Raw genomic sequence first — 72,089 nt, forward strand, 5'->3', positions numbered from 1 at the left:
ACAAACAATAAAACAAAATCAAAAGAATGAAAAAATAGAAGAAAAGGTGACTATCTCATTGGAAAAACAACTGACCTGGAAAACAGATCCAAAACAAATTATTGAACTACCTGAAAGCCATGATCAAAAAAAGAGCTTAGATATCATCTTTCAAGAAATTATTAAGGAAACTGCCCTGATATTCTAGAACGTTAGGGTAAAATATTAATTGAAGAATCCACAGCTCACCTCCTGAAAGAGATCCCCAAATGAAAACTCCCAGAAATATCTTGGCCAAATTCCAGAGCTCCCAAGTCAAGGAGAAAATATTGGCTAATACAACAGAAAAAGAAAATGACAAATGTTGCAGGGGATATGGGAAAATTGAGATAGTAATGCTCTGCTGGTGAAGTGGTATACTGATTCAACCATTTTATAAGGAATTTAGAACTATGCTCAAAAGGCTATAAAGCCATGCATACCCTTTTACATCCCAAAGAGATTTAAAAAAAAAAAAAAAGGAAAAGGACCTATGTACAAAAATATTTATAGCAGTTCTTTTTGTGGTGCAAAGAATTGGACCCTGAGGCAATGTCAATCAATTAGGGAATAGCTGGACAAACTGCATAAGATTATGATGGAATACTATTGTACTATTAAAATACTATTGTACCATAAGAACAGGATGCTCTCAGAAAAACCCTGGAAAGCCTTACAAGAACTGCTCTGTGGCAAGCACTGTGGTAGGGGATGAGAACACAAAGAGTCTGCCAACATCTCTACAATGATCTGTTCTCATCAACTACCATAGTGAAGACATTACATGTCAATGCTCAATGAAGAAGTGGTTTTTTAAATCGACTTGGGGGAAGTGGATGAACCTTACTAAATACCTACAAAATAGTGTAGAAATGTGTTTATTGAAAAGAAATGGAGAAATAAGCTCACCCAAGATGCTTGACACTGTCGTAGAAGACACTACATCAGAATTCAAATGAAAGAAATATTATGAAATTCTCCAGAAGTTCTTCTTCACAGATAATGTTATAAATATTGAATTGATTTCTGAAACTTTAAAAAGCTTCCCCCAATGAAATCTATGACAATTTGAAAGAAATTGGTGTACCCAGCAACTCTGGAAAAATAAACTGCATAATACCTACACTCTAATATGTACCTGGAAGGGAAGGCCATTAAATTAGTGGAGAGAGAGAGAGAGAGAGAGGGAGGGAGGGAGAATAACAATTTTGGTGCATTTAAGGAAAGTAAAAGGAGACAAAAAGTTATCTACTCCACCCTTCCTTCCAATTTTGCCAAACAAAATTATCTAAGTGATTTTGATGGGCTCAGGCTAACAGCTAGAGACATGATGGCAATTCAAAGAAATCTACTCACTTCAAGTCAAATAATAGAATGAATTTGGGAATTGCAGCTTAGGAAGAAGCAAAACAGTCCAAAAGACAAATCTGACCTAACCCTGAGGGATTCTGCTGGGTGACTTGGTACAACTGTGAATCTGATTTAAAAAACAAAAAAGCTGAGATAGCTCTTTTTCGAAAAAAAATTAAACATCATTCTTTTATTATAATGAACAGGAAAAAATAAGCTTTAGTATAATTATGTTAAAATTCATAACAGGATCCAGATGGAAGGTCCAGACATATGGGATTTGATATGAAAAGGAAATGGGACATCATGAGATAGATATTTAGACATCCGGAGCAAGGGTTCCAAAACATGGGGCCAGTGAACTTGGACAAAGAAAAAAATACATCTTTATTTTCAATCATCTCCAACTCAAATTTAGCATTTCCTTCAATTAAGCTTTTTTTAAAATTATCCTGTGAAAGTCTCTATAGGCTTCAACAGACTACTAAAGGGGTCCATGAAAACAGGGGTCAGTCCTTTTACTTCGGTATTTGGTCTTCTGTGTGAGGTGAAGGAGATTAATCTGGAGGTTACAACTTATTGAGGGAGGCAACATGCAAATCTTTATACAAAGAAAGCTGTATGCAAGACGGATAGGAAATAATTAATAGAGGGAAAGCACTAGGATTAAGAGGGGTTGAAGAAGGCTGCCTGTACAAGGTAGAATTTTAGTTGGGACTTAATGGAAACCAGGGAGGTCAATAATTAGAGTGGAGGAGGAAGAGTATTCCAGGCATGGTGGACAGCCAGAGAATGGCCAGAGCTGAGAAATGGAGTGTCTTGTTCATGGAACAGCCAGGAAGCCAATGTCACTAAATCAAAGAGTATGTGTTAGGGAGTAAGACCAGAATGAAGATCATTCTAAGGAACCAGACCGTCAGCAGGGAAGAAAGAAAGGAAGGAAGGAAGAAAGGAAGGAAGGAAGGAAGGAAGGAAGGAAGGAAGGAAGGAAGGAAGGAAGGAAGGAAGGAAGGAAGGAAGGGAGGGAAGGAAGGAGGGAGGGAGGGAAGAAGGGAGGAAGGGAAGAAGGGAGGGAGGGAGAGAGGGGGAGAGAGAGAGAGAGAGAGAGAGAGAGAGAGAGAGAGAGAGAGAGGGGAGAGAGAGAGAGAGAGAGAGAGAGAGAGAGAGAGAGAGAGAGAAGAAAGAAAGAAAGAAGAGAAAGAAAGAAAGAAAGAAAGAAAGAGACAGACAGACAGAAAGATAGAGGCAGCTAGGTGGTGCAGTGGATAGTTCAAATCCAGCCTCAGACACTTGATACTTACCCTAGGCAAGTCACTTGAAGGAGAAGGAGGAGGAGGGAGGAGGGAGAGGGGAGGGGGAGGAGGAGGAGGGGGAGGAGGAAGGAAATGTATTTTCTTCCTTTCATTGAAGAGATAGGGTACCATAGTATAGAAATAGTATATATTTTTATATATTTATATATATATATATTTATGTATATCATATTATATATATATATGTTTCTATATAACATGAACTTAGAAAGCTTTTTCATGAACAAAATCAATGCAAATGGGATAAGGCAGGAAACAGTTGATTGGGGAAAAGTCTTTGTAAGATATACAGATATATATGATATATGCATATGTGTATATATAATTATATAATATATAATTTTATAACAATATATGTATGTGTGTATATAGACACAGACATAGTCCAACACCATCAATGCACTGCTCTTGCTGAATTGCTTTTTTCATTTTCTTTTTAAATCTTTATTACTAGCAATAATCAGGGAGGGGGAGAGATATATTCAGAAATGTGTATGTCATAACAACAAAAAGTATTCATAATTTTTTGAAAGAGAAAGGGGAGACAGACAGACAGAGAGGTGGGGGAGGAGACAGAGGTTAGGTAGAAGTGAAGGGAGGATGAGTAAAATAAGAGAAAGAAAAAGTAGACCTGGCTTACTCTCCCCTCCCTTGCTAATCACTGGCTATTAGATTCTCCTTTTACCCCTTTGTATCCTCTGATGAGGTATAACATATTCCTCATCATGTTAAAATTTTTTTCCTAATGGAAGAATTGAACTGTAGCAAAAGTTTTGATTTTATTATTTTATATTCCTCTGCTTGGGTAGCTAGGTGGCTAGTGATAGGCCTGGAGTCAGGAAGATTCATTTTCCCGAGTTCAAATCTAGCCTCAGACACTTACTAGCTGTGTGACCCTGGGAAAGTCACTTCACCCTATTTGCCTCAGTTTCCTCATCTATAAAATGAGCTGGATAAGAAAATGACAAACCATTCCAATATCTTTGCCAAGAAAACCCCAAATCGGGTCATAAAGAGTCAGACATGACTGAAATGTCTGAACCACAAACTGCTTCTGTCTGTGAATCAGAGTGATGCCCTTAGAACTCCCAAAATTCCATGACTGGTAGTCAGAGCTGGGGCTGGAAATCAGTGGCAAGTGGGGAGGAAAACATTCTTAATTTTTATTCTCAAAATGAGGAAGGAGTCTACCATAGAAGTCACATAGGAGTAAATAAATAGCTATTTGCTGGACTTCCCTTATTCAAGTTTTTCTAAGAATATCCAGATACAGAAGATATCCGGATTCAGAGGACACTCTGCCCTAAGTGAGGTACACCAAAGAAACTTCACTTCTTTCACACCATTCACCTTGAAATGACAATTACCCAGAGACCTCATTTTGAGCAATCCCAGGAAAACTCTGAAGATAGCACGTGAAAGTAAGTCAACTGGAAAATTTGAGCCATAAAAATATAAATCTTCCACTCATGTGTTTTCTCAACTTTAAAATTAATTACAGCCTTCCTGACAGTGTTAAAGTATCCATCTCAGTACGTCTCACCAGTAAACACAAAACCTGTAATATCCACCATCAGCACTTGTAACCTTTGTTTCAGAGATTCTCATGACACAAAGGATAAAGGAAACAATTTAGGGGAGTCTCTCAGGAACCTAGTTAATAGTTTACAACCAGGAAATCAAAGGAAAAATCATAGGATCATAGACAAAGAGCTAAAATTGATCTTCTCAGAGATTCTCATGACACAAAGGATAAAGGAAACAATTTAGGGGAGTCTCTCAGGAACCTAGTTAATAGTTTACAACCAGGAAATCAAAGGAAAAATCATAGGATCATAGACAAAGAGCTTAAATTGATCTTCAAGATCATCTCTACCAACCCCCTCTTTTTACAGATGAAGAAAATGGAGGAAATAGTTTGGCCAAGGTCACATGGGTCACGGACAGCAAAGCCAACATTCCAGCACAGATTTTCTCACTCCAAACTGAGAGCTCTTGCCCGCTTCAATCACTTCTTCCCACCCACCAATATGCTAAGATAAATTGCAAGCATACAACTCACAATATTTCAAAAGAAATAATTATTAAAACGTAATATAGAATACTAAGGGTGTATAAGGGCATCTGAGATGCCCTACTCCCCATCCTAGAAAACAGGAATTCCACCTTTGAGGAAAATAGGAGGATGGCCATGACTTGGCAATCATTCTCTTACTCTCCTGTCTTCAGGGAGTGGGGTACCAGACATGAAATTATATCTTGATATTATACATCAAATGTTTGAAATCTCAAATGACACTTTGGGGGGTTCAGGATAAAAGGTCCACTTTCCATAGACTTTGGGGGTATAGGTGCTAAGAATCAAGGAACATGTTGGGGCATCTAATTTCTCCCATGTCCCTTCAGCTCTGGAGGACAGCCATTCACCATTCAAAGTCTATATCTTTCTTATTCTTACCCATCTCTCTTACTTCTTTCTCTCTCATACCTCTCATCTCTCTCATGAACCAATCAGGACACATATCTCCCTGTATATGTATAATATCACATCAGAGACCACCAAGCCTCCTGTATATGGAGTTACAAAAATAAAAAGAGTTACAAAAAAAAATAAAAATATATACACATACACACACACACACACACACACACACACAAATATGTGATATATGATCAATATGTTCAAATGGGTTGTTTAACTACATAGACATGGCCCAAAGGTAGATCCGAGGTCTACCTTGAACAAACAAGAACCAAAGGCAGTACCCACACCAATAGCATGTGAACTGTTGGAAAGGGGTTAGGAGAGAGGCAGGTAGGTCAGAAACACTGTTTAGGCTGGGAGCTACTTCCTCCAGTCTCCAAGGGGGTTTTATATCTATTTGCTCCCATCAGATATTTGTAATCCAGAGGATAACAGATTCAGAACAGAAACCACTTCTCTGATGACTGCAGGTAGAAGATATCCCTTAGCTCACACCTGCCAGCTTAGCACCTTCCCTCCAAACACTAGTTAGACAAAAGCCCATCACAAATAGCAATAGTAAATCCATCTATCCAAACAAAATAGCAAATAGAAATCTTGGATGTTCTATCCAGATTAGAAAGTACAAGAGAATATACAAGAGTGGATGAAATGAGATCTCGGCTCAAATCTGGAGAGAGCAACTTCACCCAGAAGAGGTCCACCCGTTCTTAGCAATCTGTAGAATTTTTGTAACAGACCCAACGATGTGGTATGGTCAGCTTCCCATGCATATCTGCCATTTCTAAGTCTCTCTCTCTCTCTCTCTCTCTCTCTCTCTCTCTCTCTCTCTCTCTCTCTCTCTCTCTCTCTCTCTCTCTCTCTCTCTCATTCTGTGTGTGTGTGTGTGTGTGTGTCTCTTTCTCTCTTTCTCCCACCACCTCCTGTCAAGCATGTACCTCCAAAGTATGATTGGAATCAACCCACCCCATCCCTTTCACAGGTAGGAAGCACCATGCACAGCATTCTCTCATTATTCACAAGTCATGTGTCTCCCTCCGCAGCATGGAAGGCAAAACCATCCTCAGGTCCTGAGTTCCTTCCAGGCCCTCCATTTTGAGGAGAGTCCCAAACCAGCCATCTTTCATTCCATGCCTCTCCCCCAACTTTGCCACTGATTTTCCAGACTTCAACACCATGCCCCACCAGTGAGGATATCCCCACTAACCCTCCCTGCTTTTTACCTCCTTTTTGTGTGCTGTATTCCCTATTACAGCATAAGCTGCTTGAGGGCAAGAACTATGTTTCTCTTTTCTTGTTATTTGTCCCCAGCACTTAGCACAGTGCCCAGCACATAATATGTACTTAATAAATGCTTTATGCCTTGCCTTGCCACCTTGCGGAGAAGCAGTTTACAAACAAAAGCAGAGGTGCATAAGCACAATTATGTGTATACATACATATATATATATATATATATATATATATATGGATATATATATATATATATATATGGATATACATACACATATATGTGTGTGTGTGTGTGTGTGTGTGTGTTCAGAGTCACTTACAGGCCTAAGAATAAGTATTCCTCTTGAGGAGATTCCCACAGAATCTCTGACATATTCCAGTGCTCCCTGTCGTTTGTAAGGGTTTGGGGAAAACAAGCAGCATTCTCTTTCTGTCCTTTTCTACAATTTCCCTCCACTCCTTATGGCTTGTGCACTCATCCACTCAGTCCAGCAATTCCTCAGGCCATGCCATTTTGAATCCCTCAAGATTTCAACCTACTCACTGATGCAAGATGAAGGCAAAAGCCTTCCATTCCCTTTTCTTCCCCTCAGATTTCCACCACTGTCCTTCAATCCCTTCTCCTCTACCTTCTCCATTCTCCCCCACTTTGCTCATGTTACTTCGGAACAAACACATTTTGTTTTGTGGACACACAAATATCCTAGTATTCACTCTGCTTTATCTTGAGCAGTACACACCTACTTTCCAAAGCACATTCCCTTATATGTACTTCTCTTAGCCTTATACCATTCCTGCGAGCTAAACAGACCACCCTGATCCTCGCTTTTTTTCTTTCATTGCTTATTGCACATTAAGTTATTTTTACTAGTGTTTAAATTTATTTTCCCACTTCAAGTCAATGGGGAGAAAAGCACAGGTCATACTAATACCATTTAAAATTGAGTTTTGTTGAAAAATAATAAGGATGGATAACATTATACTTTAAATTCAAGATCACTTTTTTTCATATAATTGCACTATTAGATTCTAGAAACAGTCTTTGAGCTCCTATCATGTACTCTTAGCAAAGTTATACAATCTCCTTTTTCACAAATGAGGAAACTGGTCATTAACTGGATCAATTAACACCACAAGCACTTTGGTCAGACCAGTGGCTTCTTCAGTGCTCTCGATGACTTCTCATTCAGGTGGGCTTCCAACCTATACTAGTAGCTTGGGAGACCAGATTTGATTTTCAAGTCTTTAAGTAATGTCATCCAACCCTTGAAATTAGCCCATCACAACCACCAGCAATCATCAAAACATGTCAACAGTCATAGTGGCTCAGTCATAGTGGTTGGTTTCTCTGGCTCTCCTAGAGACAGCTAGGTGGCATGATGAAGTGAGCTCTGGACTTGGAATCCAGGCTGAATAGGAATCCTAGAATCCAAAATTAGGATTTTGATTTTGAATCTTTCCACTTACTAGCTATATGGCCTTAGGCAATTCACCTAAACCTTATGTGCCTTGGTTTTCTTCATCTATGAAATGAGAGGAGGGACCTCAACACCCTCTAATGTGCCTTTCAACTCCATATCTATGATGCCATGCATCCTATTCTTGGAAGAGCTTCTGAAGGGTGGCGGATTGGTCATAAGTACCTTTCCAGTGATAATGAGGACGGAAATCCCAAGTTTCCTCTGTTTTGGTAAACACTTGCATAAACAAATGATCCTTACTAAGACACTCAATGAGAAATAGGTGAAGAAGTGAGAACCCAGAAAGTGGTTAGTCACTTCAAAAGATACTATATGGACTATCTATATCTCCTCCCCAGAATTTGAGGGTGTTGAATTGTGAAATCTGACTGTCTGGTACTAACTCTCCACAGGTTTTCTCTCTAACCTTGTGTTTGCTTCAATTCCCATTGACCTCATAATCATCTAGGTAACTTGTGTGGGTCTTTGGGCTGGCCCTACAACCCCTAATTATCATTTCCTCATCTGTAAAATGAGGATAATATAAAATGACAATCATAATTCCTGCTTTGCCTACCTCAGGGCTTGTTGAGAAAATCCAATAAAGAAACTTATGAAAAGTACTTCGCACACCATAAGGCACCATATAAAGTCAACCCTTCTAATCATCATTTTGAAAGTTCTCCTCCAGTGACTACTTTTATTTGTAGAGGTGCACCGTGAAGCAAAGCCAGTCAAGACTAGTAAAATGAAACTGAACATTAAATAATTTTAATAGCCTAGCTTGGCCCCAGAAGAGATGAGAAAATGTTCTGTCCTCCTTTCACTGAAGAGCTGAATCACTATGGGTGGGAAATATTACGTGTGTGGTTTTATTGGACCGTTCTGCTCCTTGAATCTTTGTTACAAGGGAAAGATAGATGGAGAAGGAAGGCACAATTCAGAAATGAATGGGATTTAAAAGCAAAAGGCATTGATAAAATGTGTTTAATCCCTACTCCAATGCCTCAGTGTGGTGCAGAAGAAGAGATGTACCAGGAAATGTTTAACAATTGGCTAGTGGGTGTGGGGCAGGGGCAGAGGGGAATGTGTACTGCATACTTCTAAATTTAATCTGCCTTATTAACATTTTTTCCATTCTCTTCTTAAGTCTAGACAATCAATGAAACAAGCAAAGCCCTGATTTGTAGCATTTGCTGATTTCTCAGGTGTTCATGCTCAAACTAAAAATTTAACAAGTGGCTCTCTGTAGCTCCAGCACAGCCTGTGCAGAGGTAACCCAGGGTTCTGAAGGCTGCCCGTTCAGAGAGGGCAGGTCTATGCTAGGAGAGTCCAGGAACATGTTAGCTGCATGGTGGAATGGAAACAACGCTAGATTTTGAATCAAAATCTTTGCTTTTCCACCTAATAGTGTTATGACCTTGTGGAAGATGCCTCAAGTCAGATTCCACATCTGTAAGAAAAGGGGATTGGAGAGATCTCAGGTTTCTTCCAGCTTTAAATTTTATCATCATAAATACCTATCTGGTAAGACTTCTGGACAAGATGGAGGCCTGAATGAGAAGCAGCCTGCCTCGCTCACATACCTATTCCAACAAAACCCTCAAGTTCAAACCAGACTGAATAATAAGATACCCAATAAGAAACTACAGTAAGGGACTTCTTCCAATCCAGTCATGCCAAAAAAGGAGTCAGCCAGAAGCCTGTGGGCAAAGTAGGGAGCTACCAACAAAGCCAGCACCATAAGTTGCCCTCAGTACAACAAGAGGCAGATGCATGTAGCTGTCAAGGCTCTGCTTTCAGAGGCAGCAAGAGCAGAGGGCTCCCGTGGTCCAAAAGCCTCAGAGTAAGGACTCTGAGGGCTCACATTCTAATGCAAAAGACAACATGCAGTGTACAGAGAACTGAATCAAATGTGTAAGAATACAGGTCATTCCTCGATTGATAAATGGTCAAAGGATACGAACAGGTGGTTTTCAGACAAAAAAATCAAGGCTATCTGTAGTCCTATTAAAAAATGCTCTAAATCATTATTGATTAAAGAAATGTACATTAAAACAGCTCTTGAGATACCACCTCACACCTATCAGATTGGCTAACGGGACGGAAAAGGGCAATAATAAATGTTGGAGGGGATGTGGGAAAAGGGGAACCCTAATGCACTGTTGGTGAAATTCTGAACTGATCCAACCATTCTGGAGAACAATTTAGATAGAATTGACCCCACAGGGCTATAAAGCTGCATACCCTTTGATCCAGCAATACCCCTATGAGGTCTGTATCCCAAAGAGCTCAAAGAAAAAGGAAAAGGACCTATTGGAAGAAAAATGTTTACAGCAGCTCCTTTTGTGGTGGCAAAAAATTAGAGAATGGTTGAACAAGTTGTGGTACACAATTGTAATGGAATGCTACTGTGCTATAAGAAATGATGAACAAAATGCTTTCAGAAAAACCTGGAAAGATTTACATGAACTGATGCAGAGTGAAGTCAGTAGAACCAGGAGAACATTGTACATAGTAACAACAACATTTTATGATATATAACTGTAAATGACTTAGGTATCTCAGCAATGCAATGATCCAAGATGATTCCAAAGGACTCATGATGAAAAATGCTATCCACCTTCACAGAAAGACCTGATGATGTCTGAACACAAATTAAAGCATGCCATTTCTTTCATTTCTTTCTCTCTCTCTGTCTCTCTCTCTCTCTGTCTGTCTGTCTCTCTCTCTCTCTCTCTCTCTCTCTCTCTCTCTCTCTCTCTTTCTCTCTCTCTCTCTCTCCCCCTTGCTCCCTCCCTCCCTCCTTATACTGTAGGACTTGGTAACACCAACACTGTTAGAAAAATGACTTCTCTTGTAATTCAGGTTATAAATTGTAATAAATTCTAAATTGGTCACTGAAGAGCTATTTAAAAGCTGCTAAATATTTTGTTAGTTGTATTCTATTTGATTATGATTATAATAATAGCTGCAAACATTTCTTAGGTTGTTTTATCCGATAAGTTGTTTGAGACTTGCCATTTGGGCACCTTTATAAGTCTATATAAGCTCTGCTGGTGATATGACATAAGGTTCTAGAATGCTTAAATCTGAGAAATAGTACTGGGATAAAAATCTTATCATCCTTCAGAGTTTGAAGAACTAGCTTCACACCCAGCGAAAATGGGAGAATTTACAAGTTAGCTTACATTAAAAAGTAAGTTCCACCTAAAGTTATCAGGCTGTATTAAAGCCATATCTTAATTTGGTAGCAAAATCTCTAATCTTCTGCAGGTTTGAAGCACAACCATCATATGAACTCAACAGAGCTTAGCTGTGCCATTCTGACGGTAGTATTTTTAAGAACAAAGCGGAAGGGTAGTCTCAGGCGTTTTTGACCCAGATTTCTGTCCCTCCACCCATCCCATGACTAGTACTACTCTGCCAGCTCTAGTCACCCATCCCATTACTAGTACAACTCTGCGGCTGAGAAAATGAGATTCCCTCTTGTATTATTAAACTCTATGATAAAAGAGGAAGAATTGAAAGGTCTGCTTATAGTATAGAAGTGCTTTATGTAATGATCTGTGATTATGAAAATTATAAAATTATACCTGAAATGGTATATAATAAAGTTACATCTTGAACCAACCTAGGTCTTAACAAACTCCAGTCTTAGAAATTTGATTTTGCTTAAGGGGCCAATATACAATACTTATTCTCAACAACATGAAAGAATAATAACCGAATCTACCCCTAAACTGGGATTAGTGAAACATTGCTCTTTAAGATTAAATCTTTTTTTTAACATAAATTTATTTATTTTTAGCTTTCAACATTCACTCCCACAAGTTTTTGAATTCCAAATTTATACCCATCTCCCCCTCCTCCCACCCCAAGATGGCATGCATTCTGAATATCCCTTCCCCTAGTCTGTCCTCTCTTCTATCTCTCTCCCCTTCTCTTATCCCCTTCCCCTTCTATTTTCCTGTAGGGCAGGATAGACTTCTGTACCCCATTTCCTGTATTTCTTATTTCCCAGTAGCATGTGAAAACATTTTTTTAAACATATGTTTTTAAAACTTTAGGTTTCAAATTTTCTTTCTTCCTCCCTCCCCACCCACCCTCATTGAAAAGGCAAACAACTCAATATAGGTTGTACATGTGCAGTTATGCAAAACACGTCCATAGTAGACATGTTGTGAAAAAACTAACTCTATTTCCCTTAATCCTATCCTGCCCTCCCATTTATTCTATTCTTTCTTTTGACCCTGTCCCTCCTCAGAAGTATTTACTTCTGATTACCCCTTTCCCAATCTGCCCTCCTCTCTATCATCCCCCTGCTCTCTTGTCCCCTTCTCCCCCTATTTTCCTGTAGGGTAAGACAGATTTCCATACCCAATTGAATGCATGTTGTTATTCCCTCCTTAAGCCAAATCCTATGAGAATAAGATTCACTCATTCCCTCTCACCTTCCCCTGCTTCCCCTCCACTGTAAGAGACTTTTCTTTTTTTTTTGTGAGATAATTTACCCCATTCTACCTCTCCCTTTCTTCTTCTCCGAGTATAATCCTCTCTCATCCTTTAATTTTATTCTCCAGATCTGACCCCTTAATCTTCAACTCACCCTGTGCCCTCTATCTATCTATCTACATATAATTTTTTTTCCTTCAACTACCTTAATACTGACAAAGGTCTCATGAGTTATAAATATCATCTTTCCATGCAGGAATGTAAACAGTTCAATCTTAATAAGTCTCTTATGATTTCTCTTTCCTGTTTACCTCTTCATGTTCCACTTGAGTCCTGTATTTGAAAGTCAAATTTTCTATTCAGCTCTGGTCTTTTCATCAAGAATGCTTGAAAGTCCTCTATTTCACTGAATGACCATTTTTTCCCCTGAAGGATTATACTCAGTTTTGCTGGGTAGGTGATTCTTGGTTGTAATCCTATCTCCTTTGCCCTCTGGAATATTATATTCCATGCCCTGCGGTCCTTTAATGTAGAAGCTGCTAAATCTTGTGTTATCCTGATTGTGTTTCCACAGTACTTGAACTGTTTCCTTCTGGCAGCTTGTAATATTTTCTCCTTGACCTGGCTGGGAACTCTGGAATTTGGCTAAATTCCTAGGAGTTTTCCTTTGGGGATCTCTTTCAGGAGGAGATCTGTGGATTCTTTCAATTTCTATTTTGCCCTCTGGTTCTAATATATCAGGGCAGTTTTCCTTGATAATTTCTTGAAAGATGATGTCTAGGCTCTTTTTTTCATGGCTTTCAGATAGTCCAATAATTTTTAAATTCTCTCTCCTGGATCTATTTTCCAGGTCAGTTGTTTTTCCAATGAGATATTTCACATTGTTTTCTAATTTTTCATTCTTTTGGATTTGTTCTACTGTGTTTGATTTCTCATAAAGTCACTATCTTCCAATTGCTCTATTCTAATTTTTAAGGAAGTATTTTCTTCAGTAAGCTTTTGGACTTCCTTTTCCATTTGGCCAATTTTTCTTTTTAGGGCATTCTTTCTCCTCATTGGCTTTTTGGACCTCTTTTGCCATTTGGGTTAGGCTATTTTTTAAGGTGTTATTTTCTTCAGTATTTTTTTGGGTCTCCTTTAGCAAGCTCTTGACTTGTTTTTCATGATTTTCTTGCATCACTCTCAGTTTTTCCTCTACTTCCCTTACTGGCTTCTCAAAATCCCTTCTGAGCTCTTCCAAGGCCTGGGACTGATTCATATTTTTCTTGGAGGCTTTGGATGTAGGAGCTTTGACTTTGTTGTCTTCTTCTGGTTGTATATTTTGATCTCTTTTCACCAAAGTAAGATTCTAGTCTGACTCTTTTGCTGCTTGCTCATGATCCAGCCAATTACTTGAGTTTTAAACTCTTTGTTAAGGTAAGAGTCTGCTTCCAGTGTGGAGAATGTATTGTCCCAAGCTTCAGGGGTTTGTACAGCTGTTTTCAGAGATACTTTTCAGTTCTTCCAAGGTGGTATGATAAGGTGTGAGGTGTTACTCCTTTCCTGGCCTGTGACCACAAGTATTCCTTTCTGTCCTGTAACTGTGATGAAGGGTTCCTCTCCACAGCCACCAAGCTCCACCACGCCAGCTTCCTCCTCACCCCAGCACGCGCCCAGAACTGTGACCCAGATCCAAACAGGGCAAAGCAAGAGATTCCTGCCTCAGCACTGGCAAAGAGACCCCTGCAGTCCCTCTCTGATCAGCCACTGGATTCCCCCTCAGTCTGTGAGCTGGAAGCTTGGGAAGCAGCTGCCCCCCCCCGCCAGGCACGCTCTTGGGGAATGGAGCTGAAACCCCACCTTCCTCTCAGCACCAACAGAAACAGACTTTTCCCACTGACCTTCTAAGTTGTCTTTGGCATTGGTGGATTGAGGAGTCTGGAAACCACCACAGCTGCCCAAGATTCAGTCCTCTGAGGCCTGCTCCAGGTTTTCTGCGGCCTGTGCGCCCACGCTGTGCTGCGCTCCCAGCACCGCGTGATTCACCTTTCTGATCAATCATCCAGGTTATCTTGGGCTAGAAATTTGTTTTACTCTGTCTTTTGTGGGTTCTGCTGCTTCGAATTTGTTAGATACATTTTTTATGAGTATTTGGAGGGGTTTAGGGGAGAGCTCAAGCAAGTCACTGCTTTCACTCCGCCGTCTTGGCTCCGCCCCCCCTTTAAGGTTAAATCTTGTGAGACTGAAATTGATATTATTCTGAGTCTAATTCCAGGTGTGACCATTGGAAAATGTCATCCAGCTAACAATCCATAGTGCCAGCAGCAAAATGAGACTTCTAAAAACTGCTACCGGTGATTGTCTGTTTCTCAGACAACTGGTGGAGGTAGAGGGAAGGGGAAAGGGAGGGACGACTTCAGGAAGGCTAAGGTAGGACCTTCTTGACTTAGTTTCCCATACAGGTAACTGTCCCAGCTGGATAAATCTGAGACCAGCTGTGGCATCCTATTAATAAAATTAGATGCCTATATGACTCTTGCCTGGAACTGACCCAAGCCAGGGAAGCACTTTCCCCTGACGATAACTGTACCCCTCTTTTTCCTTTTATAGTAAGTTTCTATAATCATGGCAGGTGATCTTCAGAAGATAAGAACAAAATACCTATTCTATTATCTGACAGAATAATACTAGAATACATCTAACTTACTATAATAAGATGCAAGTATGTAACATCTAAGTTATTCAATCTGAAATTATAGTCCTTTCCATATCCTAAACAACTAAGTTAAGGTGTACTTGGGTTTGTCATCTGCCTAGTACTCGTTACATATTCATGTGCCAGGGTAGGCCCTTGAAATAAACCTGCATACAAAGCATGCTCTGAAACACAAGCAATCTATACAAGAGCTACCTTAACTATGTCCCCATTTTTTAGAGGGTATTTATGAGCAATGGCCTATGTGGGTATAGTATCTATTCCATTTGAACATGGCTAATAACTGAATACGTTTTACTATAGACAATTCATTGGATAAATACTGTTCTCTATATGTAACTTGGAATTAGTTACATAGTATGTTTACACATTTCAACCCAGGTCTTTTGTTACAACTGAAGTAAAAGAAGCACCTCTTTGGTAAATTCATCTGTGTCGCCATTAAACCTAGGCATAGAAGTCATCTACTTACAAGAGTGTTGTTACTTGTGTGCTCATGTATGGGATTAGAGCCTTAACAGCCTCTCATCTTCCTAAGGATGGCAATGTCTGGAAAGACTAGTTAGCTGGAGTGAATAGGTGGAGTGGAAAATTTTTGAGAAAATAACAAGAACCGATGATTATATATGTCAAATGTAAATTACTCTAATGATTAGGATACACAGGCCTTGAGTATGTTCTAATATCAAGTTCTAAAAACTGGGCTCAGAATTTTACAGATGCAATTATATTGTTCATTCTCTGCACAAACCAGGCATTTTCAAATATTTAGGTTCCAATTTCTTGCTTGTTATTTGAATTTCCTAAATATAACAAAATGACAATTTGCTGACTTACAGTAAAGTTAATAAAACTGAAGTTCTTCCCTTTGTGGGGCTTGAATCTGAGGCAAAGAATGAAATAAAGGAACATCATTCTTAATAAGTTAAATGATAGTGTAGTCAATGCCAATTTTAACATTCTTACTTTGATAATTAAATCTTTTTAACCAGAAAGGTTCACTTTACAAGTCATAACCTCATAGATTTTTTTAAGGCAATTGGGGTTAAGTGACTTGCCCAGGGTCACACAGCTAGTAAGTGTCAAGTGTTTGGTCTGAGGCCAGATTTGAACTCAGGTCTTCCTGACTTCAGGACCAGTGCTCTATCCACTGTGCCACCTAGCTCCCCCCCCCCATTGATTCTTTTAAGGTCCTTCAGCCTGTTATTGGCAGGGTCTAAATCAAGTACAGGGTTTAAGTAAAGATAGAAACAGCAAGAGAAATGTAAAAACTTAAATTCTCCAAAGTTTCAAATGAACTGTGGGTTAACAGGGCTAGAACCATAAGGTTTGGGCTAGTTTGCACCACATAACATAGTCATTGGCAAAGCAGAAATTAAATTGCATTGAGATCTGTTTTGCAAAAGATTTTAACAGAAACATCTAAGAATCTCTATGAGTACAGACATACCTCAGAGATATTGTAGGTTTGGTTCCAGACCACCACAATAAAGTGAATATTGCAATAAAGAGAGTCACACAAATTTTTTGGTTTCCCAGTGCATATAAAAGTTATGGTTACTGTAGCCTATTAAATGTGCAATAGTATTATATCTAAAAAAGCAATTTACACACCTTAATTTAAAAAACACTTTATCGCTAAAAAATGCTAACCATCATCTAAGCCTTCAGCAAGTTGTAATCTTTTTGCTGGTGAAGGTCTTGCCTTGATGTTGATGTAATGACTGCTCACTGATCAGGATGGCGACTGCTGAAGGTTGGGGTGGCTGAGGCAATTGCTTAAAATAAGACAACAATGAAGTTTGCCACCTTAATTGACTCTTTCTTTCATTTAAACACTTAGAGACCATTGTAGGGTTATTCACTGGCCTAGTTTCAATATTGTGGTGTCTCAGTGATAGGGAGGCCCAAAAGGGAGAGAGAAAGGGGAATAGCCAGTTGGTGAAGCAGTCAGAACACACACAACATTTATCAATTAAGTTCACCATCTTATATGGGCATGGTTCATGATGCCCCAAAACAATTCTGATAGTAACATCAATGATGACTGAACACAGATCACCATAACAGATACGATAACAATGAAAAAGTTTGAAATACTGTGAGAATTAACAAAATGTGACACAGACACAAGGTGAGCACAAACTGTTGGAACAACGGCACCTTTATCATGGTGGCTGCTAGTGACCTCAGGGTCACAAAGTGACATTGGTGGTGGCTGGGAGAGCTAGTGGCATCTGACTATGAACACTTCCTGAGAACAGCAGTGGAGAAGAGGTTGTGGCCTCTCGGAAGAAAGGCCAGGAGACTGTGGCTCCTCCAGGAAAGAAACTCTCCACCAGCCAACAAGTCCCATGTTGCCCCACCTGCCAAGAAAGCAGTCATGATGCCTAGCAAGGAGGCAGCAGCTTCTCCTGACAAGAAAGTAGACACCCCTGCCATAGCCATTGTCAAACAAGGCAAGACAGGAGCTACCCCAGTTAAAGCAGCAGCCACTCCCACTAAAGCAGCAGGCTCCTCAGACAAGGTGACTATCGGAGCAACACTGAAGTCAGGAAGACCTGTCACATACAGTGTTAGGATGTTGGGATCATGGGCATGTCACTCAAACTCTCAGTGCCTCAGATAACCCCAAGACTCTAAGTTATAGATGACTTTCCTTCATATATGTATATGGATGTCTAGACAAAAATATCATTATCACCTAGCTATCTAAAATATATTTTGTTATAATAATAATAGCTCTCATTTATGTAAGAAATACATTATCTCATTTAATCCTCAAAACAAATCTGTAAGGTAGCTGTTATTATTATCTACCTTTTGCTGCTGAGGAAACAGATGCTGAAAAAGGTAAATGATTTGCCTAGGTTAAATTATTAACATTTGAGTTTTTAAATAAATTCAACATACCACTACAAATACTAGAAAACTGTCATCCAGCAATACACCTTCTTTTGTGAAAAGCACTATTTAAGGACTGTATCTTAAAAAACTAATTGCTTTATTTACTCTTCACTTGAAGAATGATCTTCCAGAAGTACTAGGCTACAAAACTTTGTGTACTTTCAGTCCACTTTACTAGGTGATACCATCCATTATAAATACATCTGGTAAGTTTCTCCCATGCTCTTGTTTGTGAATGATACTAAACAGGTGGCATAAAGCCCCTACATGTTGCATATCCTACTGAAATAGATGCATAACCACTCAACAGAGTTTCGCCTAACCATCCCCACAGGAAACATCAAATGAATAAAGAATGTCTATTGCCCAGATTTTAAAATGTGATTAGGCAGACAAACAATAGAACTTGCCCATTACTTCATATTATCTGGAACAGATAGCACAAACAGACTAATTGGGTCCAGAATTAAAGATGAGATAGAGAACAGGCTAGATTATCTTTAGAACACTGAAAAACTCCTTTAATCACCCCAAACTTGTCCCAGAAACAAAAGCCCATCTTTTATGCCAATTTTTTTTTTTTAGCAATTGGGGTTAAGTGACTTGCCCAGGATCACACAGCTAGTAAGTGTCAAGTGTTTGGTCTGAGGCCAGATTTTAACTCAGGTCCTCCTGACTTCAGGGCCACTGCTCTATCCACCGTGCCACCTACCTGCCCCTTATGCCAATATTCTATGAGTAACTCATGCAACACGAGTCTCTGAAGAATTAAAAGAGGGATGGGGTGGGGTGATCAAACTGCATATAAAGGGTACAGGATGTCAACCTGGAGTAAAGGATGTCATCAGGGAAATATATGAGTGATAAAGAAGATGGTTGTGTGTTTAGAGCGGAGCCCAAGGCTCTGCTGGTATCCTCCAAATGTTAGGAGAAATTTGGAAGCTCCCCTCAGCAAGTTGGCAGGATTCCCTATGGTGAATATATGGAAAGACATGAACAAGCATCACCCAAGATGGGCAGGTGTAGATGTGTGGAAATCTGCATCAGTGGAGGGAATATCCCAACTTCATGAGATCACAAGGCCCTCTGAGTATGTAGGCATTCTTCTCTAGGCCATAAGGGTTAGCCACTGCGTTGTTATTCATCTCTGTATTCACAGAACCTAGCATATTGCTTTACACAAGTGTGAAGCCTTAATAAATGAGAAGAAAGGGAAAGAAGGGAGAGAGAGGAAGGAGGGAAGAAAGAAGGAAAAAAGAGGAGAGGGTGTAATCGAAAGGATTACGTACCGTGCAGATTCAATCTAGGTTCGGATCTCAAGATACAATGACACGTACTCAGGATAAACTTAACAAATAATCACATTTATTTACAATGATTAATAATGATTAAAAACCACACAAGCAATAAAGGTAAGAATAACATTCAATGCAATAAGTAATAACCAACATAAAGGAAAGTAGGAATAAGAAAAGAAAGGATACCCACTCACTCACCGGGTGAGCTCAAATACCTAATAGACCAGGGAGACTGGAGAATGGTCAAAAGGTCTGGTCAGGGAGGCTATAGGGAGCATCCTACCCCGGGACATAATGAAAGCTGTGCACGTAACTCACCTCTGGTAGAGAGTCGGAGTCCCTATCTCTGCAATTAAAGTCTCCAAAATCTCCCTTTCCAAAGACCCTTTGTACATCCATGTAAACCAGGGGAAAACAATCTTGATATTTTGTGTATGTCTCTTTGGTGAGTACTCAGATCCAGGGTACGTACACATTCTAACAATGACTGGAAAAAAAAACAACAACAATGGTTGGAGCTTGATCAGAGCTCCAACTACCTGTTTCTTGTGTCACTGTCCAAGGAGTAATCAATTCCTCGGACAATTACATGCTTTTCTCAAGAAAAATGTTCCTTGAGATAAATTGGTTTCCCAGGTAACATTGTTTAGTTGTTACTTAATGTTCAAGTCTCCTTGATCCTGGCCACGCTTTGATGATTCCCTTTTATCTTTATGTCAGGTCATGAGGCAGTTACACCCTTAGGTCATAAGATGGTTACACAGGGGGCTGGGGAGAATCTATCCTCCTCAGTTTCCCTTATGGAGGGAGAGAAGGGAAAAAGAGGAGAAGGGGGAGTAGAAGAGGAGAGAAGGGGGGAAGGGTGCTACTGGAAGTCTCTGAACCGGAACCTAAGGAAAAATGATGCTATTGCAAAAAAAAAAAAAATTTAATAATGTTCTTTCTTTCAGAGCAGCTTCTAAAACATGGCGAGACTACAACGGTTTTCAATTTTATAAACAGTGATGAAATGATTTAGAATCAATCCGTGTTAAATATACTTTAATCCTGAATTAAATTTGTCCTCATTATGAGGAAAACTATCATCGTGCCTGTGTATACTGTAATGCAGAACATTATTTTACCATTTTAGGTAGTAGGGCCCTTTAAGCCATGAAAAACAGAAGTTGCGGCTTAATCTTGCCCCAGACCTCTTTCCTCCTAAATCTAAACAATAGTGAAATGTACTCTTGCATAGCTCAGCATAGCCCGTACCTGCAGCACAAATGGATAAGACAGCTTGCAATATAATTGCTTTAGATAATTATGTTTATACCAGAGACCAGGACACCTGGTCTGGTTTGTGTGATCTCTGACCTGTAACGATGGGGTGCTCGTGTGCTTGTGCTTGTACTTGTGCCCCAATTTCTCCCTAGCCTCAGAAACACTGTCTCTGACAACCACTCCCCAGCCCAAGGACACTGTGCCTAGCAGTTATTCATGCATGGGCCTCAGCATGACCCTTATCTCTCTCCCTGGTGCAGCTACACAAAGCTGGGTGAGAGAGTGCTGGGCTGCTCAAGCCCCAGCCCTCAGATCACGTCTCTGGAAGACTCCCAATTCCTTAGTAAGCTCCTGTCTTGTGAGAAAGCTTTCCCTTGTTGCAGAGCATTCTCTCATCAAGACAGAGGGAGACGGGTGCCTTGGCCAGCCCAAGGACTCTTCCTCCTGCCAGACTCCAAAGATCCATCCCCCTCCCTGTCTGGTATACTCCCTGTACTTTCCCATCCATAGCCCCCCAAAACGCCTGCACCTTTGGATTACCTCATCAGCATTCCTGGCATTTCTTTCCCATGCTGTTTTCCATATAAACCCTAGCTCGACCCCTGATCGGGGCTGCTTGATTTGGGTGTGCATACTCCTTGCAGCCGCGCACTAATAAATCCACATTTTAAATTACGTCTGGGTCTCACTCACTGATTTCCCGGTACAACAGTACATCCTCATAAATTAAGTTCCTTTTTCCCATGTGACTGCAGTGCCCTCTAGTGTTCTTTTAATATTTTTAATGTTCAGGTTTATTCCAAAGAAAAGAATTCAATGTGATAAAATACTATCTTATATTTGGATCCCAATTTATATTTTAAATATTTTCACATAAATTATCTCATTGGACCCTCAAAAAAGGCCTGTAAGGTAAGCAGGGCATTATTACTATCCCCATTTCACAGCTCAGAAAACTGAGCTGTGAACTACACCATCCAAGGTTCTCATGGGATTTTAGAGGTAGATATTACCTTGGGTTATCATTTAATCCGACCACGTCATTTCACAAATAAGAACACCTGGCACATTGAAAAAGGAAACAGTGTGGGACTGTGGCATTTATACTGGAAATTAATGTAGTGAAGGGCCTAGAGTTCAAGTGATACCAAAATCAGTCGAAGGCACTGGGGTTGTTTAGCCTGGAGAGGCTAACTAGACAGCTAGAGCTTAGAGGCCACTAGACAGCTGTCACAGAGAAGAGAGATCAAACTTACTCAGCTCCATCCCAGAGAACAGAAACTATGATGGTAGAATGTTGGGTAGATGGGTGGAAGCTCCAAAGAAGCCAATTTATGCTTATCAATAAGAGTAATCCATAAGTAGAACAGACTGCCTCCAGAGGGAGTCAGCTTCCCCTCATTAGAAGCTGTGCTAGTCTAAGTTTGATCTGATCTGGCCCCAGGAAAGCACCGGGGGTCACAAAATTCAAATCGAGCAGTGCCTTGTCTGCAAATACCCATTCAGTTACTATAGGAGGAGGAAGGACAGATGGTCATTCTGTCTTGTCTCAAAAGCTCCTGAGACACAGGAGAAACAGCCTCTGTCCCCCCATCAGAGATCCCCTCTCGTCCAAGTGGCTGTCCACATCCCTGTATCTGAGACAACCCACCTGGGCAGACACTCTGCATCAGCTATTGCCAGGTCCACGGGGTTCAAGTTAACAACCTTCTGCCACAGAGGCCTTTGAGCAAGGGTGGGATGATCATTTAGCTGGAATGTTGTAAGAAAAGTCCCTTTAGGGGCAGCTAGGTGGTGCAGTGAATAGAGCACCAGACCTGAAGTCAGGAGGGCTGGAATTTCAATCTGGCCTCAGACACTTGACATTTACTAGCTGTGATCCTAGGCAAGTCACTTACCCCCGACTGCCTCCAAGAAAAAAAAAATCCTTCTAACTGAAATTCTGTGATTCCAATACAAAAATGAGCATGCAGTCAAAACACAATTATCTACCAGGAAATCACGAAGGAAGATACTCTGTTTGGTGCAAGGAGATCCTAGGTATAGATCTAGAGAGGAAGGGAACCTCAGAAGCTATCTAGTTGATTTTCGAAAAACATGGAAAGACCTGCATGAAATAATGAAGGGTGAAATGAGCAGAACCAAGAGAATGTTGCATATAGTAACGGCAATATTGTTCAAAGAATAACTGTGAAGGACTAAGCTATTCTGAGCAAAATGAATATCCAAATTAACTACAAAAGACCTAGGAAGGAAGATGTTATCCACCTCCAAAGAAAGAACTGATAAATCGAAGTATGCATAATAGGGGGGGAGGGTGAATATGTAAATATATTCATGTATATATATTTGTATTCATGTATATATATTTGTGTCAAACAGTGATCTTCTCTAGTGTGGGGTAGGGAGGGAGGGAGACAGTTTAGAATTTTAAATGTAACAAAAAATAAATTATTTTTTTTTAAATTTTAAAACAAAATAAATCAAAGTAAAACAAAGAAGAAAGAAAGAGATACCTGAAGCCCAAGAAGCTTAAGTGACTCATGGAAGGTCGTATAAGTAGTAAACATCAGAGACAGGATTAGAACCTAGGGCTTCTGGCTACAGAACAAGGACTCTTTCCATTGTACCACTGCCCAGAGGTATGGTGGTAAATGTTTAACAATCAGCTCTCTGGAGGGAAAATGTATGCAGGACACACTTTTAAGAGCATGACACAGGTCTGATGTTCATTCAGATATATGGTGTAAGGTATTAGTCTAAACCTAATTTCTGTCACACTGCTTTCCAGATTTCCCAGAATTTTTTGTGGAATACTTGTCATGCAAATTTAGGGCAGAGTTCGGGTGAATAGCTACACTGGAATAGGTTAGAAGGATTTATTGATATTTCCACACAAGTGCATCAATGAAGGGTACAACAATTCAATTAGAAATAGAGCTGCATGCTCTTTTTGTGGTGGCAAAGAATTGGAAATTGAGAGGATGCCCATCCATTGGGGAATGGCTGAGCAAGTTGTGGTATATGAATGTAATGGAATGCTATTGTGCTGTAAGAAATGATGAACAGACTGACTTCAGAAAAACCTGGAAAGACTTGTATGGTCTGATGCTGAGTGAAGTGAGCAGAACCAAGAGGACTTTGTGCACAATAACAGCCACGTTATGCGATGACTAATATTGATAAACTGAACCCTTCTCAGCATTACAAGGATCTAAGACATCTCCAGAGACCTCGGGATGGAAAATGCTGTCCACATCCAAAGAAAGAACTATGGAAGTCGAGTCGTTATCACTTATTTTTACCTTCTGTTGAGTTTTGTTTCATCTTTCTGATGGTTCGTCCTATTGGTTTTAATTTTTACTTACAACTTCACTAATGCGAACATATGTTTAATGGGTATGTAAATGTAAAGCCTATATCAGATTGTGTGTTGTCTTGGGGAGGGTGGGGGGGGAGAAAGGGAGAGAAAAATTTTCAACTCAAAAGCATGTGAAAGTGATTGTTGATAAATCAAAATAAATTAATAAAAAAAAAAAAGAAATAGAGCTGCATGTGAAAGGCCTCCCTTTCCCCCATCATCACCAAAGGCAACAGGGGTGTTGGCTCAGATGAATAGCGAGATGCACTTTCCCCACAGAAAGCCCAGATTCCCGGACACCCGGGTTTACATGAGGTTTTCAGACAGAGTCTGGTGTGGCCGTTGTCACATCACTGATGGGGCAGTGGGGTCAAGGAGCATGGACCAGTAGTAAAAAGAGTATTTCTAGAAATTAACCAGCAAAGCTTTACTCAAAATAAGGAAGATGGAATTATAACTATGCCATATCAGCAAGCTTGCTGGTGAGTTTCAACAGACAGTAACAGTTAGAACTAGGCATAATTTAAACTTTAAGCATACCAGAGCTGCATAATAATACACAGCGCTAAGAGAGTGGGACCGTAGATTTCTCTGGTTATTCAATCCTGAGATGGCTTATGTCATCCCAATATAACATAAGTTATGCTCATCTGGAACAAATTGTGATTTGGTATGAGATGTTAGTCTAAACCTATTTTCTGTTATTTGAATCTTTCCAGGTTTCCTAGCAATTTTTGTGGAGTACTCCGCCCCAGGAGTTGGAGTACTTGGATTTGTTAAATACTGTATTATTATATTCAGTTGCTGAGTCCTAAGTCTTGAATCCCTAATCTGTTCCATTTCTCTTTTTTAATCAGAACCAGATAGTTTTTATGATTACTTCTTTGGAATATAGTTTCAAATCTGGTACTCATTTCACTTTTTTTTCACTATTTTCCTTTAGCTTCTAGATTTTTTTCCCTCCATATGAGTTTTGTTATCATTTTTGTTTATTTCTATAAAGCAACCCTTTACTAGTATGATTAGCATGGCACTGAATCTGTAGATTAACTTGGGTAGTACTGTCATTTTTATTGTATCGGCATGACCCAACCAGAGGCAATCTCTCCAATTATTCATGTAACTGTTCCCAAAAAGCTAACTCCCAAATTTATCAATTCAATGGGATTTTTAGGTTATCCTTTCTTGATTTTCAGAATTCTTCTTTTTTATTCTTTGTTATATGAGGGAAATGGAGAAGGCATATATTGAGAAATAATGATATAAAATTATGTCAATAAAATTTATTTTTTTTAATTCTCACCATAAACACAGGATATACTTTCCCACAAATATATACACTATAGTTGGGAGAGTGAGCATGCATAAGGATCATCTATGAAGGGAGAATACATGTGAAAAGAAAACCCACCTTCAGTGCTACATGATTCCTTCTGGAGAGGTCATGCTGCTCAGTAGCCTTGTTCCTAACTAAGCATGGCATCTCCACTGGGCATATCGCTCTGCTGGGCTCACTGCTCCTGCTCTTTACCAGGTACGGTGACATCTACTCCTCCTACTCCTCCCTGAGCATGAGATCGCTGCTTTTCTGAGCCTGCTGCCATAGAGTGACTAGAATCTGTCTTAAAAACGGTAGGCTCAAAGGGCAGCTAGGTGGTGCAGTGGATAGAGCTCTGCCCTTGGAAGGAGGAGGACCTGAGTTCAAATCCAGCTTCAGACACTTAACACTTACTAGCTGTGTGACCCTGGGCAAGTCACTTAACCCTGACTGCCTCAGCAAAAAAAAAAAAGAAAAGAAAAGAAAAGGGTAGGCTCTGAACTCTTTAGTTCTAGCCAGCACAGACACATAACAAAAGCCAGGCAAAGTATCTCCAGACTAAAATTAGGGCACTTAGAGAGGCATCCAGAGATCAAAGACTTCTTCCATTACCTTATTATATTTAGGTGGCATGGTGGAAAGAGTGCTGGGTCTAAAGGCAGGAAGACTCATCTTCCTGAGTTCAAATCCAGCCTCAGACACTTCCTAACTGTGTGACCCTGGGCAAGTCACTTAACCCTGTTGGCCTCAATTTCTCATCTATAAAATGAGCTGGCGAAGGAAATGACAAACCACTCTAGTATCTTGACAAGAAACCCCCAAATGGGGTTACCAAGAGTTTGATATGACTGAAAAACGACTGAATAACAAAACTCTTATATACCCTCAAGATTCTCTTACTTAGCTAAAAAATAAACTTCAAGTCAGAATAAAAGGCAACTTAAGGGGGACGGAATATTATGTGGGGAGGTCTAATTTTTATCTTTGTCAATAGCAAAATTGAAATCAATTGCATCAGAACTAGATTTTGGCCAGCAAAAGGCCTCCATTAAGGATGGGGCAGACCTGAGCATGTGTGTGTTATCTGGGTAGAATCTGGGAAGTAACCAGCAGAAAAGGATAGACTGAGGATCAGAACAAAGGAGGAAATGACTGGGGTGCAATGTACTGGAGGAAACACTAGGGGATAAAATCAATTGTAGTAGAAGACTAGCCTTGGCAAAGGGAAGTGCCACTCCATCTCCATAGGTTGGAGGAAAAGAAGAAATGATAACAAATGATTTTAATAACAATAGCTAGCATTCACATAGTGCTGAGGGTGGCAAAGCATTTTACATATGTTATCTCATTAACCTTATAATGGAGCAGCTATTATTGTTCCCATTTTACAAATGAGGAAATTGAGGCAGACAGAGGTGCCCAGGGTCACCCATCGAATAAGTATGTGAGGTAGGATTCAAACTCAGGCATCAAATCTTTCCTTAGTCCAAACCCAGCAGTTTATCCTTTCTGTGAAGAAGAGAAGGAAGAGTTCACTGCAAATGGCCTTTATTTTCTCAGTAAATTACAAAGCAAGGTTCTTAGCTGAGAAGATGGAGTAGGGGGTACAGTTTGGGAGAGTTGAGGTTAGAAGGGAAAATTTAGAACTGTGAGGGATGTAACTGACAATCCTTTAGGGAAAAGTCAAGGGAATTCCTTGTTACAATGAGGGCCCACTTGAAATTACGTACCATAGCTATGACGTGTGTGCGCAGCAAGCCCACAGGAGTCTTCTCCCATCTCTGTTTAACAGCATGGGAACAGGACTAGAGGCGGCAGATGAATGATCCAGGGTTGGAGTTTGGCAGAGGAGAGGAGAGGAGAGGTTGGAGAGGAGAGCAAGGGATTGAGAGGAGAAGATGGTAGAGTATATGGCTCCTTACCCAAAGGGTCAAGATTGTGAAAGGAGGAAAGTGAGGTCAGAACAGGAGACTAGAAGAACCATGAGAAGCAACCAATTAGTCAAATAATAAGCATTTCTAAAGCGTTCCAGGCACTGTGCTCAGTGCTGGGGGATACAGGGAAAACAACATGTCCATATAAAACTTTAATATAACAAAATAACTTTGGAGGAGAAAGCTCTGGTAGCTGAGGGGGGCTGGAAACAACCGTCTGGCAGGAGGTGGCATGGAGGGATTCTAAGTCAAAGAATGATCATTCTAGGCAAGGAGTTCAAAGGCAGGGAAAAGGAAGATGGAGCGCTTGTGTGTGAAGAGCAGGGCCACAGTGCCCTAGAGGCAATGGTGGCAGAGGGACAGTGCAGAAGTGGAAGTGGGTGGCACAAAATATTCCAACTGCCCATCTAGCACCAGAGCATGGTTTTGGCAGGGCATAGGAGAAGGTGCAGCCAGTATTGGAAAGGATGGCCAGAAACGTAGTATCTTCTGGGAGGAGCCAAGTATCTGTAAGAGCCAGAAGACAAAGGGGGAAATGATGGGAAGAGGTCCAAAGTGCAGGGGAGTGTGCTAATTATGGCAGAGAAATTCTAGAGAGCACCTTAGAAGCAGCAGACTAGAATGAGAGGTGGGAAAGGTAGCCTTAAGGGGCCCTTCTTCCTCATCTCTTTCCTTGGTGTCCTTCAATGCTGAGCTCAAGAGATGAAGAGCATGAGTTCTTTCCTGTTTCACACACTTCTCTTCCTCTTCCTCTCCCCACCCTGTTATTCCTCCCCCCAAATTACCTTGTGTTATTCTGTATACATTTTGTATCTGCTTTTATATGTAATTGTTGTAGCATTCTATAGATTCATTTTGAGAAAACTTTAATAAAAATGTATTACAGCAACCTTTATATTATTTTAGACATCTAAAAAAATTTTTTTCTAAACTTAGTCATTTATAACATACTAAAGTCACCAAACATTCATCAATCTCTGTCTTTTTGTGGGTTCTGCTGCTTTGGAATTTGTTTAGAGCCATTTTTTACAGGTATTTGGAGGGGTCTGGGGGAGAGCTCAAGCAAGTGACTGCTTTTTCTCTGTCATCTTGGCTCTGCCTCCTTGACCTTATCTCAAAATTTGTCAATCTGACCAAAGTCTTTGATACTGTCTTTCATGCAGGGTGGCCACATTACTCGAATGCCAAAATTTGGTTAAAATACTATTTTATGGAGAATTCACACAAGGCAAGCACTCACATGGTTGCTAGAAGAAGCGATATAAGGATACGCTTGAGGTCTCTCTGAAGAACTTTGGAATCCACTGTGCAACATGGGAGACCCTAGCAGAAGACCAACCAGCATGTGCCTGTGTCAAAGAAGGCACAGTGCTCTATGAGTGAAGCAGAATTTCAGTAGCTCAAAAAAAAACAGGAGATGTGCAAATTTAGACACATCTCCACTCCAAATGTTCATATGAACTATTTGTACCCTGCCGGTGGTAGAGCCTTCTGAGCTCATATTGGCTTGATCAGCCACAGCTGGACACATGGTATTCTTGACTCCAACATAGCTATCATTTGGGTCCCCTTGGAGAACAAAGGACAACAACCAATTAACCAGAGTCAACAAAAGGACTGGTTTTAAGCAAATAGATTACAGCAACTTATCACAAGAATAAGACACTACGACCAGGTAGGATTTATACCAGGAGGGCAGGGCTGGTTCAATATTAGGAAAACTACCAGCACCACTGAGCATATCAAGACCAAAACTAACAGAAACCACATGATCATCTCAAAGATGCAGAAAAAGCTTTTGACAAAATACAACACCCACTCCTATTAAAAACACTAGAGAGCGTAGGTATAAATGGAGTCTTCCTTAAAATAACAAGTAGCATCTACCTAAAACCTTCAGCAAGCATCATATGTAATAGAGACAAGCTAGAAGCATTTCCAATAAGATCGGGGGTGAAACAAGGATGTCCCTTATCACCACCACTGTTCAATATCATACTGGAAACATTAGCTTTAGCAGTAAGAGAAGAAAAAGAAATTGAAGGTATTCGAATAGGCAAAGAAGAAACAAAGCTATTACTCTTTGTAGATGATATGATGATATACTTAGAGAATCCTACAGAATCCAGCAAAAAAAAAAACCACTTTAAATAATAAACAATTTTAGCAAAGTTGCAGGCTATAAAATAAACCCACATAAATCATCAGCATTTCTAGATATTACCAACAAAGTCCAACAGCAAGAGATAGAAAGAGAAATCTCATCTAAAGTTACTGTAGACATTATAAAATATTTAGGAGTCTACCTACCAAAACAAACCCAGGAACTCTATGAACACCATTATAAAACACTTTTCACACAAAGTCAGATCTACATAATTGGAAAAACATCAGTTGCACATGAGTAGGCCAAGCTAATAGAATAAAAATGACAATTCTACCTAAGCTAATTTACTTATTCAGTGCCATACCAATCAAACTACCAAAAAATTGTTTTATAGAGTTAGAAAAAATAATAACAAAATTCATTTGGAATAACAAAGGTCCAGAATATCAAGGGAACTAATGAAAAGAAATGCAGGGTAAGGTGGCCTAGCCATTCCAGATCTTAAATTGTATTATAAAGCAGAAATCATCTATCTGCTCAGTAAATCTCCTTTTATAAAAGTTAATTGATGTTAATTGATTAAATAGAACTGGGGCACTAATTACTGGGGGCAGCACATCAGAATAGGAACCCTGAAAGGGAGATGTAGCCCTGGGGGAGTACGTTCAGTTTTTTCCCCATTCTTTTATATACTAAAATGTAATAAACTCATTATTTTGTTTGAATAAAATATGAACAAATAAAATTATTTGCCCAAACTTTTACGAAAAGAATGGCTCTTTTTCCTTTTTTAAGGATTGGTAGGGATTCACTACATAAAGTTCGGAAACTTTCTCCTACAATAAACTTTCTCCTAACGTCGGCACGTAGGTTGAAGTTGGACAATTACCCAGACGGCGCCTGTTGCATCACAGTCACCTTTCGCCCAGAGCACAAAAGTTAACGCCTTTCAGAATGGGCTAAATTACCCAGAAACCAACCGACGCCACAAGCCGTAAGTGAATAAATCCTTCCCCCGGAAACAGGTTTGGCTTTTGCAAACAGAAGCTGGGGTACTCGTCTGGTGCTCTATGGCTCGCGCCCCAGAGCTGCGGGAAATTGTGTGCATTTCACCCGGTCCCCGTTGCCCAGGCATAAAATAAGCATCCAGTATCCCAGGGTGCCCCCAACCCTGCCGACTGCATTTTACGTTGCTCCTCCTCCCAGATGAAGCAGGGCAGGTCAGCGCCTAAACCGGCTCACGCCCTCCCCAGGAGTCGGAGGAAGGGGAGGAGAGAGCCGGCCCCCACGCTGCGCGGGGGCGGCGCTGCAGCGGGGCACGCACGGCGCGGGCCCAGCAGGGTTGGGCCGCTAGCCTGGGGCGCGCATCTCTGCTCCGCTGCGCGGAAGGCGGGAGGACATGGCGGGCCAGGTAACGTGTCCGACGGGCGCGCGGTCCGGCGGAAGCCAAGGGCCGTGGAGTGTTCCCGGGAGGCCGCCCCGTGCGCGAGGAAGCGGGCAAGCGGGCAGGAGCGCGAAGCAGATGCGGGCGTCCGCCGGCCTTTGGCCTGGGCGCTGGCTGTGCGTGGGGGAGGAGGCCGCGGGACTGAAGGAAAGCGGCTGCGGGCGGCGGGGCGGGAGCGCTTCTTCCAGCCCCCGGAACCTAGGAAGCCACGCACGCCAGGCATGCTCGAGGTGGTCTAGCGGAGCTGCTGGGGCGGCGGTGGTGTGCAAAATATCCGTGCAAACTGTGCGGAAAGGAAATCGAGCTTGCTACATAGTTTCTGCCTCTCCAAGAAACTAGATAGAGATTGAGCATTCATTATGCGCTTGTTAGTATGCGCCTCAGTCCACAAGCATTGTTAAAACACTGGCGCTTTAAAAAAATAAAGAAAGATAGTCTTTGTTTTCCAAGAGCCATATGGAGGAGTGTAAAAATAGCAAGTAGGCTTGTAAGAAAATAGGAAATATTCAGAGGGACTGCAACCATGTCGGGGGGCTCTGAAAAGGGCAAATGTCTCAACAGGCAGATGTGAGAAGAGATCTGAGTGTATCCGAGGCTTAGAGGGGGATGACCAGTAACAAAGGCTTGAAAGTAGTATAAGGTTTATGAAGAACGGCTGGAAGGGGAATTACGTGTAATAAATTGCACTGTATAGTAGAAATAGGCCAGACTTTGGAATCCACAGCCCCAACTTCAAAACTTGCCTTTGCGCCTTGGGCAAATTACTTAACCTCCCCTCCGAACCTCAGTTTCCTCATCTGTAAAATGGAGGCCTAGAACTAGCCGATGCATAAGGTCTTTTACTGCTCAGAATCTGTGTTCCCAAGTGTGGAGCCAGATCTAGAAGGGCTTTAAATTCCAAAGGACTTTGTAGGAGTTGGTCACTAATAATAATAGCTGGGATTCTTCAGGGCCTTATAATTTCTAAAGACCTCTCACAATGACCTTTGTGGGGCAGGCAATGTATATCAACTCTCCTCTAAGGTATTAGAAACTCCAGCCTTTAGCTCCAGAGTTATGGTCCTGTAAATGGTATGGCCCGATTGGCGTCAAAGCATCCATATTCGAAGCCCACCTATGAGCAACTTTGGGCGCTCTCTGGGCTCCAAGTTCTTATTGGTAAAATGAGGAGTTGGGACTCAGCAGCCTCTGAGATCCCTTCCAGTATTGAATCGATGAGCCTTGGACCCATTTAGCAAAGGAGGAAACTGGCAAAGTGATTTTACTTGCCACATGGCACTAGATGGAACTTGAACCCGGGACATCAGCATCTAAGTGATGACTAGGCATCCTTAGGGAAAGGGGCTTTGCCTCAGCCCTTTTGTGATCTCGTATGACTTAAACTCCCGAGGTCAGGATCAAGAGTAAGTAGAAGTGGGCTTTAGTCCAAGTCTGCCATTAATCAGTTATATGATTTTGAACAGGTCAGCCTGTCTTAGAACTTCATTTTCTGTAAAATGAAGGATATGCACTATGTTCCCATAGTCCCTTGAAGAGCCCTTTAGGGCCTGAAGTTCTGTGACTCTAAATCTTAAGACTAGAAGGATTGGCATATATGCATGAATCTGGGGTTCATCCCATCAAGTGCTCCTTTAGGGCAGGGCCAATTTAATTTTTTGTCCTTATCTGCCCAGTCAGTGCCTAACAGAATACCTTGTAAATGCTAAGTTGAATTCATTTCAAACGGTGGCACCAGTGGCTAAATTTTGAATCAAGCCTACCGTGATTCATAGTTCTCTTTTAGAAACAAAGAGGTTATCCAGATATCCAGAAGCAGATAGGTATATTATGATGATAAGGCAGAAAGAGACAAGAGTAACTTAATTAAAATATTAACAATCTGTGTTGTATCTCTCAAGTTGCTAATTTTCTAGAATATTTCATAAACAACCAGAATTCATTAAGGCCTGCTGTTTTCAGGCACTGGATAAAAAGAATGCCATAACCCTTAGTTACTGGTGAGAAGCTTCCATACAGAGAGGCATGTTTGGGAGGGAGGCCACTAGCAGCTGGGATCAGGAAAGGCTTCATTTCAAAGGCACTGCATGAGTGTATCTTGAAGAAAGAGAGAGATTATATTCCAGGCACTGGAACATCTAGCTTAAAGGCACAGAGAGAAATGGAAGAAGGCAGATCCAGGAGACCAGTCTATCTGTATAATGAAGTTGCAAAGCAGTTTGGATCCAGATTCTAAGAGGTGTTAAAAGCCAGAGGAGTTAATTTTATCCTACTTTATCAATAATCACTGGAGTTTGAGAAAGAGAGTAACGTGGATACATCTGTGCTTAAGAAAAAAATCGCTTTGTCAGAGCAGTTAGGACTGGGTGTTGCAGTAGTCCTGAGCCAGGGTGGTAACTTTGTGAATAGGGAAAAGGCATCAGATATGTGAGGTTAGTGAGAGCAAAGTGGCAAGGTCATGAACTTGGCAGTGGTTCCTTTAGAAATTGGGAAGTTTATGAGATCTTGTGAAAAATGAATGTTGAAGACTATCTTTACATGTAATTGAAAAAAAATAAAATACTATGTACACAAAAATAAAGAAACCAACGCTAAAAAAAAAAGAAATGGGGAAGTTTGGAAAGGGGGTAGGTTCGGAGGGAAAGATAGGTGAGTTCTGTTTTGAAAACAATCACTTAAAAGTTATTTCTTAAAAAATTTTATAAGCTGGCATTCATTACGCTTTTAATTCATTCTGCAAAAATGTGCCCCGTGGGAATACAAAGATAATCCTTTTTGACAAATTTACAATATACGGGAGGAAAATACAATGGGTATATAAATAAGCACAAAATATTTGTACGTTACCAGTGTACTTACTGATAAATTTGTAATGGCCACAATCAGGTCATGTTACCTGTCATATTATTCGGCAGTAGATGCCAAGGGAGTGTATGATAGGGATAATTCAGGGCTGAAATGTAGCAAAACATGAGCCAGGATAACACAAAGGGGCAAGTGAATTAAGAGGAAAGGACAGTGTGTAATTGTAGCAGGGCACAGTGTCCCAAATGCTGAAGTGCTGAACATTCCTATAGACTTAAGACAGTACATTTCTTTTCCTGAAATTATCATCATTGCGGGGGGGGAGGGAGGGGATGAAGCCCTTTTGAGAGGCAGTGGTACATGGAAAACTTAAATTCTGGGCAAAGATGACAAGTACAATCTGGATTTTGTGCTTTTTAGTGTCTGCAAATGAATTCCTAATGATTCCTAATATAGCTAATGACTGCCTTCAAGTACCTGCTTTGGAAACTTACTTTTTCTTGCTGCTGTTGTTATTACTTGTTCTGAGCATAGGGTCCCAAAGTGGGTAATAGCTAGGGGGTGCTGGAACAATAGGGGAAGGGGCTTCTATAGTAGCCTCAAGTGCAATAGGGGGTGTTGAATAAGGGGCGGTGGAAACATAAGGAAAGAAAAGAAGATGAGAAAATTTTGAAAAACCATTTGAACATGTTTAATCTGTCATGTAACAGAGTTCAAGCTATAGTGATTACATCGTTTTCCAAAGAAACACACAAAATGCAAGTTATAACCTATCAGTGGTCAAGTCTGCCGACAGGTCTTAATGAGCAAGTGTTGGCAGGCAAGCATATGGTACATTGTCAGAAGGTCCAGCATGCATCAGCAGGAATATGTGCTTAGAATACATGCACATACAGTACGATGCTATACACAATATTGTGTCATCAAAATTTCAATGCAGGAAAAAACCACAAATTTACAATAAATTATTAAATGTAAGATGCAACTTTTTTTAAAAAAAAATTTAAATTTTTTGAAATCTGCAGATTAAAAAAGTTAAAGGGTTAAAGAAAATAGATTTTTCAGTGGGGCGCTAAGTAAATTTTTTTTTAAGGGGGAGGTAGGCCAAATAATTTTGAGAACCTCTGTCTAAAGTTTTGGAAACTCCTGGACAATGGAGGAAGAATTCACCATTTTCCTAAAATTAGGTTTCTACTAATTGTTATAGGATGCCCTATTAGCCTAGGGGAAGCCTTGTATTTACATGCAACCATTGTGATACTATAGAGCTACCTAGGTTGAATGCAAAATCAGTGAACTAAATGAATGAATGAAAAAACATTCAGTAAGTGCTAGGCTCTGTGTTAAATGCCAGGGATGCAAATTGAAAAGTGAAAGTCCCTGCCCCCTTGGGAGCTTACATTGTATTAAATAGAGGGAGAGGACACTTATCAGGTAGTGGTGACCAGAGAAAGGACTTTGGATCTGGGAGGTCACTGGAATGGTGAGTGCAACCTTAGGGTAGTTAGTGGACAGGCTCTTTTACTGTATATAGTATCAGACAAGGTTTATGCATTCATGTTTTCCTTTGTTACAAAGGAGAGTTCAATCTGGTAGGAAATTATTTTGATGTAAAGACAAAAGGCCTTAATAATTTAATATATAATTTAAATAAATAAATTTATTATATTTTATTATATTATTATATATTAAATAAATAAATTTAAATTTAAATTATTAAAATATATAATAAATAATTTAAAAAACAGAACAAACCACTCTGATGAATTTGGAGATTACTGATAATTATCTCTAAATATTAATTCTCAGAAAATAAACCACAGATTCACAAGTAACTTGGATATCACTAAATAAAGAAAAAATAAAGAATAAAAAATAGGGCATAAAGAAATAAAGTAGACAAAGAATAAAGAAAAAGCAAGCTCTGGTTATCAATAAGCAAATAAAAATCTTTGGATAAAGTTTTCACTAAAACAGAAATTTAAGTATTAAATCTGACAGTTCGGCAAAGGATTTGAGTATTAACGTTAGGATTCTTTGTCACTTCAGAAGGATGTATGCCTCAAAGCAAAATCCCAGAGGGAGATTTCTGAGCACCTTTCTATAAACAACTGTGTCTGGGGACATGTATAATGGCACACACAGATATACTTCTGAAACATAAATGAATTGTTTACCACACATCCAAAGCAAAAACCATACCAAGTACTGGAAACCCACGGCTACTAAGTCTATGTAGTATCTAAGCTATACTTCCTGTCCAATCAAATTAACACTTAAATCCAATTCACTTGCGAGTCAAGACATCACCGTCCTGATGTCACGGTCCTCTTCCAGAACGAAGGACAAACAACAGTTCTGTCCTAGTAGTCCCTCACTTATCTGTAAAGCAGATGGAATGTTTTTAATGTCTTCTCCAGAACCTCCATTGATTATTTCCCATAAGAGCAGCTTACTCAAGAGAATAAAAACTTGTCCTCTCTTCCTTACTCTAGGTTATAAAGTGCAAGGCTGCTGTGGCCTGGGAGGCTGGCAAACCTCTGTCTGTAGAGGAAATTGAAGTCGCACCACCGAAAGCTCATGAAGTTCGAATTAAGGTAAACACACATCTGAGTCACTGGCAAAGTTTGATCCTGGGTGCAGGTTCTCTGGATAAGGGATTTGAGTTGAAAGCTCTTCAGAGAACCCTTCCTATAGGACAGAAGTGGAGATAAAGCAAGGAAAGTGACTTATCTTGGGGATCAGCAAAGCCACTTGGTTTTTTCCCCTTTTTCTTCCCATGAGGCGCTGGCCTCTGCCCCTTTTAGGCCTCCTCTGGGCTTGGGTTGGTTGGCTTCCTACAGCTTACTTATTTTTCATGTTGTTTGTAAGAAAAATGTCACTCTCGGGAGTCAGAACAGACAGCCAAGGAAGAGGGAGCAAACTGACCCTTCTCCAAGGCACAGGTGCCTTTATGATACTGAAAACCATCATGTGTGCCGTCATTGGCCCCATCTGCTGTTCTCAGCATGTTCTGCCATAAAGATATGTCAGATAACATATATGTATTGAGACAAATGAAAAGCCTGAGAGACAGAGTTTCTGGGTAACTAATAATTAACTTATTAATTAGATTATCTAGTAATTAATAAATGTTGGTTATTGGTCTCTTTCGGTGACCAAAGACAAAACCATCGTGATCGCTGAATGCTTAATTACCCTTGGGGGGGGGGGATGCTCCTTACAGGTAAAAATCAAACCTGACTGGTAAATAATTACTGAGGAGTTGGACTTTCAAATCAAGGGGTGGGCTGAAAGCCTTCAGCTCCTCCTGCTGAGAGCATGGCTTAATCATGAGACTCAGCTGCCTCCAGCAGTCTGGAGAGGGGAATCCATCTCTATGCAGGCCACTCTGGGTTGGTTTTCTCCTTCATATGAGTCCCCCTAGAATGCAGTGGAGGGGTACAAGACCACAGGCTCAGTGTGTTAGGCTTAGAATGAACCTAGATTGGATTTTGTTTACACTATAAACAAAAGTAAGGTCTCTTACTTGGGTAGGGTCCACCCAAGATTGTGAAGCATGTACCCCAAATCTCATCTATCACCTTTGTCCTTCAGAGACTGTCTGAAGGGGTCTAAAGGGCTGGTCCCTGAATAAGGAAAAACCTTAGTTCTAATTTAATAATTAGTTTTTAATACAACAGAAAAATTATCAGTTAGTATTATATGTGTCACTGAAATCAAATAAGCATTTATTAAAGACCTGCTACGTTCCAGGAACTGTATTAAAGCTCTGGAGATACAAAGGAAAAACGACATAGTCCCTTTCTTGAAGGGAGGGATTACTTGATAGAAATAAGGGAAAATGGGCAGCATGATAATGTGATTCCATTCAAAAACCAGCTGCTTATTACTTTTGTGACCCTGACTGTTCCAAGCCTCCATTTCCTCATCTGTAAAATGAGTTAGCAACTGTTACGGGCCTTTCCAGCCCTAACTATATGATCCTAACAAAAATAAAGGCAACCACACCTTTCCTCATAGGTATTGTGAGTTGCCTGTGCATCTGCATGGACTCATCCACATCTATTTCTCTGAATACTGATAGATTCTTGCCACGGCTGTCTGCCACACTGATGCCTATACTCTGAGTGGGGCGGATCCCGAAGGGTGTTTTCCGGTGATTTTGGGCCATGAAGGAGCCGGCATTGTGGAGAGTGTTGGGGAAGGGGTAACCAAGTTTGAAGCAGGTAAGCACATAGTTAGACACTTGATTTCCTGGTCTTGTTCCTATAAGAAAATCACTTTTTCTGATCAGCTGCTCGCACCATTTATTGAGCAGGAGATTGCCTGCTCAGTGACTTGCCAGGATCGATCTAGCTCTTCATTTGGCAGGTACACGGCTTTTTGTTCTCTGATTTTATAGGCCACTGCTTCTCGGAAAACCTTTGAAGACCCTAAGCCAGCTTTGTTCCAAATTGTTCTAGTTTAAGAACTCATTAATAGCTGATTTTTTAAAAATAGTTTACCAAAATTAAAGTTTTGTCGTCAATGTTCTGGACTCTTTGTCCTAGGATTATCACAGAGATAAAAAAACAGGACATTTGGTACATGGGAGGAGATAGAGGAGGAGAAGGAAAAGAAAGGTTATGTTGTATATCGAGTAAACATTGTTGGTCTTCAGTCCTTTCTTTTTCTTTTTTTTTCTTTCTTTTTTTTTTTTTGCTAGGCAGTCGAGATTAAGTGACTTTGCCTAGGGTCACACAGCTAGTAAGTGTCAAGTATTTGAGGTCACATTTGAACTCAGGGCCTCCTGACTCCAGGAAGGGTGTTGACTCTGTTTCTCAAGTTTTTCATTCTAGCCAAAAATCAGATGACATGTTAAGACAAGGAGGCTTTTTATACCTTTAGTAATAGTTGCAAGATCTTTTTATTAGGAAGTAGAAGGGGCAGCTAAGTGGCACAGTGGAGAGAGCACTGGCCCTGAAGTCAGGAGGACCTGAGTTCAAATCCAGCCTCAGACCAAACACTTGACACTTACTAGCTGTGTGACCCTAGGCAAGTCATTTAACCCCAATTGCCTAAAAGTTTAAAAAAAAAAAGAAATAGAATCTCTCTGCTAAAAGTGCTTACTATTTCCATGTGTTTCCCAGGTGACACTGTCATCCCACTTTACATCCCACAGTGTGGAGAATGCAAATTTTGCAGGAATCCTAAAACAAACCTTTGCCAGAAGATCAGGTTGGTATATCAGGTTGCTTTCTGTCTTGGGGAGGGAAGGGTACAAGGGAGAAAAAAGATGTGCAACTCAAAATCTTATGAAAGTAAGTGTTCCAAACTATCTTTACATGTAATAGAAAAAATAAAATACTATTAAGTGGAAGAAGGTAAGATCGGTATCATTGCCGTTTATGTATATTTTTTAATGAATGCACAAAAGTCACCCAGCAAGGACCCATTTGATTTTTTAAAATAATAATAAAATTAATTCCTGTTCAGCAGTTGTGACTATTTAGTGAACTGTGATAATTTTGTTCTAAGATTTATCTGAACTGAAATTTGTCTCTTATTGTATTTTTTGTCCATTGACAAATTTTAGAAATTTACCTAGATTGGTTTTTATTTATTACTTTTTATGGTCAAGACCGATCATTTTATCGGCATAGGGGAGAAATATACAGACTACCTTATAAGAAAACTTGTACCAATGTGGATCAGCACCTACTCTGAGCTCCTTGTAGTCATAACAAAGGGGTTTTTAGCCTTTTGTATGTCGTGAACCCCTTGGCACTCCAAGAAGCCTTATAGATCCCTTCTCTGAATAATGTTTTTATATATACATATACATACATACATATATATACACAGATAGATAAATAAATAGATAGATAATAAGATACACAAAGGGGCTGCTTGGTGGCACCATGGATAGAGCACCAGCCCTAGAGTCAGGAGGACCTGAGTTCAAGTCCAGCCTCAGACACTTCCTAGCTGTGTGACCCTGGACAAGTCACTTAACCTCCCCCCATCCCCCCCCAAAAAAATACATAAGATTACAAAAGCAGATCAATTATATTGAAATAAAGATAGAATTTTTTTTCCCCATCCAAGTACATTGACTCTCTGAAATCTATCCGTAGATTCCTTGGGGCTCCGCAAACCCTTGGTTAAGGACCCTTGTCTAATAATAATAGTAGTTAACATTTATATATCACTTGCTGTGTATCAGATACTGTGCTAAGTGCCTTACAGTTTTTATCTCATTAGATCATTTCAACATTCCTGGGAGGTGGCCCCCATTTTACAGATGAGGAAACTGAAGCAAACAGAGCTAAAGTGACTTTGCCCAAGGTCACACAGCTAGTGAGTGATGTCACATTTGAACTCAAGTGTTCTGATTTCAGGCCCAGCACTCCGTGCACTATGGCACCCCCTAGCTGCCTTAGTTCTAGAGAGTTGCCTGAGAAATAGATTAAGTGACTGCACACAGCGTGTAAATGGCAGAGGGGCACCTGAACTCAGGTCTTCTTGACTGGAGGCTGGCTTTTAAACCACTCCACAACACTTTCTCTCTTTTATCTTATAATGGGCAAAATCATTTCCCTTCTCACAAACCACAGAGCAAAAGAAAAGAAAATCTTTATTATTTTAACAGATGATTTCCAGACTTGTCCTGCAAAAACGTCATTAGCTTATACAGTTGTTACCATACTCACCCCATTTTAGCTGGTAAGGATCACGAACTACAGTATTAGTGTTCCATTTCCATTTATTCAGCTGCTACCTAGTTTCTTATAGATCCTGAGAATATGTGCTTCTATTAATTATCTTGATTTCCAGGAGCTATTTAAGAGAACGAAAGTCTGGTCAAAATCTTATATAAATAAAATCTTACTAAAAATAAACTCATATATAATATGTAATGATCATATAATTATAAATGTATAATATAATAATAAATCTTATATAAATTATATTAAAATCTTGCATAAGTAGTGTAAAACAACCATAAAATAAGATAGTAAAGCAGATGTAATTATCCTTGTCTCAGATAAGATTTTTAAATAAAAGGACATGGGATATAAATTAAATATAAAGTATATATGAATATAAAAGTAAATAATTTAAAGTATATTCTGTATGGCCTTTTATTTAAGAATCTCATCTGAGACAACAATAATTACATCTGTTTTATTGTCTTATTTTATGTCTTTGTTATTATTTTATTTATTTTATAATTTTATCTTTTGTATGTTCTCTCTGGCCTTCTCTTTAAGGGTCTCATCTGAGATAAGAATAACACTTACTCGCTGTGTGACCCTGCGCAAGTCACTTAACCCCATTGCCTAGCCAAAAAAAAATCATCTGAGATAAGAGTAATTATATTTGTTTTATAGATGAAGAAATTGGGGCTTAGATGTTATAACTTGCATGATTCATAATGGTGAGTCATTCAGTCAATCAATAAGTAAAAGCCTGTGTGCCAGGCCTTTGGAAAAATCAGTCTTTGCCCTTAAGCAGCTTGCAGCAAGGTTGCTGCCACGTGGCTTCCCCATTAGGTCTTTTATTCCTAATCTTGTTTCAATTTCTTATTGAAGAGGAAACTTATCAACTGCTGGTTATTTATTTTATTTTGTTGTTGTTGGGTATTTTGAGCAAATGATCCAAGACAGTTACAAAAGACTCATGATGGAAAGTGTTATCCACATCTAGAGAAAGAACTGATACTCTGGGGGGCGGAGCCAAGATGGTGGAGTGAAAGCAGTGACTTGCTTGAGCTCTCCTCCAAACCCCTCCAAATACTCATAAAAAAATGGCTCTAAACAAATTCTGAAGCAGCAGAACCCACAAAAAGACAGAGTAAAACAAATTTCCAGCCCAAGACAACCGGGATGATTGATCAGAAAGGTGTATCGCGCCAGGCTGGGAGCACAGCGTGGGCGCGCAGGCCGCAGCAAACCTGGAGTAGGCCTCAGAGGACTGAATCTTGGGCAGCTGTGGAGGTTTCCAGACTTCTCAATCCACCAATGCCAAAGACAACTTAGAAGGTCAGTGGGAAAAGTCTGTTTCTGTCAGTGCTGAGAAAGGAAGGCAGGGTTTCAGCTCCATTCCCCAAGAGCGTGACCCTGGGCAGGGGGGCAGCTGCTTCCCCAGCTTCTGGCCCACAGACTGAGGGAGAATCCAGTGGCTGATCAGAGAGGGATTGCAGGATCTCTTTGCCAGTGCTGAGGTAGGCATCTCTTGCTTTGCCCTGTTTTGGATCTGGGTCACAGTTCTGGGTGCAGTGCTGGGGTGAGGAGGAGCTGGTGGTGGAGCTTGTAGTGGCTGTGGAGAGGAACCCTTCCTCACAATTACAGGACAGAAAGGAGTACTTGTGGTCACAGGCCAGGAAACGAGTAAACACCTCGCCCCTTATCATACCACCCTGAAGAACTAAAAATTTACAGGTCCCTACAAGTATCTCTGAAAACAGCTACACAAACCCCTGAAGCTTGGGACAGTACATTCTCCACATTGAAAGCAGATTCGTACCTTAACAAAGAGTTTAAAACTCAAGTAATTGGCCGGGATCATGAGCAAGCAGCACAAAAAGAGTCAGACCATAGAATCTTACATTGGTGACAAAGATGATCAAAATATACAACCAGAAGACAACAAAGTCAAAGCTCCTACATCCGAAGCCTCCAAGAAAAGTATGAATCAGTCTCAGGCCTTGGAAGAGCTCAGAAGGGATTTTGAGAAGCAAGTAAGGGAAGGAGAGGAAAAACTGGGAAGAGAAATGAGAGTGATGCAAGAAAATCATGAAAAACAAGTCAACAGCTTGCTAAAGGAGACCCAAAAAATACTGAAGAAAATAACACCTTAAAAAATAGCCTAACCCAAATGGCAAAAGAGGTCCAAAAAGCCAATGAGGAGAAAAATGCCCTAAAAAAAAAATTGGCCAAATGGAAAAGGAAGTCCAAAAGATTACTGAAGAAAATACTTCCTTAAAAATTAGAATAGAGCAATTGGAAGCTAGTGACTTTATGAGAAATCAAGACACTGTAAAACAAATCCAAAAGAATGAAAAATTAGAAAACAATGTGAAATATCTCATTGGAAAAACAACTGACCTGGAAAATAGATCCAGGAGAGAGAATTTAAAAATTATTGGATTATCTGAAAGCCATGATCAAAAAAAGAGCCTAGACATCATCTTTCAAGAAATTATCAAGGAAAACTGCCCTGATATATTAGAACCAGAGGGCAAAATAGAAATTGAAAGAATCCACAGATCTCCTCCTGAAAGAGATCCCCAAAGGAAAACTCCTAGGAATATTATAGCCAAATTCCAGAGTTCCCAGGTCAAGGAGAAAATGTTACAAGCTGCCAGAAGGAAACAATTCAAGTACTGTGGAAACACAATCAGGATAACACAAGATTTAGCAGCTTCTACATTAAAGGACCAGTAGGGCATGGAATATAATATTCCAGAGGGCAAAGGAGATAGGATTACAACCAAGAATCACCTACCCAGCAAAACTGAGTATAATCCTTCAGGGGAAAAAATGGTCATTCAGTGAAATAGAGGACTTTCAAGCATTCTTGATGAAAAGACCAGAGCTGAATAGAAAATTTGACTTTCAAATACAGGACTCAAGTGGAACATGAAGAGGTAAACAGGAAAGAGAAATCATAAGAGACTTATTAAGATTGAACTGTTTACATTCCTGCATGGAAAGATGATATTTATAACTCATGAGACCTTTGTCAGTATTAGGGTAGTTGAAGGAAAAAAATTATATGTATGTATATGTAGATAGATAGATAGAGGGCACAGGGTGAGTTGAAGATTAAGGGGTCATATCTGGAGAATAAAATTAAGGGATGAGAGAGGATTATACTCAGAGAAGAAGAAAGGGAGAGGTAGAATGGGGTAAATTATCTCAAAAAAAACAGAAAAGAAAAGTCTCTTACAGTGGAGGGGAAATGGGGAAGGTGAGAGGGAATGAGTGAATCTTATTCTCATAGGATTTGGCTTAAGGAGGGAATAACATACACATTCAATTGGGTATGGAAATCTGTCTTACCCTACAGGAAAATAGGGGGAGAAGGGGACAAGAGAGCAGGGGATGATAGGAGGGCAGATTGGGAAAAGGGGTAATCAGAAGTAAATACTTCTGAGGAGGGACAGGGTCAAAAGAAAGAATAGAATAAATGGGAGGGCAGGATAGGATTAAGGGAAATAGAGTTAGTTTTTCACAACATGTCTACTATGGACGTGTTTTGCATAACTGCACATGTACAACCTATATTGAGTTGCTTGCCTGTTCAATGAGGGTGGGTAGGGAGGGAGGAAGAGAGAAAATTTGAAACCTAAAGTTTTAAAAACATGTTACTGGGAAATAGGAAATACAGGAAATGGGGTACAGAAGTCTATCCTGCCCTACAGGAAAATAGAAGGGGAAGAGGATAAGAGAAGGGGAGAGAGATAGAAGAGAGGACAGACTAGGGGAAGGGATATTCAGAATGCATGCCATCTTGGGTGGGGGAGGGGGAGATGGGGTGAAAATTTGGAACTCAAAAACTTGTGAAAGTGAATGATGAAAACTAAAAATAAATTTATATTAAACTCAAAAAAAAAAAAACCTGCCAGAGAATGGCCTGAATCAGGCCTTTCCTCCAACAGGGAGCCCTAGAGGCTGCAGAAGTACACTATCCTTTATACAAAGTAATAATTTATATGATTCGTAAGCTATAAAATGTTATCAAGTTAGGGATTTTCACAGAGGGCAAAAAGAGAAGAGGTAAATAGAAAAATATGGTGGTGGTGGTTTTTTTTTTTTATGTTAAGGAGAATAACCTAACACAGGAATAAGGATCAAGGGTCCTAGATTCTAGTACTGGCTTGGCACTGACTTGATTAATCGATCGGACATAATAATTCCCCAGATGTGGAATTTTACTACAAGTCTGTTTATAAATCAGAACACTAGCTTGGATTCCAGAATCTATTGGCAGTTTCAGATCTTTCTTAACAGCCCAGGTGGTGGGTCAGTAAATCATAGATGGCTTGGCTTGGCTTTGGTGCCTACATAATTCCATTGCAGCTGGCAATAGCATCTTCAGCCCCCCACTGTGTTCATCTTTGAAGACAGTGGTGTTGAACTCAAATAGAAACAGGGACCATTAAACCTTACTTAAGGATCTCTGTGGCCTTTATATTGACTTAGATTAGCATATCAACATTATCTTCTGCTTTGTTGTATTTTTATTAATTTTGTTAAATATTTCCCAATTAAATTTTAATGTGGTTTAGACTCTGGAAAAAAAAGAAAGAAAGAAAGAAAGGAAGAAAGAAAGAAAGAAAGAAAGAAAGAAAGAAAGAAAGAAAGAAAGAAGGAAAGAACTGATACTCTGAATGCATATCGAAGCATAGTATTTTTACTTTTTTTTTCATGTTTTTTTCCTTTTGTCTTGTTTCTTCTTTCACAACGATGACTAACATAGAAATACGTCTTACGTGATTACATATATACGTGTCTATATATAACATGTAAAACCTATATCAAATTGCTTCACATTTTAGGAAGAGGGGAGGGAGGGAAGGAGAAAAATTTGGAGCTCAAAATTTTGTAAAAATGGATGTTTAGAATTGTCTTTACATATACTTGAGAAAAAAAATATGATTAAAAAAATAAATAAAATCCATCACCATCTAGCTCCAGTCTGTCTTTCCAGATTGACTTCACGTTATTGCCTGATACACATTCTGCATTCCAACCAAACTGGACAGCTTTGCTATTCCTTATACATAATATTTCATCTCTTACCTCAAGGGCAAAGGATGAGGACTACGCTTTTTTGTTTTTATATGCCAGCACCTAGGATAATGCCCCATACCTAGTAGGTGCTCAGTAAACTGTATTGTAGTCCAATATTTGTTGAATTGTAGAATTCTATATTTTTTCTAGGTTTCCTGTAGAGCATGGTGCGTTGCATACTTATGATTCTCTGTATTGTGAGCTGAGATCAGTTAATATTTTGGAAAATTGACTTCAGCCATGCTGTTCTTGAAGTGAAAGACCACTGACAGATCCAAGACTTGTATCGTAGTCTCATTTCAGTCACTAAATAGCCGTGAGATCCTACAGTCACTTACCTTTTTATTAGGCCTCAGATTTCTTCTCTATAAAATGAGGGCAGTGGACCAGATGAGGAGTTTCCTTCTAGATCTGAAGATGCCATGGTTTTACATATCTTTCCTTAAATGTTTTTCCCTGCCTTCTCATGGATTTTATGAAGCCCTGCTTTATCCTTTATTTTCCCTTTTTCTTTTCTTTAGAGTTACCCAAGGGAGAGGAGTGATGCCTGATAACACAAGCCGGTTTACCTGCAAAGGGAAGGAAATTTTTCATTTCATGGGCACCAGCACATTTTCTGAATACACAGTGGTGGCTGATATTTCTTTGGCTAAAATTAATCCTCTAGCTCCCCTGGATAAAGTCTGCCTTCTGGGTTGTGGCATTTCAACTGGTTATGGTGCTGCTATCAACACTGCCAAGGTAAGAGGATGGTCCTTCTTAATTTCTCGCCGAAAAATGGTTTTAACCTGGTCAGTTTTGTGCTGTACCTTGCATTTTAAAGGATATATATCCTAGTAGGACAGTTCACTGTGCTTATCTGTAAAGATGAAGTCGGCTTGCTTTGAAAGCTGGTGGTTTAAATGTATTTGCCCAGGGAATTGGGCCCTCACCAGATCTCTTGTCCTTCCAGGTGGAGCCTGGCTCTACATGTGCCATCTTTGGCCTGGGAGGTGTTGGCCTGGCTGTGATCATGGGCTGCAAGGTGGCGGGGGCGTCCCGCATCATTGGGGTGGACATCAACAAAGACAAATTTGCAAAGGCCAAGGAGTTTGGAGCCACTGAATGTATTAACCCTCAAGATTTCAAGAAGCCAATCCAGGAAGTGCTGGTGGAAATGACCGATGGTGGAGTGGACTTTTCTTTTGAGTGTATTGGTAATGTTGGCGTCATGGTAAGTGTGCTTAGCTTTATTCGGTCTTACGTGGTAGGGAGGTTTTTGTTGAGTTTTATGTTGCTTCCTTCATTAATAACAAACAGCAGAGTAGTAGAACGTCAGATTTCAAGTGAGCTAGATCCCACCTCCAACATTTTCTGTGAAATCTTAGGCAAGTCACTTAATCATCTGGCCTTTGTTGATAAAATGGGGCTAATCATCATGGTACCTGGACTCAAAGGAGACAATGTTTATAAAGCATTTTGCATACTTTAAGATGCCATTTAAATGACATTTGTTATTATTCTGTTATTATTAATAAACATTAAGCACCTGCTGTGTGTGAAGCTCTCTGTTAAGTGCTAGATTACATTGATGCAGTCATATCGATATGTTAAAAAAAATTGATATGTTAATAATAGCTTAGGTTAAAATTCCTTGATTTATAAGAAGATAATCTCTTATTACAATTAAATGAACTTTAATTGTTTGGGCCACGGTAGCTAAATGATAAAGGAATAGGAAAGGTTAGTAAAAGAAAACACTTCCTTGTACCTAAAATGACTCAAACAGCAACTTTATTCTTAACATATAATTATATAATATATAAATATTTGTTAAAGGTGTGAGGCCCCTAAGCAGTGTGTGTGTGCGTGTGTGTGTGTGCATGCGTGTGTGTGTGTGCATGCATGTGTGTGTGCGTGTGCATGTGTGTGTGTGTGCGTGCATGCGTGTGTGTGCAGTATATGTATCCGGGGTGGGGAACCTGAGCCCTCTAGGTCGTCAGGTGGGGCCCTTTGACTGAATCCAAACTTGAAATGAAGTCAAGAAATCCAAACTGAGTCCTCGAGTGAGGCCCTTTGACTTACTTCAGATGAAGTTTAGATTTGGTCAAAAGGTTGCACTTGAGGACCTAGAAGGCCACATGTGGCCTTGAGGCCAGACGTTCCCCAGCCTTGGATAACTATGTGCATATGTGTGTATACATATATAAATATGTACATATATATGATAGGCCAAGATTGAAAATTCCAGGAACAAACAAAAAAGAAACTAATAACCTATGAGCAGTCAACAGTCTTGCTAATCTCAGTGTCTCCAATGTATCTGTTAAATAAGTAACAAGCTTTTAGAGATTCAAGGTAAAATTTTAAAATGAGAAAGGTAGAAGAGAAGCAGGTTAAGTTTTTCAGGGTTTTTTGTTGTTGTAATTTTTGTCTTTTGGAACCATTTATACCATTTGCAGTGCGAGTTCAGTGTTATGGATTGTGAACCAGTCCTAGACTATTTCATTTGAGTTGAGAAATTATATTTTAAAGTCATGAACAGCTAATTGGTTGTGGGGGGAGGTTTATTTGTTTTTTATTTTTATTTATTTATTTTTTATTTTATTTTTAGGCAATTGGGGTTAAGTGACTTGTCCAGGGTCACACAGCTAGTAAGTGTCAAGTGTTTGGTCTGAGGCCGGATTTGAACTGAGGTCCTCCTGACTTCAGGGCCGGTGCTCTATCCACTGCGCCACCTAGCTGCCCCTGTTTTTTTATTATTAAAAAAGCCTTATTTACCTTCTTCTGTGGCGGTCCCCCTCACCCCACTCATACCATACACCTCCTGCTAGTTTCTGAAATCCCTCATGCATATGTCTCCTCATTTCCTACTCTCCTCTGGGTCTCTGTTTCTGCGTCTCCAGCGAGCAGCCCTAGAAGCCTGCCACAAAGGATGGGGCGTCAGTGTCATTGTTGGAGTAGCTGCTTCAGGCCAGGAGATTTCCACCCGTCCATTTCAGCTTGTAACTGGCCGTACATGGAAAGGGACGGCCTTTGGAGGTAATTCACTTCTATGACTGCGTCTTGTGTGCTTTGCATGGCAAAATTGAATCCCATCAATAGGCATGCTTTAGTTGGCATGTATAAATTTAATAAATTTAATGCAATATCAGTGAAAATGCTAAGGGTCCACTTTGTAGAACTACACAAAAGCGTAGTGAAATTTATATAGAAAATCAAGCAAAAATATTGTTTTAAGAATTACTTTAAAAGAGTGGGAGCTAGGTGGTGCAGTGAATGGAGTTCTGGCCTTGGAGTCAGGAGGACTTGAGTTCAGATCCAGCCTCAGACACTTAACACTTACTAGCTGTGTGACCCTGAGCAAGTCACTTAACCCTGATTGCCTCAAAAAGCAGAGGGGGAGAAAAAGGAATTACTTTGAGTGAATAAGTTGTTTTGACTGTTATAAATACCCAAATTAACTATAGAGGACATATGAAGAAAGATACTATCTACATCCAGAGAAAGAACTGATAAATAGAAGTATATATAGAATAACTTTACACACACACACACATATATATGTATATATATATATGTATATGCCTATTTGAGTCTAATGGTAGCCATCTGTAGGGCAGGGGGAGGAGGGAGAGAAGAAAGAAAAAGAAATTTACATGAAAACTTTATTATATATTTAAAAGGAATGGCAAGTCGTATGTACTAGATTTGCAGTTTCGTGTGCAGTTATCTTTTTCATGATACTATGTTATGGGAATGCATATTTTATTCAATAACTTTTTTTAAAATATACCTATTTTAAAAAAAACATATTAAAGGGAAAAACTGATAAAAAGTGGTCTTGAATCCCTCCAGATCTTAAAGCATATTATAGAATGATAATCCTCAAAACTTATTTGGTGGTGGGCCAAAAAATTGACTGATCAGAAAAGATAAAAGCCAGCATCCAAACAAATGTATGTCGTGCAAGCTTAGTGCCAGATAGATAGCCCTTTAGAAAATAAAACTTGGGGAAAGGATTATTGAGGATAGGCGTTAAACCCAGTTACCTTAGTGAGTACCAACTAGATAATAGAATTAAAACAAAAACTATTAAAAATGTAGAAGGAAGTAGAATGCTACAGTATCTCAATCATGGGGGAACTTTTTTTGATTGAAGTAATAGGGAGCCTTGTTAAGGACAAGAGATGTTTCACTACTTCAGGATAAAAACAAATAATGAAAAATAACAGGGAAAATAGGTAGTAAATCTATTGAATACTGTTAAAAAGCCACAGTGCTGATTCTCAAGCTTTAGTAAATAATTGGTCAAAGGAAATAAACAGTTTTCAAAAGAGAGGAAATAAATTGTTAATAATCACTTGAAAAATACTCAACTTCACTAAGAATCAAGAGTTGCAAATTAAAATTACCTAAATTGTACCATTGAAAAATAATTAAAAGCCAGTGAAACTAAGTGCTAAGAGGCTTGTGGAGAAATAGATTCACTCATCTTTTTAGTGGAATCGCAAATTTGTCTAATCTTTTTGCAAGGTGATATGGCAGTGGCAGTGAAAAGAATCATACGCTTTGAACCACTAGTTCCATTTTGGGAGTAGATCCTTAAAGTGTTATCAAAAGAGCCTGTTCAAAGATGTTCATAAAAGTATTATATGTAGTTTTCAGAAACTAGGAGAACAGGGCATAGGGGCTAGAGCTCTGATTTCATGGGTTGAAGAAACACCCTATACCAAGGCAGGTTGGCACTTTTTTTACAACTTAACATCCTCGGTGATTAGGTCTAGATTATTGGTTCTCACCTTCTTGATTTCAGGACCCCTTTATTATTGAGGACCCTCCTTTTATGTTGGTTATATCTACTGATATTTATTTCATATTTGAAATTAAAGTGCCTTGGCATCATTATGAAAAGTTTTGTTACAGATGTTTCTTCTGTCGAGTTGTAATTTTTAATTCTGACACTTACTAACTGTGTGAACTTGGTCAAATTATTTCTGTAAGCAAAGTTTCTTCCCTTGCAAAATGAGACTCCCTGCCTCTCTTACACACTAATTAGATTTACACACCATTTCCACCTTGTGAAACCATGCAGGTCAAGTCGAATACCTCTCTCTTATACCAACGCTTCAGACTCACGGACGACTGGCCTCTTGTCCCTTCTACCATCCCCTCTTCCCCAAACTAGTCTCTTGCTTCATAAGATCATGGATTTCAGACTTTCAGATAACCTCAGAAGCCACCTGACCTAATTCCCTCATTTTATTAATAAGGAACCCGTGCTTGTGACTTGCCCAAGGTCACACAACTAAAAAGCATCAAGGGTATGATTTGAACCCTGGTCCTGTGACTCAGAATCGTGGCTCCTTACATTGTACCACACTGTCTCCTCTGAATAGCCTCACTTCCTTCCATGGACCTTCCCAAGGTAGGGGTTTCAAGTCCTCTTCAATATGTCAATTTGCATGTATTCTAGCTTGTCACTGACCTTCCTATAATAGGTTCTAGGTATCACAATTCAGTATGATATTTGTGGTCTGACTAGGGCAGAGAACAGCAAGGCTCTCACCTCCCTTGTAGATGGAGCTTCTAAAGTGGCCTGAGATCGCATTAACATTTTTGAACACTGTGAGCCAAATAAGTAATTTCTGGGGTTTTTTTTTATATAAGAATCTGCCCAAACTAATCATAGAATGGATTTCTAAACCTGGGATGATTTTAAATTTCTTTTGCTATTCTCCTTCCTGCATAAATAATTCAGAGTGGGGCAGCACTTGGTAGACCAGAAGTAGGACTGTCGGAACAGTTTCATGTTTCTTGTTGTTGTTCAGTTGTTTTTCATTGTGTCTAAGTCTCTGTGACCCCGTTGGGGGTCACCACTGAAGCGGTTTGCTGTTTTCCTTCTCCATCATTTTACAGATGAGGAAAGGGAAGCAAACAGAGTTGAGTGACTTGCTCAGGGTCACATAGCCAGTAAGTGTCTGAGGCCAGCTTTGAACTCAGGAAAATGAGTTTTCCTGACTCCAGGCCCAGCACCCTATCCGCTATACCACCTAGCTGCCCTTTCATGTTCCTTGAGGGGAAGGTAAAAAACGAAAGAGGTCGGTTAATTTTGGTCGTGTCTATGACTAAGGCCTACTGGCTTGAGAAATAGCCATCGCCGGGGCAGCTAGATGGTGCTGCGGATAGAGCACGGGCCCTGGATTCAGGAGGACCTGAGTTCAAATGTGACCTCAGACACATAACACTTACTAGCTGTGTGACCGTGGGCAAGTCACTTAACACCATTGCCTAGCCCAAAAAAAAAAGAAAGAAAGAAAAGAAAGAAATAGCCATCTCTTTGCTGATGGCAGTAAACTCTACTTTATTCATTTATTTATTTAATTTTGCTAGGCAGTGGGGTTAATTGACTTGCCCAGGGTCATACAGCTAGTAAGTGTTACGTATCTGAGGCTGGATTTGAGCTCAGGTCCTCTTGAACCTAAGGCCAGTGCTCTATCCACTGTGCTGCCTTGGCAGTAAACTTTGTAAAGTCCATTGGCTCCCTGACAGCTCCAGGATCAAATAGAATGTCCTCTGCTTTGAGTTTAAAGCCCCCTCCTGTCTCTCCAGTCTTTTTATAACTTCCTCCTCAACGTGTTGTCTTCGCTCCAGTGATTCTGGCCTCCTGGCTTCTGCAAACACTCCACCTCTTAGCTCTGGACATCCCCTCTGCCTGCAATGCTCTCCTTCCCGTCCCACCCCCCCCCACCTTCCCTGGCTTCCCACAGGTGTCAGCCAAAGTCCCACCTTCTGCAGGAAGCCTCCCTCAGCCCTTTTAATGCTAGAGCCTTCCGTCTGAGATTAGCTGCGGTTCATCCTTTATGCATCTTCCGTGGACATACCTGCTCGCATGTTGTCTCATCTGTTAGACTGTGAGCACCTTGAGGGCAGGTACTATCTTTTGCCTTTCTTTGTATCCCCAGCTCTAAGAACCGTGTTTAACACATAGTAGGCCCATAGTAAATTCTAGCTGACTGACGATCCATCACCTCCCTGTCAGGAGGCAGGCATGATTGGTCATCTGGAGTCATGGCAGGTTGCCATGTTGATCAGAGTTCTTAAATCTTCCTTTCTTTCTTTTTTTTTAATATAAATTTATTTATTTTTAGTTTTCAACATTCACTTCTACATGTTTTTGAATTCCAAATTTTCACCCCATCTCACCCCCCACCCCAAGATGGCATGCGTTCTGAATATCCCTTCCCCTAGTCTGTCCTCTCTTCTGTCTCTCTCCCCTTCTCTTATCCTCTTCCCCTTCTATTTTCCTGTAGGGCAGGATAGACTTCTGTACCCCATTTCCTGTATTTCTTATTTCCCAGTAGCATGTGAAAACATTTTTTTAAACATATGTTTTTTAAACTTTAGGTTTCAAATTTTCTCTTCCTCCCTCCCCACCCTCATTGAAAAGGCAAGCAACTCAATATAGGTTGTACATGTGCAGTTATGCAAAACACTTCCATAGTAGACATGTTGTGAAAAACTAACTCTATTTCCCTTAATCCTATCCTGCCCTCCCATTTATTCTATTCTTTCTTTCTTTGACCCTGTCCTCCTCAGAAGTATTTCTTCTGATTACCCCTTTCCCAATCTGCCCTCCTCTCTATCATCCCCCTGCTCTCTTGTCCCCTTCTCCCCCTATTTTCCTGTAGGGTAAGACAGATTTCCATACCCAATTGAATGTGTATGTTATTCCCTCCTTAAGCCAAATCCTATGAGAATAAGATTCACTCATTCCCTCTCACCTTCCCCTGTTTCCCCTCCACTGTAAGAGACTTTTCTTTTCTGTTTTTTTTTTGAGATAATTTACCCCATTCTACCTCTCCCTTTCTTCTTCTCGAGTATAATCCTCTCTCATCCCTTAATTTTATTCTCCAGATATGACCCCTTAATCTTCAACTCACCCTGTGCCCTCTATCTATCTATATATACATACATATAATTTTTTTCCTTCAACTACCCTAATACTGACAAAGGTCTCATGAGTTATAAATATCATCTTTCCATGCAGGAATGTAAACAGTTCAATCTTAATAAGTCTCTTATGATTTCTCTTTCCTGTTTACCTCTTCATGTTCCACTTGAGTCCTGTATTTGAAAGTCAAATTTTCTATTCAGCTCTGGTCTTTTCATCAAGAATGCTTGAAAGTCCTCTATTTCACTGAATGACCATTTTTTCCCCTGAAGGATTATACTCAGTTTTGCTGGGTAGGTGATTCTTGGTTGTAATCCTATCTCCTTTGCCCTCCGGAATATTATATTCCATGCCCTGTGGTCCTTTAATGTAGAAGCTGCTAAATCTTGTGTTATCCTGATTGTGTTTCCACAGTACTTGAATTGTTTCCTTCTGGCAGCTTGTAATATTTTCTCCTTGACCTGGGAACTCTGGAATTTGGCTATAATATTCCTAGGAGTTTTCCTTTGGGGATCTCTTTCAGGAGGAGATCTGTGGATTCTTTCAATTTCTATTTTGCCCTCTGGTTCTAATATATCAGGGCAGTTTTCCTTGATAATTTCTTGAAAGATGATGTCTAGGCTCTTTTTTTGATCATGGCTTTCAGATAGTCCAATAATTTTTAAATTCTCTCTCCTGGATCTATTTTCCAGGTCAGTTGTTTTTCCAATGAGATATTTCACATTGTTTTCTAATTTTTCATTCTTTTGGATTTGTTTTACAGTGTCTTGATTTCTCATAAAGTCACTAGCTTCCAATTGCTCTATTCTAATTTTTAAGGAAGTATTTTCTTCAGTAATCTTTTGGACTTCCTTTTCCATTTGGCCAATTTTTCTTTTTAGGGCATTTTTCTCCTCATTGGCTTTTTGGACCTCTTTTGCCATTTGGGTTAGGCTATTTTTTAAGGTGTTATTTTCTTCAGTATTTTTTTGGGTCTCCTTTAGCAAGCTGTTGACTTGTTTTTCATGATTTTCTTGCATCACTCTCATTTCTCTTCCCAGTTTTTCCTCTACTTCCCTTACTTGCTTCTCAAAATCCCTTTTGAGCTCTTCCAAGGCCTGGGACTGATTCATATTTTTCTTGGAGGCTTTGGATGTAGGAGCTTTGACTTTGTTGTCTTCTTCTGGTTGTATATTTTGATCTTCTTTTCACCAAAGTAAGATAATATAGTCTGACTCTTTTTGCTGCTTGCTCATGATCCCAGCCAATTACTTGAGTTTTAAACTCTTTGTTAAGGTAAGAGTCTGCTTCCAATGTGGAGAATGTACTGTCCCAAGCTTCAGGGGTTTGTATAGCTGTTTTCAGAGATACTTGTAGGGACCTGTAAATTTTCAGTTCTTCAAGGTGGTATGATAAGGGGCGAGGTGTTTACTCGTTTCCTGGCCTGTGACCACAAGTACTCCTTTCTGTCCTGTAATTGTGAGGAAGGGTTCCTCTCCACAGCCACTACAAGCTCCACCACACCAGCGCTCCTCCTCTCCCCAGCACTGCCACCCAGAACTGTGACCCAGATCAAAACATGGGCAAAGCAAGAGATGCCTACCTCAGCACTGGCAAAGAGATCCTGCAATCCCTCTCTGATCAGCCACTGGATTCTCCCTCAGTCTGTGGGCCAGAAGCTGGGGAAGCAGCTGCCCCCCTGCCCAGGGTCACGCTCTTGGGGAATGGAGCTGAAACCCTGCCTTCCTTTCTCAGCACTGACAGAAACAGACTTTTCCCACTGACCTTCTAAGTTGTCTTTGGCATTGGTGGATTGAGAAGTCTGGAAACCTCCACAGCTGCCCAAGATTCAGTCCTCTGAGGCCTGCTCCAGGTTTGCTGCGGCCTGCGCGCCCACGCTGTGCTCCCAGCCCGGCGCGATACACCTTTCTGATCAATCATCCAGGTTGTCTTGGGCTGGAAATTTGTTTTACTCTGTCTTTTTGTGGGTTCTGCTGCTTCAGAATTTGTTTAGAGCCATTTTTTATGAGCATTTGGAGGGGTTTGGAGGAGAGCTCAAGCAAGTCACTGCTTTCATTCCACCATCTTGGCTCTGCCTCCAGAGTTCTTAAATCTGTCAAAGCTACTTTTGAGATACTTAAAATTATTCAAAATCATTTTTACAGTGTTGTGACTACTGTATGAATTGTTCCCCTGTTCCAGAAATTTGCTCTGTATCAATTTCTGCAAGTCTTCCCAGGTTTCTCTAAAACCATCTATTTTATCATTTCTTACACTACAGTAGTATCATATTAGCTTCATAATACCATAATTTGTTCATCCAGTGCCAGTTGCTGGATGGATACCCACTCAGTTCTAGTGCTTTTTCTGGGTGGTATTAACACAGGGTATGAACCAGTTGACTGCTCTAGAATCCATTCTGGAACCAACAGGGCCAGAAGGCATTTTTAGCGGAATGCTGAAATGGAAGGTGAGCAGTTCACAGCTAACAGACTACCATCCCCTTCCTTCTCCAGTTCTACATAACCACCTGGCACCTTTGCCTTTCTGCCTCTTATTTTGCTTCTCATATTTTGAGTAATTCTCATCTATGTAAGTACAGGTCTTAAAGTCAGGGAAGTCATAATAATAATAACTTGAATCTAACCTAGCCCTCTCCCACCACCCCTAGTATCATTATTTTAATTGTTTTCCCCATGGATTTTTTTAAACATCCTCTCAGGCCACCCAGATAATTGTTGGAAAAAAAAAATCTCAGATCAGTCCCCTCCTTATCAACTACTTCATCTTTTTGTGGCAATCAACAGTGCTGTTTATGGTATTATGAAGCTAATACGATACTACTGTAGTGTAAGAAATGATAAAATAGATGGTTTTAGAGAAACCTGGGAAGACTTGTAGAAACTGATACAGAACAAATTTCTGGAACAGGGGAACAATTCATACAGTAGTCACAACACTGTAAAAATGATTTTGAATAATTTTAAGTATCTCAAAAGTAGCTTTGACAGATTTAAGAACTCTGGAGGCAGAGCCAAGATGGTGGAATGAAAGCAGTGACTTAAGTAGAAAGACTTAAATAGAAAAGAAAAGCTGTTGAACACATCCCTGGAAAAGAATCCTCTCTAGCATCCTGAGTGAGGGAGGCAATAACCCAGCTGTATTCTGCCCTGGGCAGATGACATCTACAGTATGGTGTTGAGATCTGGATGCTGCAAGCAGAAGAGAGTGGTTCATGCAGCCATCTTTTATTAAACTTCTGCTTATTTGCAAGGCACTGTTCTAGGAGCTAGTGATAAATAACAAAGACAAAAAAAAACCGATCCCTACCATCAAGGAGTTGACATTCTAATAATGGTGAAGGGACTTGGAAATTGGCCATAAGAGGATGAGTTGCAGGAACTGAGGGTGTTCACCTCGAAGAGAATCCCAGAAGTTCAGAAGTAGAAAAGAGTTAAGTAGAAATACTTAGGTAGAAAATAGAAAGATTTAAGTAGAAAGTAGGAAGACTTAGGTAGAAAATAGAAAGACTTAAGTAGAGAGTAGAAGGACTTAGAAAGAAAAACTTAATGAGAAAATACAAAAGATTTGAGTGGAAAGACTTAGGTAGGAAGTAGAAGGACAAGTAGAGGGTGGAAAGACTTGAGTAGAAAGACTTAAGTAGAGAATAGAAAGACTTAGGTAGAAAATAGAAAGACTTAAATAGAAAATAGAAAAGACTTGAGTAGGAAGACTTAGATAGAAAGACTTAAGTAGAGAGTAGAAAGACTTAGGAAGTAAAAAGACTTAAGTAGAAAATAGAAAAACAGTAGAAAGACTTAGGTAGAAAGTAGAAGGACTTAAGTAGAGAGTAGAAAAACTTAAGTAGAAAGATTTAGGTAAGAAGTAGAAAGACTTAAATAGAAAGTAGAAAGACTTAAGTAGAAAAGAAAAGTTGTTGAACACATCCCTGGAAAAGAATTCTCTCTACACCATCCCCTAGAAGTGGTCACCCAGCCTTGGTTTTAAGGCCCCTCATGAAAGGGAACCCACTTCTTCCCAAGGCATAAGAAAAAGCTTGGGGCAAAGGGAGGTTGTTTGGAGGTTGTATCCAAATGTTTTGAGTTGTAACATGGAATCAGGATTTCTCTTTATTTTGCTAGTCCCAGAGGTAAAAAGAAAGCAAGGTTACAGAGGGGCACATTTCAGGTCAATAAGAAAATTAGAGCTGTGCCTCAGGAGACAGTGTTTTAAAACCAGAGGAGTCTTAAAGTGGAGACTGGCTGACCACATCTTGATCATTAGCGTTGCAGAGGGGATTTTTGTTCAGGTATAGGTTTGACTAGATGCCTCTGAGGACCCTTCTAACCCTGAGGTTCTAGGATTCTATGACTAAAACTTTTGGGTAAGTCTTGAGATCCATTAAAGGAAAAGCCATGGTCTGTTTCCCATCTTCCACCTATCCAGATGCTCACTTGAACTCAATCATTTCACTTATCTTTTGGTCACTTTTAGGATGGAAGAGTGTGGAAAGTGTCCCAAAGCTGGTGTCTGAATACATGTCGAAGAAGATCAAAGTTGATGAGTTTGTGACTCACAACCTGCCCTTTGATCAGATTAACGAAGCCTTTGAGTTGATGCACTCAGGAAAGAGGTAATCTTTCCCCTTGGCTGGATCACAAAGGACAGTAATTGATCGAGAATTTGAGGGTCATATTTTACTGGCTTTTCTGTAAGCTGAGGAAATCACAGCTTTATTCTCCACCTGGAAAAGGCATAAAACAGGAGTAGATAAACTTGGATACACACCTTAGGGTGGCCCCTGAGGACAATGCTTTGCTGTGTCCTATCCCTTTAAAAATATTGTTACCTTCTATCTGCCCTCTCCTCCTCCCCCACCCCACCAAGCACCCACAGACATCAGTTGGCCAAATTGATGGTGCTGTGGACTGCAGAGATTGCTGACCTGACAGAGTTCTACATCAGCCACATCTTTTGTCTTTGTGCAACAAAAATGCCCTTCTCTTCCTTTTTTTTTGGGGGGGGGGTAGAGATAACCTTTCTCATTGTCATTGGTTTATGAACTATGATACTAAGCCTTTTAAACACGGTTTCAATAGCTTAGTGTGTGTTGGGAGAAGGGGGAGCAATTTTGTTATTTGTGGTCAGTAATTCTGGGTTTCCTTTCTCTAGCATTCGAAGTGTGTTGAAGATGTAAATCCCGAGAGCCAAATGCCATCATCTCTCAGCTCGTTGTGCCTCCCTGTGCTAATCGACATGAACCTAAGATTGGCCAGTGCTTCCTTCTGCTGTGGTTATCTGATCTCGTGAATGATGGTTTTATATGATTCCTGATCTATCTGTTGAATGTCAGTAGGGTCACAGATCTATTTTCTAATCTCTACAGAGATTGTTATTGAGCTAATTCTAGGTTGATTCGAGATAAAATGATTTCTACACTGCTGTGGAAAAGCTTTGTTCTTCTTCTCCTCTTTTGCCTGAAGGAGGCACTGTGGTCTAGTGGATGGAGGGCCAGCCTTGGAAGTTGGAAGCTTTGCTGCTGACATATACTAGCTTCAGTGCCTCCAGTTATAGATGGTAATAATGATGATGGTAATCACTAGCATTTATGTAGCAGTATAAGGTTTGTAGGGTGCTTTATAAATATCTCATTTGATTCTCAACCACCCTGAGAGAGAGATTAGGAAGCTGAGATAGAGGTTAAGTGACTTGCCCAGGGTCATATAGCTATTTAAGTATTTAAGGCAGGATTTGAACTCTGGTCTTCCTGACTCTGGGTCCATCTACTGTTAAAATCTAGCTACCTGACATTGCTGATCTGGGTCAGCATACTGGGAGTTCCCCACACTATTGAAGTCATAGGTCTGAACTAAAACAAAGTTTTCCCTACTGTCAGCTCTCCATTAGTGTTTCCCCTACTATTTAGTAATAATATTAGCGTTTATATAGCACTTACTTATATGCCAGGTACTTTATAAATGTTATCTCATTTAATCCTCATAACAGTCCCAGAAGGTAGGTGCTATTACTATCTCCATTTTACAGATAGGAAAACTGAGGCAAATAAGTGACTTGCCCAGCATCACATAGCTAGTAAGTGTCTGAAGCTGTGTTTGAACTCTGGTCTTCTGGACTCCAGGCCTGTCACCCTTTGCGCTATGGCATCGCCTAACTGCCTATTGAGTGTCAAGTTTAGAAAGCACCTTAGACATTATCTAACCCAGACCTGATCCTTTTACAAATAAAGAGACAGAAGTGGTGCCATGAAGCAGACTGGGTTTGGAGTTGGAGATCTTGGGTCCAGATCCCACCTCCACCAACTAGCTATTGACCTTGGGTAAGTCATGGCAGGGCTAGACTAGATAATCTTTAAGGTCGCTTTATAATTACGTGATCCTGTGATGAGTTTAATTTTTAAATAGGGTGAAGTCAGAGGAGCAAAGTAGCCAAGCCACGAAGCCAGTTCCTAAGCCTGCACCAATAAAAATGAGAGCAACTGCCAAGAAAACAAAATTAATAACAAAAACTTAGCAGTTTAGAGCTGGAAGGTATCTTAGGGGCCATCAATTCCAACTGCCTCATTTTACATGTGAGGAAACTGAGGCACAGAGAGGTGGTGTTTTGTCCAGTTCCTCGGAGCTATTAAATATCTGAATTGGCCTTGGAGCCCAGGCATTCCTAACTTCCAGGTCCCAACAGCAGCTTATAGCAGGGACCTAGTCACCATTGTAGCTACTGAAGGTGTCCAGGCTGCCTGACCACCACCAACATGGCACCACACAAACCTTGTAGATGTGCTCCCCCAAAATCAATGGCAGAGAGCTTCTGTTCCTAACCTAACCTCCCTAGGACTGGTAGAATGGGGCCTTCTCAAGGCCTTAGCAAGATCCTTCTTTGAAAATTTGGGCTGACATTTTCCGCTAGACCCATTAAAACTGTTCCCGATGACTGTTTCTTGTGTACACATTCCTCAAGGCTCACAAACTTGATTTGGCCTTTCTGTTTTTTCAAGTATGCCAAATCGAAACAAATACTGGTTCCATGGGAAGAGTGTTAGTTCGAAGGTAAATATGCAAATCATTCGTGAAAATAAAAATTAGCTCAATCGAATCATTTATTTTCTACTAAGAACTTAGCTTTAACAATTTCTGATATAAAAATAAAAGATCAATAAGCATTTTTTAAAATTTATTTTATACACATCACAGTCAGGTATAAAACACATTAAGGATGTGGGTTAACAGGGTCGTGGTTCATGAGAGGGCTAAGGTAAGCACAGGATGGACCAGTAATAAAATAACTTTAAAAAAAAATACCTTTCCCAAGGTCCTGCTGGACCAATTTTGCTAGAATTGAATTTTCTGGTTGGGCAGAGAGCTTTAAGTATTTAGGTCCCCTGGCAAGCCCAAGTTCAGAGATCAAGCAATCTAAAAATACCTTGTATATAGGAGGTATTGCTAGACACTGTAGATTCAAACACAGAGACAATCTCTGTTCTTGAGGAGCTTATATTCAAAGCATCCATGTATAAGTATATACGGAATACATTTGAGGGATGGAGGGCGCTAGCCTCCAGGGGATCAGGATAGTGTTAAGTAGAAGTAAGTGCTGGAACTATACCATGGAACAGGAGAGGGATTCTGCAAGTCGGAGATGACAAGAGAGTGCATTCCAGGAATGGGGAATGATCAGTGCAAAGGTGTGGAGATGGGAGATTGAGTGGTTTGTGTGAGGAGCACAGAAAGCTGCCTTGAGAAAGAATAAGGTCACAAGTGCACATGGAGCCCTCCAAAGCAGAAAAACGCATGGGGGCAGCTAGGTGGATAGAGCACTGGCCCTGGAATTAGAAGGACCTGAGTTCGACACTTGACATTAGCTGTATGACCCTGGGCAAGCCACTTAATCCCACTGCCTAGTCAAAAAAAGAAAATTATTGAGGGGCAGCTAGGTGGCACAGTTGATAGAGCTCCGGCCTTAAAGTCAGGAGAATCTGAGTTTAAATCCAGCCTCAGACACTTGACACTTACTAGCTGTGTGACTCTGAACAAGTCACTTAACCCCAATTGCCTCACCCAAAAAAAAAATGCCTGTGACTCACAAAATTACTAAGGAGCAGCCACAAGCTGTTTTATTATATTACTAATAGTAATACCATAAATAGCCCATCCAAGTTGTCTTCTGTTTCAGTTTTATGTTATGTATTTTTTTCAAACTTCAGAATCCATAGCACCAACCTCCCAGTCACAGGCTCACAATCTAGGTGTGATCCTGGAACCCTCACCCTCACCCCCATACACATCCAAGCTGTTGCCAAGGGATGTCAGTCTATACCTTCCTAACATCTCTCAAATGTACCTTCCCTCCACATTGGTGCAGGCACGCATCGCCTGGACTATTGTGAGAGGCTACTGGTTTGTCTGCCTGCTTCAAGACTCTCCTTGCATCAGATTGTCTTCCATTGAGCTTTCAAAGTGATCCTCCCCGTGGCCCAGATCTGGCTATGTGTCTCACACACACACACACACACACACACACACACACACACACACACACACACACACACACACACGTGCGCACGCGAACGATTCTGGTCCCTTCGCTCTTCAGTGGGTTATTTCCAGGAACTATATTTTTTTCCTTCCTTTGTATCCCTAGTGCTGAGAGAAATGATTATTGATAACCAATTAATATTGGGGAGGGGGGAGACCTAATCCAGGGGTTTTTTTGCTTTCTATTTCCTCATTTGATTACTAGGACAAGGCAGCTTCAAAAAGGACTGGGCTGGTGATGTGATTGAGCTCAATCTTGGGCATAACCCCACTCAACTGGAAAAACTTGGTTCTGATTAAAGGATAAAAACCATCTTCTCTAGGTGAATTCCAGTCCATTGTTCAACTACAATAGTCTGGGTGAGGACAGATGCTTTTGTATAGATTGCTAGAGGTGGAATGATCTGTATGTGGAGAAGTCTGTCCAAGAGTGATGTGAACCCCTTATTAGAATAAGCCCACCTCTCATAATAACGAGTTAGAGTTGATTTCTGCCTATCAGGAACACTCACTTTCTAAGGGAATTTAAACATTCAGTGCCCCCCCCGGGGGGGTGTCTTTGATTTACAAGAGAAAATCATTGACCTCAATCTATCAGTTATTTGTTAACTATAATTAATCAATTGATTATTAATTACCCAGAAACTATATCTCTCTGACTTTTCATTCATCACAGTGTTTAGGACAATGCGGCAACAGTTGGTGTTTAATAAATGTTTATTGACTGGTTACCACTATTTTCCAATGGTAGGGATGCATTAATATAGAAGTGGTCTCTGTGGTCTCCATTTCAATCTGTCCCTGCAAACATTTGTTACTCCTCTTCTGCAAGCTAAATAGCTGTACAAAAGATTATTATAGTGCTGTCACATGTCTTTTTAATCTTTAATATTTTCTTTGAAGGTCCACCTCTTCACACCAGCCCCAATGAGTAAAAACAAGATGAAATCCCTGTAACAAACATGTGTAGTCAAAACAAATTCCTGTGTTAGGCATATTCAAAAAATGTCTCAGTCTCTATTCTGAGTCCATCATCCCTCTATCCAGAAGTGGGCAGCCTATTTCATCTTGAGTCTTCTGCAGTCAGATGATTTTAGTGATCAGAGATCCCAAGTCTTTCAAAATCATTTGACTTTACAGTATTGTCTTTTGCATAAATTATTCTGGTTCTGCTCACTTCACTCTGCATCACATCATGCAAATTTTCCCATAGTTTGTTTAGATGTCTCCTTCAAGGACCAATAATTTTCTGCTAAACATTGTGCAATGACCGACTTTGATAGACTTACCTCTTCTCAGCAAGACAGTGATCTAAGACAGTTTCAAAAGACTCATGATGGAAAATGCTAACCATATCCTGAGAAAAAAAAACTATAGAGTCTGAATGCAGATCAAAGCATACTGTTCTCTTTTTTTTTTTTGGTTTTTTTTCTTCCTCGCAGTTTTCCCCTTTTGCTCTGATTTTTTTTTTTGCAACATGATTAATGTGGAAATATGTCTAACATGATTGCCTTTGTATAACCTATATTGGACTGCTTGACATCTTGGGAAGAGAGAAGAGAGGATGGAGGAAGGGAGGGAGAAAATTTTGGAACTCAAAATCTTATTTAAAAAATGTTGAAAACTATCTTTAGATGTAATTGGAAAAAATAAAATACTATTTACAAATAAATAAGTAGGATTACCAAAAAAATTTTCTGCTGAAAGGGGAGGAATATCTTTGTGGGGACACATTTGTAGATTGTGTATTGACTGCCAAGTTCTGGTCAGACTAACCTTCCGTGGTTTTTTTAGGCCTAATTTCTTTTGACCCTGGGTAAAGTTAGGACTGAGTCTAGAGTTGTCAGTGAACTATACCTTCGTATTATCCTAGGCACGTAATAAATAGTCAACCAAGTCTTCAGAAAAGTTACAGAAAGAAATGGCTTCTCCATTGATAACCACCTGGAACCAATTCAATAGTGAGACATAATACTCGGGGGCCATTATTGTGGCCTTCCTGAGCATACCAATAAGTATCTGCAAAGGAAGGCCAAAGGGTTGTAATAGCTGCCCATGCTGTGTTGGCCAGGATCAGAGCTGAGAGGCAGCAAAGGCTGCTGTTTTTTACTCCAAAGCCTGGTCATAGGCAAGAAGAAGGCACTTCACCTCAGCCATTGATTTTTTGCTTCATGCTTCTTCCCACCATGGTCTCCTGGCAAGAGTGGCAAAGAGGCAACCCTCTAAATCCTGCTTGGGAGCTAGGTGAGAGATGGATGGGAAGAGAGAATGGAGTCACCATGACCATGCTTTCCCCAGAGGAGAGAGCAGGGCAGAGAGGACCCAGAGTGTTGTTGCCATCTCCCTCTCCTGACTAAGGCAGAAAGAGTAAAAGCCACCGCAGGGAAGAAGCCCCAAGGAGCTAGTCAGGCTACAGGTAACCTACAACTGTCCCAGCAGGAGAGATCAGAACTTGTATATCTGGCAGTAGCTTCCCTACTGTGCCACCCCCCCAACCCCTACTAGGATGGGGCAAGAGAACCCAGTCAACAAGCATTTTAGCAAATGCCTACTACGTGCCAGGCACTGTGCTAAGTAATGGGGATACAAAGAAGGCAGAAATAACCCCTGTTAAAGACCTCACTGATGCAGAGTGGAAGCATACAAGCAAATGAGATACAAGTCAACTGGAGATAATCAGCTGAGGAAGTCAGTGGTGCTAAGGGGGACTGGGAAAGACTTCTTGCAGGAGGTGAGATATCAGCTGATACGTAAAGGAGACCGGGGAAGCCAGAAGGCAAAGATGGAGGGAGAGAGGTCCAGGCAGGGGAGGCAGCCAGTGAAAATGCAGAGCAGATCGATGGAGTGACATATGTAAGAAACAGCAAGAAGGACTGTTATGCACGGGACCACAGATTATGTGAAGAAGAGTAAGATGTCAGAAGACTGGAAAGGTAGGAAGGGACCAGATTAATCTACTGTGGGAGGAGGGAATCTTCTTAAATCCAAGGTCACTTGCTTCAAGATGTTATAAAGAGAAAGAAAAAATACATAGAAACAGCAAAGGGGAAAGTGGGGCTTATCTAATAAATAACGAACAAGTCAAAAACTCCCAAGTCAATTAAAAAACTGAAACAAAAGAACTGTGACAAAATTAATGAACAAAATTATTAATCAATTATTAAAATTAATATGTAAAATGAATAATATAGTTAGTTCTGCAACAGAAAAAATGGAAGAAACACCAGAAGATAAAATAAATTATATAACAAATGCATTAAAGGATGATTATAATTCAAGCAAATAAAAACAAGATATAGAAGACAAATGATATACAAAAATGAAAAGCAACATAATACATTTTTAAAAGTCAATGAAAAAGTCACAAAGAATAAATGAAATCATACAAAAATCTATTGGACGGGGGCAGCCAGGTGCTACAGTGGATAGAATACTGGCCCTGGAGTCAGGAGAACCTGAGTTCAAATCTGTGTCTGAGGCCAGATTTGACTGAAGTCTTCCTTACTGCAGGCCTGGGACTCAATGCATGTGCCACCTCACTACCCCAATAAATAGTTATCAATAGTTTGATCAGTGGGGGAGGGGAGGCAAATCATAGGATTCCAACCTGAAATTTTCAAAACTAGAATCTCTAGGTTTTTTTTAAAAAAACCTAAATCCTTTGGGATCCCAATTGATCTAACGTTCAATATTAGATTTGTCTAACACATAATTGTCAGATCTCAAAATAAATACAAAGAAACAGTTCTTAACATCAAGAAAGAAGGAAAATTGCGTGTCAACAAATAGAGAGAAAGGGATAGAGAATGAGTCTGTGATTTCATTGGCATAGGAAGCTCCAAGGTGAGGAAATTCTCCCTACCACTGCCAGCTGGCAGCTTGTCTGCAATGTGTGGTCTTAGAGCATTGCCTACATCATGGAAGGGTCAAGTAACTTGTTCAAAATCATGGAGCCAGTATGTGTCAGAAGCAGAATGTAGTGCAAAGAGGGAGGGGACGGTCCAGATGAACAGCAGTGCCATGAAGGGAGAGCATTGAACAAAATTTTATTGCCACTCACAAGGTAGGGAAGAGGACAGGCGCCAATGGACAGCCGCTTAAGTTAAGTGCAGGGTTTCCATCACCCTTAGTCCAAGGACAACACATAGTGGGGTGCCTTTGGACATGCAACCATGCAGCAGCATACACATACCAACCAAAGATATAGAGCCCTTCAGGACTCAAATTTGTACAAAGTTTTAGATAAAGAGCCAACGTGGCTCTAATAGAAGACTACTCTGTCTTCAAATCATGTGGAGGTAATCTGAATGATTACCATTGATATGAAAATGTTTTCTGAATTGTTTTGTAAGGAGCAAGGAGTAGGGACCAAGGAAACTCCATGGGGCTAAGCTGCACAGAGATGATCACCTAGGATCCCTGCTTTTTATACTGTAGGTGGGAAACAAGATCAAGAGGATGGGGTGAGGCTAGGAGATGGTGTCCTGGATAAGAAGATTCCTGCCTGGAGGCTAGATGAAATTGTAACAGAAGGGTGGAAGGACTCTCCTCAAAAAAAAATAATAATAAAGTATATACTAGGGTGATCAATAAACTGGTCTTATACAGGAAAAAAAAAACACCACAGTTATTGGCATTCCATGAGATAGAGATTCACTTAAGAATCCAAAAGAACCCAGAAGGTCAGTAACTAAAGGCAATTACTAAATGTGCATCGGCAATACTGCAATTCTGCGTATACCCCCAAAAGAGTTAAAAGAAAAAGGGAAACGACCCATATGTACAAAACTATTTATAATAGCACTTTTCATTTCAGGAAAGAACTAGAAACTAAAGGAGGGCTCATCAATTGGGGAATGACTGAACAAATTAAGCCATATGAATGTGATAGAATATTACTGTACCATAAGTGACAAAAGATATAGATCTAGAAAAAACTGGGAAGACTTGTATGAACTGCTTTACAGTAATATGAACAGAACCAGGAGAACAATTTGTGCAATGACTACAACTTTCAAAGACTTAAAAAACTCTGGCGAGCAGGGGGATGATAGAGAGGAGGGCAGATTGGGAAAGGGGGTAATCAGAAGTAAATACTTCTGAGGAGTGACAAGATCAAAAGAAAGAATGGAATAAATGGGAGGGCAGGATAGGATTAAGGGAAATAGAGTTAGTTTTTCACAACATGTCTACTACGCATAACTGCACCTGTACAACCTATATTGAGTTGCTTGCCTTTTCAAGGAGGGTGGGTGGGGAGGGAGGAAGACAGAAAATTTGAAACCTAAAGTTTAAAAAACATATGTTTAAAAAAAATGTTTTCACATGCTACTGGGAAATAAGAAATATAGGAAATGGGGTACAGAAGTCTATCCTGCCCCACAGGAAAATAGAAGGGGAAGAGGATAAGAGAAGGGGGGAGAGATAGAAGAGAGGACAGACTAGGGGAAGGGATATTCAGAATGTATGACATCTTGGGGTGGGGGGAGGGGGGAGATGGGGTGAAAATTTGGAACTCAAAAACTTGTGGAAGTGAATGCTGAAAACTAAAAATAAATAAATTTATATTTAAAAAAAATAAAAATAAAAAACTCTGGCCAATGCAAAGATCAGTGATGAAGCATGGTACTCACTCTTGACAGAGAGATGACTGATGAGAGGTACAAAATGAAACATACATTTTAGAACATGGTCCATGTGTGGGATTGTTTTGTTTATTTGTTACAAAAAAAGGTTTAAAAACTTCTCTTATGTTTAAATATTTTACGTTTTAAATACTTTATGTTTAAAAAACACTTTTCCTCACATGGTAGGGAGGGGAATATGGAGAATTAGGAGTTAGGTAATAATAGTAATGGAAAAGAAGAGGAAGGGAGGGAGAGAGAAAAAGAGAGGGAGGGAGAGAGAGAGAGAGAAGGAAGGAAAGGGAAGAAAGATTTGCCAAGTATTTTTTTTAAATGCACAAAAGAGAATAAGAGAGTTCAGAAGATAGACAAACAGGATAGCTGCTGAAGGTGTTTAGGTGTTTAAGTCTCAAATTCTCATAGAGAATATAATGATAATAATTATGTTATTGTATTCTATATTGTCTTTGACAAGATGCATTGTGAGCTTTTGTATTTTTAGCATTTCTTTGGTCCGAAGGAAATAAATAGCTGGCCGATATCTGATATACGTTGTACATTGAGGAACTTTCTACTCTTACATTTTGGGGAGGCCCAAACACATGAGCCCAAACCGAAACTTCAAGTAACTTTCCTTGGGGGGCAGGTTAGGGGCATGAAGAGCCAAAGAATTCAAACCCGACCCGTTTTTCAGGAAGCCATATTTCCCCAAGACTGGATGTAGTCACCTCATGTGGTAGTCCCGAGCTGAGAGGGATCCCTCAGTGGTGACTCCAGCCCAGGTCCCCTAGACCCAATGCCAGGTTCTAATTGTTGAATACAGATGATAGGCTCAGAGAGTTCAAGGACTTAACCAAGGTCCCTCAGGTAGGAAGCTTCAGGGGCAGGATTCAAATGGAAGTTCTCCAGAGGCAATGGTCTTTCCATTGTACCACATACTTTTCCACTGTACCATACTAGAAAAATGTTCAACTTCACTGAGAGAGAGAGAGACAGAGACAGAGAGAGAAGAGAGAGAGAGAGAGAGAGAGAGAGAGAGAGAGAGAGAGAGAGAGAGAAGAGAGAGACAGAGGGGGAGAGAGACAGAGAGACAGAGAGAGAGAGAGAGAGAGAGAGAGAAAGAGAGAGAGAAGAGAAAGAGAGAGAGAGGGAGAGAGAGAGAGAGAGAAAGAGAGACAGAGAGAGAGAGAGAGAGAGAGACAGAGAGAGAGAGAGACAGAGAGACAGAGAGAGAGAGAGAGAGAGAGAGAGAGAGAGAGAGAGAGAGAGAGAGAGAGAGAGTGAGGAGAGGGAGGGAGAGGGAGAGAAATGAGAAATGCGAATTGTAACAACTTCAAGGACCCATTTCACAACATCATACTGGCAAAAAATAATGTGACAAAACTCAGTGCTGGAGGGGCTATGGAGAAGCAGGTGCTAAAAGATAAATTATCGACAGGATTCCAAAGTGGCAGAATCTCTTAGGTGGGCAATCCTGCAATACACAAGTCACAAAAATCAGCTTAACTTTTGACCCAATGATCCAATTTGTAGTTTTAGGTCCTGAGTGATTTCCTACAGAGATATAAGTTCAAAAATATATATAACAACATTATTTGTAATCACAAAGATTTGCAAACAATTTAAATGTCAAATGCTGAAGGGCTGAATAAAATCGTTGAGCAATGATATGAAATATTACCTACAATGCCATCAAAAATGATAAACATGAACAATATAAAGAAATTTGGAAAGACTAATTGAAGTAATATGAGCAAAGAAAACAAACCAGAACAGTGTGCCCATTTATTGTCCACAAAAAAAGGTATATACAAATATTTAGATGAATTGAAAGGAAGAATGAGAACAATTTAAGTGGTTAAGAACCAATTGTCTGGAGCAGCTAGGTGGAGCAGTGAATAGAGCTCTTGCCTTGGAGTCAAGAGGACTTGAGTTCAAATCCAGCCTCAGACACTTAGCACATATTAGCTGTGTGACCCTGGGCAAGTCACTTAACCCCAATTGCCTCACCAAAAAAGGGAAAAAAAAAAAGAAAACCATGTTGTACATAGAAGTGCATTTAAAAGTGTAAATGATCTTAAATGTATGCCTATTTGGGTTCATTAGTGTTTAAAGGTTAATGTAGAACAAATTATTTAACACATAATATGATATATTAGATAATGTTAGATAATAAGATTTATTTTTAATTTATTTATTATTAAATTATTAATTAATAATTAAAAATTTTATTTTTAACAATTCCCCAAACTAGTTTCAGCAAAACTAACCAATACCCAATTTCCCAATTACACATATATAGATAATATTTAATTTTTAATTATTAATTTAATATTTTATTTTCCCCAGTTACCTGTAAAAACAATTTTAACAATCTTTTTTTCAACTTTTGAGTTCTGGTCACTTAACCCCAACTGCCCTCACCAAAAAAAAAAAAATGTGAGTTCCAAATTCTCTCCCTCCTTCCCTCCCTCCCCTACCTGAAACTGTAAGCAATACTACATAGCTTATACATAGCAATTATGTAAAATATTTCCATATCAGTCATTTTGTTCAAGAAGACTCAAATAAAAGAAAAAGAATGAAAGAAAGTGAAAAATAGCATGCTTCGGTCTGTATTCAAACAATGTCAATTCTTTCTCTGGAGGCAGATAGTATGCTCCTCTGGGCCTTGGCTCATTTGAATTCCCTAGAATTCAAACTTGGTTCTCTGGGTAGGAGTCTCAAGTGCACCACATGTCAAAACAGAATAGCCTAAAATCTGATGAACTTCCTCACTTAATATTTAAGGACTAAGGTGGCTGCCATCTCGGGCCTCCATAAACATTATATAACTTAGGGCTATCAGAGCCTGCCTAACTCTTCATTATTGCTTCCTGAGCCACATCTTAGCTGAAAGTAAAGAAAAAAACCAATGCATATATTGCTTGCTTTCTCAATGGGCAGGGGAGGAACAGAAAGGAGAGAATTTGGAACTTGAAAAAATTCTAAAAATTTTTTTTGTTATTAATTTTTTATTTTTTTATTTTTATTTTTTTTTCCATATGCTTTTGAGTTGAAAATGTTTCTCCCTTTTCCTCCCCCCGACCCTCCCCAAGACAGTGCACAATCTGACATAGGCATTACATTTACATACCCATTAAACATATTTTCACGTTACTGAAGTTGTAAGTAAAAATTAAAACCAATAGAAGGAACCATCAGAAAGAAGAAACAAAACTCAACAGAAGGTAAAAATAAGTAATAGCGATTCGACTTCCATAGTTCTTTCTTTGGATGTGGACAGCATTTTCCATCCCGAGGCCTCTGGAGATGTCTTAGATCCTCGTAATGCTGAGAAGGGTTCAGTTTAACATTCTTAGTCATTGTATAACGTGACTGCTATTGTGTACAAAGTCCTCTTGGTTCTGCTCACTTCACTCAGCATCAGACCATATAAGTCTTTCCAGGTTTTTCTGAAGTCAGCCTGTTCATCATTTCTTATAGCACAATAGTATTCCATTACATTCATATACCACAACTTGCTCAGCCATTCCCCAATTGATGGGCATCCTCTCAATTTCCAATTCTTTGCCACCATAAGAAGAGCTGCTATGAATATTTTTGTACATGTGGGTCCTTCTCCCATTTGTTTGATCTCTTTGGGATATAGCCCTAGAAGTGCTATTGCTGGATCAAAGGTATGCACATTTTTGTAGCTCTTTGGGCATAGTTCCAAATTGTTCTCCAAAATGATTGGATCATTTCGCAACTCCACCAACAATGTATTAGCGTTCCAATTTTCCCACATCCTCTCCAACATTTATCATTTTCCTGTTTTGTCATGCTGGCCAATCTGATAGGTGTGATGTGGTACCTCAGAGTTGTTTTGATTTGCATTTCTCTAATCAATAACGATTTAGAGCATTTTTTCATATGACTATAGATGACTTTAATTTCTTCATCTGAGAACTGTCTGTTCATATCCTTTGACCATTTGTCAAATGGGGAATGGCTTGTGTTCTTATAAATTTGTCTTAATTCTCTACATATTTTAGAAATAAGGCCTTTGTCAGAGAGACTGGTTGTAAAAATTCTTTCCCAATTTTCTACCTTCCTTCTAATCTTAGTTGCATTGGCTTTGTTTGTGCAAAAACTTTTCAATTTAATGTAATCACAGTTCTCCATTTTGCTTTTCATAATGTTCTCTATCTCCTGTTTGGTCATGAATTCTTCTGTTCTCCATAGATCTGATAGGTAAACTATTCCTTGTTCTCCCAGTTTACTTATGGTATCAGCCTTTATATCTAAGTCCTGAACCCATTTTGACTTTATTTTGGTATATGGTGTGAGATTTGGGTCTATGCCTAGTTTCTGCCATACTCTTTTCCAGTTTTCCCAGCAGTTTTTTTCAAAGAGTGGGTTCTTATCCCAGAAGCTGGGGTCTTTGGGTTTATCAAATAATAGATTACTATAGTCATTGACTACTGTGTCTTGCATATTTAACCTATCCCACTGATCCACCTCCCTATTTCTTAGCCAGTACCAAGCAGTTTTGATGATTGCTGCTTTATAATACAATTTAAAATCTGGAATTGTTAGGCCACCTTCCCCTGCATTTCTTTCCATTAGCTCCTTTGATATTCTGAACCTTTTGTTTTTCCAACTGAATCTTGTTATTATTTTTTCTAACTCTATAAAATAACTTTTTGGTGGTTTGATTGGTATGGCACTGAATAAGTAAATTAGCTTAGGTAGAATTGTCATTTTTATTATATTAGCTCGGCCTACCCATGAGC

At 39.9% G+C, this 72,089-nt stretch overlaps 1 protein-coding gene across 1 annotated transcript; it reads left to right on the forward strand.

Annotated features, from left to right (window-relative positions):
• The first annotated feature begins 30,478 nt into the window (after positions 1-30,478).
• On the forward strand, positions 30,479-58,589 carry ADH5 (alcohol dehydrogenase 5 (class III), chi polypeptide). The gene is made up of 9 exons (XM_021008378.2): positions 30,479-30,608; positions 35,939-36,040; positions 37,531-37,672; positions 38,576-38,663; positions 45,748-45,967; positions 46,179-46,439; positions 48,112-48,247; positions 57,633-57,771; positions 58,311-58,589. The coding sequence occupies exons 1-9, from the start codon at positions 30,597-30,599 to the stop codon at positions 58,333-58,335; spliced, it is 1,125 nt and encodes a 374-aa protein (XP_020864037.1). The 5' UTR covers positions 30,479-30,596; the 3' UTR covers positions 58,336-58,589.
• Positions 58,590-72,089: the final 13,500 nt, after the last annotated feature.

The sequence above is a fragment of the Phascolarctos cinereus genome, unplaced genomic scaffold (assembly GCF_003287225.1).
Source record: "Phascolarctos cinereus isolate Bilbo 61053 unplaced genomic scaffold, phaCin_HiC Scaffold_9;HRSCAF=440, whole genome shotgun sequence".
NCBI lineage: Eukaryota > Metazoa > Chordata > Mammalia > Diprotodontia > Phascolarctidae > Phascolarctos > Phascolarctos cinereus.

What these genes read in the sequence shown, in the direction of transcription:
- ADH5 (XM_021008378.2), top strand. An exon ending in CTCATGAAGTTCGAATTAAG is followed by an intron (nt 36,041 to 37,530) that starts GTAAACACACAT and finishes GAATACTGATAG; the next exon opens with ATTCTTGCCACGGCTGTCTG. An exon ending in GGTAACCAAGTTTGAAGCAG is followed by an intron (nt 37,673 to 38,575) that starts GTAAGCACATAG and finishes TGTGTTTCCCAG; the next exon opens with GTGACACTGTCATCCCACTT.